This window comes from Glycine soja, chromosome 2 (genome assembly GCF_004193775.1).
Source record: "Glycine soja cultivar W05 chromosome 2, ASM419377v2, whole genome shotgun sequence".
NCBI classification, from domain to species: domain Eukaryota; kingdom Viridiplantae; phylum Streptophyta; class Magnoliopsida; order Fabales; family Fabaceae; genus Glycine; species Glycine soja.
Genome location: NC_041003.1, coordinates 18,842,448 through 18,914,536, shown reverse-complemented (window position 1 = coordinate 18,914,536; position 72,089 = coordinate 18,842,448). Strand labels below are relative to the sequence as shown.

The following is a 72,089-nucleotide window of genomic DNA, read 5'->3' as shown; positions in this document are numbered from 1 at the left end:
CAAACTTTTTGTCATCGCCTAAAAAAGCCATTTTCAAAGGTCCAACGCCTTGAAATGGTCTTTTCCTCTTTTATTGGTTAAGTGTAGATTTCTAAAAAGCCTAAAATCAATATGTAACTTTGTTACCTCTTTCAAAAATAAAGAAATCATTAATGGTCCAATTCCTTGATGTTTTTCTCACTTTTCAAAAGAATCGAAAGATTGTCTAATGGTCCAACGCCTTAAATGACCTTTCATTCAACAAAAACATATCTTGCAAAAAAGGATAAAAAATAACATAACCAAAATGCTTTGTTCACAAAAGAACTACGTAGGTCTGATTTTCTCATCGCAATTGAGGAATACATAGGAGCAAAGGGAAACGCCCTTGTCGACCACAAAAAGATAAAAATATAAAAAGGCATAAAAAAGACATAAGAACGTAAAAAGGGAAAAGAATATAAATTGAAGTCATATTTGCACATTTGATTAAAGGTTGTCGTCCCTTGTGACGGACGTGTGGGGTGCTAATAACTTCCCTGTACGTAAATACAACTCCCGAATATTTCACTTAAAGATCGTAGATCACATCTTTTCCGGTTTTTCCGACGTTTTCCTCAAATAAACGTTGGTGGTGACTCCGCGCGTGTTCCTTAATTGGAACACGCTCCCGCGAGTCACACGTCGCCCTCCTGCCGAAGGGTAGGTTGGGACAATGAGTATAGGGGTGGAGTTATTGACATTCTCATTGGTAGTGTACGCCACATTGGCTGGTGTAAGTTGGGAGGCAAGCCATATGGCGGGAAGGCGTGCTCGTTTTGAATTTGCACATCATGGGGTCGTCCGTACTTCCCAAATCGTTGCCCACCATATCTGAGGTTGGATGATTCATTTGCTTGAGGCCAGATGGGGGCATCGGGTTCACCTTAGCAACAGCGCTGGCAGCGGCAATTGCAACTGCATTGGCTTCCATTATCTTCTTCATGCTCATTCTGGCCTCCATCATTGAGGCCATTTGCTCTTTCATGGCCTCTATGTCGGCCTTCATCTGCTCTTGCACCTTCTCTACTTCACTCATTACTCTAGCTCTAGCACGAGTTCAGTAACGGTGCTGTAAAGTGTGTTCTTTTCTTTTTGATAACAATAATTAAGTTTGTTTTTTTCTCAAGGAAAGAATGCAATGAGCAATGCAACTACTGAAAATCATGGATGTATGCGAATGATGCACAATTGAAGTATTGCGAATTTTTATGCAAGACATGGGGTTGAATCAATTTAGATTTTCAACATGGTCCATGACATTTTTGTCAAGGTGAAACTAGAAGTAACAAGGACATCAAAATCCTAAATATGTTTGGCAGTAGACGAAGCAACGATGTAACCCGATCCATCTTTTGCCCCAATTTTTGCAAGATGGTTACTTCCATGCTTCAACTTGACTTGATGAACCTTTTCGTAAAAGCATGAGCTTGGTTCAACCCCGTAATCCAAGGAATGGCAATTCTGATCGCCAATACCTCAACAATATTTCATAGAGATGAAAGACTCGGGAATACGTATGCTATGCATGGAAAATGTAATTATGAAATTGAGATGCCCGAAGAAACATCTTTTCTTAGTTAACCATGCATTAGGTACCATGTTCAATCATTTTGTTTTTAAGTGAAATGGGTTTATGATCCCAACATGGTTGGCTCATGGTACCGAACATATGCAACTAAGAATGTAGCGTGAGTTTTCATGCTTCCTTTTTTTGTTTTCATTTTGTAGAGGAAAATGCAAGGATCATGCATGAGCAAACATGAAAACAAAAGGTATGTAGTTTGTAGAACAAAAGTATGTTGAACGCATATGCATGATGATGCAATGACTCATGCAAAATTCGATGCTGGAATATGACAACAGACAAATGCAGGAACGATATGTTCATTATGATGCCATGAAGAGATGCTTATGCGATGCATGATATGAATGCATTTACGGAGACGAGAGCCCGGAAAATCATCTCTTCTTACTTGGACATTTGGGGATGCAGTGCCCCATGTGTGTAGTTAAGAAGGTGATATGGATCTTCTGACTTCTATGACAAAAGACGAGATTGACATTCAACGCGTGCGTGACGACATGATGCAGACGCGCAAAAGCATAACATGGGGGATGTACATAGTATGGCAATATCCACAAACAATTATAAGCAAAGGCGTACATGACATTTAGGACTACATACATGGCAGTGTTAAAAATGGCACGCAGCGTGTTTGCTCCGTGCCCCTATTTTAGGGACCTACACGGGAGGAAAAAGGGCTTTTAGTGATAATTCCCAATGTGGTCATATCTCTCTTGATGGTCTCTAGAGGTATCATCCCCTTCGAAGAACATATTGCGGCAGTAGGGATTACTAGCAACAATATTGTCATACCCTAATTTCGTCCGGGGACCTTTGCTTGGTGACATGCGACCTTTCTTTGGTCCTTGGGAGGTGCTTGGCACCCATCATTAGGCAATTTGTGAAATTCCAGGACATGCCGAAAAACCAAAAAAAATATATTGATGCACAATCCGTAAGTTTCCGTGACACACCGGAAATCAAATGGAAGCATCGTTGCATAATTAAGTGAGGTTCCATAACATTCTGTAAGTCAAAAAGGGGATGATTATGTAATCCACAAGGTTCCGTAACATTACGGAAAGAAAACAAGTATCGTTACGAAATTCGTAAGTTTCCGTAACTTTACGAAAAAAGAATCACCAAAAAAAGCAGAGGGGGTGTACTTAGTAAAAATGGGGGTGCAAATAGCACCCAGGCCCACTTGGGCCCTCCAGAATATTCCTCCAGAAGGCTGTTGCTTCTGGAGGAAGCAACCTGGCTCGCCTGGGCGAGCTGAGCTCCCCTGGGCGAGCTGGGCGGCAACCACCTCCCCTATTTTGCTATAAATAGGGGAGGAAGTGAAGAAGAAAAGGGTTCAGCCCCTTAGGCACTTCTCTCTCTTTCGAATTTGCTTGGAAAAATTGTTTCCGTGAAGAAAATCTAAGCCGAGGCGCTTCCGAAACGTTTTCGTAACGTTTTCCGTGAAGAAATTCGCAAAGGTTTCAACCGTTCTTCGACGTTCTTCATTCGTTCTTCATCGTTCTTCGATCTTCAACGGGTAAGTACCTCGAACCAAGCTTTTCGATTCATTCTATGTACCCACGGTGGTCCACATTGTGTTTTGTGTATTTTTATTCCCGTTTTGTTTACTTTTTATACCCCCTGTTGACGTGCTTAAGCCATTTTACTTAAGTCATTTCTCGCTTAACTTGAAAATAAAATAAATTTCCACCGAACGTTTGAATTGTATTATCCGTTAACTTCGGTTAAAATAAATTCCGACCGTTCGGTCGTGCCGTAACCACGTTGGAAATAAAAAAAGAGGTAAAAAATAATATAATAATCAAAAAGACATCTTTTAGTAAAATAAAGCGGAAAATCAATCGGACGTTTTCTCTTTGGGATTTCTCATTCTTAATCGAATTGATTAATAACTAAAGTGAAACTAAAGGCTAAAATCAATTCGCCTAGTCAAGCTCGTCCATAAAAATAGGCTTTTGAAGTTTGTCATTTCAATTTCTCACTAAGTAAAATGGATTATTTTTAAGGTCCAACGCCTTAAAATGATCACCACTTAAGTGAAAAAGAATCACTTGACAAAAAGCAAGAACTACGTAGGTCTAAGTTCCTCATTGAGGATACGTAGGAGCAAAAGCCCCGCTTTTGTCGACCACCCCAAGAGATCGTTAATGGTCCAATGCCTTAACGTTTCTCTCCTTTCAAAAACAAGAGATCGTTAATGGTCCAATGCCTTAACGTTTCTCTCCTTTCAAAATCAAAAGACCATTTAATGGTCCAACACCTTAAATGACCTTTTGTTCAAATAAAAAACATATTTTGCAAAAAAGACAAAAAACAAACTTAAACCAAAAACTTTGTTCCGAAAGAACTACGTAGGTCTGATTTTCTCATCCCAATTGAGGAATACGTAGGAGCAAAGGGAAACACCCTTGTCGACCACAAAAAGAGAAAAAATATAAAAAGGGTATAAAGGATATAAGGACATAAAAGGGAACGTAAAAATCAAAGTCATGTTTGCACATTCGATTAAAGGCTGTCGTCCCTTGTGACGGACGTGTGGGGTGCTAATACCTTCCCCGCGCGTAAATACAACTCCCAAACCTTTCACTTAAAAGTTCGTAGATCGCGTCTTTTCTGGTTTTTCCGACGTTTTCCTCAAATAAACGTTGGTGGCGACTCCGCGCGTATTCCTTTCGTGGAACACGCATCCCGCGAGTCACGCGTCGCCCTCCCGCCGAAGGGTAGGTTGCGACAGTTGGCGACTCCACTGGGGACTATTTTTAGAGAGTTAGGCCATTTAATCTTGTGCAAATTTTGCCATGACTTACTCCTTTGTTGGCTTCCCCTTATTATGTTCTTGTATATATAACTCTTTGATGCTTTTAGTGCATTTTTTTGGTATGCATGAGGTAAATATTTATTCATTTGATACACACAAACACTAACACTATTTGCACACACGGTGAGTTGAAAAAGGGCCCTATACCCGGGTTCGTGGGAACATAAGGAGTGGAGGTCAATCCGTGATCATGCTAGGTCTCCGACTTGCTTGATTACAGTGAACCCTCATCTAGAGTTTTTCTCTTTGAAAACATATTGTTGCTAGTAGTCCCTACTGCTGCAGTATGTTCTTCAAAGGGGATGATACCTCTAGAAACCATCAAGAGAGATATGACTACCTTGGGGGTTATCACTAAAAGCCTAGTTAGCTCTCTCCCTTATAGGTCCCTTAAATAGGGGCACGGAGCAAACATGCTGCGTGCCATTTTTCACACTGCCATGCATAAGTATCATATACCCTTTTGCTTATATTTGTTTGTGAATATTGTCGTACTATGTACATCCCCGTGTTGTGCCTTTCGCATATGCATCATGCGTGGGTTTCGTCTTTGATCCCCTCACTTTAGCAAACCGACAGAGGGTCCGTGTCGCCTTCTTAAAAAACATACGTTGGGTGCCATGCTGCCCAAACGTTGTATCCAAGAAGGAAACAATTTCTCGGGCTCCCGTATTCGTAAATTGCATCTGTGTCATATGCATTTCTTCATGCATTCATCCATTCCACCCATGATAGATGTAGGAGTTTTGTTTCGCACTAGATTTTATTTCACTTTAGTAAAACATGGGATCAAGTCAAAAGCCTTCGCTTAAAAAGAGGTTCTATCAAGTCAAAATCAAGAGCTTAGAGGTCACCAGTTTACGAAAGTTGGGGGAATTAATGGGTCAACTTCAACGGCAAGCCTTCCGCAAAGCCTATGGTAAGATTTGGGACCTAGCTAGGGTAGAAGTCTCCATGGAACCGATTGCATCCCTTTCCCAGTATTATGACCAGCCCCTAAGGTGCTTCACATTTGAGGACTTCCAGCTAGTGCCGACTGTGAAAGAGTTTGAAGAAATCCTGGGATGCCCACTGGGAGGAAGGAAGCCATATCTTTTCTCTGGGTTCTATCCCTCCACGACAAGAGTTGCCAAGGTGGTGAAAATCTCAGCACAAGAGTTGGACCGTGTAAAGCAAAACAGGAATGGGGTAGTCGGAGTACCAAGGAAGTGTTTGGAGGAAAGGGCAAAGGCCTTGGCAAATCAAGGCGAATGGGCTTTCTTTTATTGACATCTTGGCGCTTTTGATCTTTGGAGTTGTCCTCTTTCCGAATATGGAAGGGTTAGTGGACCTAGCAGCGATTGACGCTTTCCTCGCCTTTCATCATGGCAAGGAAAGCCCGGTCGTCGCCATTTTGGCCATGTATGACGCGTTCGACCGGGGATGTGAAAAGAGCGGCACAAGAATTGTTTGTTGTGCACCAACTCTTGGCTAGCATGGAGGGGCGTCTGTTAAATGGTTCCCTCGCTAGAAGGAAGGAAGAATCAGGATTCTATCTTCATGCGAAGGATGTCCCATGAGAGGAGTGCCATCAGACGAAAGCATCACGCCTTTCATCGCACGAGGTTTCAGTGACCACAACGCGAGGGTACTCCAAGGAGTTCGCAAGGCATGGGATGCAGCGTGAAGAAAGGACAGAAAGCTTAGGGGAAGCAGTAATGGGATCATCGGCGGCTATCATAAGTGGCTGAGAGTCCGAACACAAGGACTGGATTGGCTCCCAAATCTAAAGACTGTGAGAGACGATGAGGTTAAAGCTTCGGAAGAAAGTGATGAGGTACAAGCCCTAAAGGCAGAGCTTGAAAGAGCCTGGGTAGTCGAAGAGAAGTTCAAGTCAATAGCCATCAAAGTCTGAAAAGAGTATGATGAGCTAAGGGATGTCAATATGGCCACCGATGAAGCCTTGGAATGAGAAACCAAGAAGGCCCGAAAGGAAGAACACGACCAAAGCAAAGTTTTGAGGGGCTTTATAGGGCAGCAATAGTGAGCTCAAGCTCCGAAGAGGTGAAAGGAATCATCACAGGTCAAAGGCATGATCTTGAAGCACGAGCTAAAGGTTTGCCTTAGGTCGAAAAGAAATTTGTCCCAACAGTTAAGCGAGACTGAAGGGAATATGTGGGCCATCATCGATAAGTGCAAAGAGAAGCTAAATCTAGCGGCGACTCACGAGCAAAGGCTAGAGGATGAGTACACCAAGATATCAATAGAAAGGGAAGCAAGGGAAAGGGTAATTGATTCATTGCACCAAGAGGCAACAATGTGGACGGACCGATTTGCTCTTACTTCGAACAGGAGTCAAGAACTTCCCCCATTGCTAGCCAAGACCAAAGCAGTGGCGGACACCTACTCCGCCCCCGAGGAGATCCACGGACTTCTCAGCTATTGTCAGCATATGATAGACTTAATGGACCATATGATTAGAAACCGCTAGGAAGTTTGTATTGTCGCTCAGATCTTGACTAGTTATAACTTTTTGAAAAAAATGAGTTTATCCCACGTTTTTACTCCAAAAATCAGTGCGAATCAAGTCACTCCCACATTTTATCTCTAGCATGCATTGTATGTTGGTCTCGTCCTTTGTCACGGGAAGCCGGAAGGTCCATATCACCTTCTTAATTGTACACATGGGGCACTGCGCCCCCAAATGCACAAGTAAGAAGAGATAATTTTCCGGGCTCTCGTGTCCGTAAAATGCATTCATATCATGCATCGCATAAGCATCTCTTCATAACATCATAATGAACATATCGTTCCTGCATTTGTCCGTTATCATATTCCAGCCTCACATTTTGCATGAGTCATGGCATCATCATGCATATGCGTTCAACAAACTTTTTGATCTGCAAAATTGCATACCATTTGTTTTCATGTTTGCTCATCCTTGTGTTTTCCTCTACAAAAACAAAAAAGGGGAAGCGTGAAACTTCACACTACATTCTTAGTTGCATGTGTTAGGCAGCATGAGCCAACCATGTTGGGATCATAAACCCATTTCTAAAAAAAAAAAAAAACACACAACAACAAAACAAAATAATTGAACATGGTACCTAATGCATGGTTAACTAGGAAATGGTGTTTCTTCGGGCATCTCAATTTCATAATTACATTTTCCATGCATAGCTTAAAGTATGCCCGAGTCATTCATCCCTATGAGATGTTGTTGAAGTATTGGCGATCAGAATTGCCATTCCTTGGATTATAGGGTTGAACCAAGCTCATGCTTTTATAAAAAGGTTCATCAAGTCAAAATATGGAAGTAACCGTCTTGCAAAATTGGGGCAAAAGATGAATCGAGTCACATCACTGCTTCGTCTACTGCCAAACATATTTAGGATTGTTGATGTCCTTGTTACTTCCAGTTTCACCTTGACAAAGATGTCATGGACCATGTTGAAAATCTAAATTGATTCAACCCCATATCCTGCGTAAAAATTCGCAATCTTCAACTGTACATCATTCGCATACATCCATGCTTTTCATTGGTTGCATAGCTTATTGCATTCTTTCCTTGAAAAATAAAATAAAATAAAATAAAATGAACTTAATCATTGTTATAAAAAAAAAAAAAACATGCTTTACGGCGTCCTCACCGAACTTGTGCTAGAGCTAGAGTAATGGGTGAAGTAGAGGAGATACAAGAGAAGATGAAGGCCGACATGGAGGCCATTAAAGAGAAAATGGCCACAATGATGGAGGCCATGATGAGCGTGAAGAAGATAATGGAAGCCAATGCGGTTGCAATTGCCGCTACCAGCGTTGTTGCTAAGGTGAACCTGATGTCCCCATCCGGCATCAACCAAATGAATCATCCAACCTCAGATATGGTAGGCAAAGATTTGGGAAGTACGGGCAGCCCCCATAATGTACAAATTCAAAACGAGCACGCCTTCCCGCCATATGGCTTGCCTCTCAACTATACGCCACCCAAAGTGGCGTACACTCCCAATAAGAATGTCAATAACTCCAGTCCTATACCCATTGAGAGCCAACAACCCCAAACTGATCATGCACATGTCTCTTAAACCGTGGGGGGGACACATGAAATTCCCCACCACAATCTAGCCGACTTCGAGCCTTGCCTCGGATATGCCACCGAAGGGCAAGCAGTTGGTGGTATACCCCTACAAAACCCTTTGGAAGGCCCTCAGTATCACCCGCAACTACACCTCTTGCATTCCACGACAAGTAAAAACCCTCATGCTATGGCAGAAATGGGAAAGTTGGATCATCTAGAGGAAAGGCTCAGGGCCATTGAAGGAGATGAAGATTATGCCTTTGCTAACCTAAAAGAGTTGTTCCTAGAACCCAATATCATCACCCCTCCCAAGTTCAAGGTGCTGGACCTTGACAAGTACAAGGGGACTACTTGTCCCAAGAACCATCTAAAGATGTATTGTCAGAAGATGGGGGAATACGCAAAAGATGAGGAATTGCTAATACATTCCTTCCAAGAAAGTCTTACTGGGGTAGCTGTTACCTGGTACACTAACTTGGAATCTTCCCGAGTCCATTCTTGGAAGGACCTAATGGTTGCCTTTGTTAGGCAGTATCAGTACAATTTTGATATGGTTCCGGATAGGATGCAACTACAGAACATTTGCAAAAAGGGGGACGGATCTTTCAAAGAACACGCCCAAAAGGTGGAGGGATCTGGCGGCCCAGGTGGTATCCCCAATGATGGAAAGGGAGACGATGATCGTGATGGTAGACACATTATCGATACTCTACTATGAAAAGATGGTGGGCTACGCACCCTCAAAGCTTTGCGGATTTGGTCTTCGCCAGTGAAAGGATCGATGTGGGTCCGAAAAGAGGCAAATTTGATCATCCTACTAGGACGACTGAGAAAACTGGGGCAAATGAAGAGGGTGAGAAAGAGGGAGAAACCCATGCTGTGACTGCCATTCCTATACGGTCAAGTTTCCCACCAAACCCAACAATGTCATTACTCAGTAAATAACAAACCTCCTCCTTACCCACCACCCAGTTATCCACAAAGGCCATCCCTAAATCAACCACAAAGCCTGTCTACCGCACTTCCAATGACGAAGACCACCTTTAGCATAAACCAAAAAAACACCAACAAAAAGGAATTTTGCAGCAAAAAGCCTGTAGGGTTCACCCCAAATTCCGTTGTCATATGCTAAACTTGATCCCATATCCACTCAATAATTCAATGGTAGCCATAACCCCAACCAAGGTTCCTCAACCTCCATTTTTCTGAGGATACGACTCGAACGCAACGTGTGCTTATCGTGGAGGAGCCCTGGGGCATTCCATTGAGCATTGTATGACCCCGAAGCATAAAGTGTGAAGTCTAATTGATACGGGCTGGCTGAAATTTGAGGAGAATCTCTTGTTGAATCATAACATTGACAAGCAACACCATACATGGGGCAATTCTGGAAGCTGTTGTTATGACTCATCAGGATTTTCAAGTTTATGCCATCATTGTAAACCACAGTTACAATGTTAAATGAAATGGATAAAGTTGATATCTTTGTCCCTCATCCTCTCACAAACGCATGTTTGCTTATTCAACTTTCACCAGAATGTGGGTGCAAGCCATTGGTCTATTTGCTCAAGCGACCTGCGCTCCTGAGTGTTGACTTCCAAGACTGTTCAATCAGAGATTACTCGTCTTGCACGTTGGTGGGGGTGCCGTAAAACAACGAGTAAAGTTCAAAACAAATAAGTTTCAAAATAAAAAAATAAGTTTCAAAATAAAAAAAATAAAAAGGCATTTGATTGACTGTGTTTTCAAGTAAAAATATAGACGTTCAAGTGACTTCATTTTATCATTCCAGAAAGTTTGTCTTCTTAGAGAAGCGAGTTGTCAAGAATAGGATGTTGGACAAATGGCCTCAGTTACCTTAAGAAAAAGGGGGGTTGAATTAAGATGCAAAGACTATTCCCCAATTGAACTATCACTCTTTCTTTTTGGATTAACAATGCACCCTTAACATGAATTACTCAAAAGACAAATCAAAATAAACTTCTTTAAAGCAAAAGATAAATAGCAATAAAAGAAGTTTAAAGGAAGAGAGGAATGCAAACTTGATTTATACTGGTTCAGCCACTTCCCGCGCCTACGTCCAGTCCTCAAGAAACCCACTTGAGATTTTCCACTCTCTTTGTAAAACTCCTTTTACAAAGTCTGAACCACACAGGGACAACCCTTCCCTTGTGTTCAAGAATCCTCTACAATAAGAGACTCTCAGTCTCTTAATCCCTTTTCAGAAGTAAGAAGAAGAGAAGAAGAAATCTCTCTTAAAAGGGATAGATTGTACAATGAAGACCAATCAAAATTCCTTATTGAATATGCAAGTGGTTGACCAAGGAATCTTTTTGAGTGGATAAGACAGTTCAGTTCAAAAAAACTCTTAATCTTTTGAGAGGATAAACTTTGTGGGCAATGAAAACTCTCTTTAAATTCATGTTTCCAAGTCACCTTTGATGGCCATTCATAAACCATTTGAATAGATGTGACTCTTGGAAATTATTTTCTGAAAATCTCCTCTGGTAATCGATTACAAGACTTGTGTAATAGATCACAGGCTTTAAAATTTGAATAAATTGCTGGTAATCAATTACCATCCATGTGTAATCGATTACACATTATAAATTTTGAATTCAAATTTCTAGTGACTGTTATAAACATTTTCAGCTGCTGGTAATCGATTACCGGAGAGCAAATCTCAATTTGAAATGATAGAATTCTTTGGTCAAACCTTTTGTTTTTTTAATTTGGAAACTTCTTCCAAAAGATTCTAGAAATCAACTTGATCATATATCTTGACTTTCTTGGATTCTTGTCTTGAATAAAACTTAGAAGCACTTGATCCTTTAGCATCATCAAGACATCAAAACATCTTGCTTCTACATAGGAGTCATTTGACTTAATCCATCAGCTGAAAAATCCTTCAACTATTTCTCGTCCTTGGAAAATTCTTTTTGCAAGAATCAATTGTGTCTTTCATTCTTCCTCACTACGAGGTTGTGAAAACAAGACAACAATTGGTACCTCTAAGCCCTACACTGGGGCAATGAAAGGCCCCATGCATAAACCTCAAATGAACCTAGGGGCAGATTAGAAGTTCTCACTCAATAGGTTCCCAGCTACAAGGTCATGACGAAAGACAACGATTGGTACCTCAAAGCCTTACACTGGGGCAATGAGGGGCACCGTGCATGAGCCTCAAGTGAACTTAGGGGCCGATCAAAAGTTCTCACCCATCGATGTTTTTAACAAAAAAAAGGGGACAAACCCTAGGATTTCAATGGATTGATTAAACATCAAACGACTCCATTGCCGTCACTCCAAAATGGTCAAGTGACTAAATCAAAAAGAACATACACTCTGAGGGAGTTCCCGGAGAGATTTGAAAAAAGATAGGATGAGGTTGCATGAATTATCACCTTTTTCAAAAGGGCAGTCAATCTGTGTTTTCCAAAAAAAAAAAAAAAAATCAAATCAAAATCAAAATCACAAAATAGGGAAAGAATGCCATGAACATTGTACAACTTTCCATTACAATGCATTGTTTCATATAAAGTCCGCATTTACCCAAATTTCACAACAAAGGTTGCATGCATTTGCATCCCTCAAAATCATGTTAACTACATAGATTCCCTACATCTAAATGTCCAAATCTTTTGAATTTGGGATGACCGGCTCTCTCGATGAGTCGATCTCTTGCTTTCTCATAAGGATGGACCCTCGGGTACTAGTACCCTGGTCTTCAGAGGACTACACGTCCTCGCCAACAGAGGGCTACACGCCCTCACCTTAAGAGGATTGTGTGTCCTCACTTTCAGAGGACTGCATGTCCTCACCTTCAGAGGGCTACACGCCCTCGCCATCAGAGCACTGCAGGTCCTCACCTTCAGAGGGCTACACGCCCTCGCCATCAGAGGACTGCATGTCCTCACCTTCGTAGGGCTACACGCCCTCGCCATCAGAGGACTGCATGTCCTCACCTTCAGAGGGCTACACGCCCTCGCCATCAGAGGACTGCATGTCCCCACCTTCGAAGGGCTACACGCCCTCACCTTTAGAGGACTACATGTCCTCGTCAACAGAGAGCTGTACGCCCTCACCTTGAGAGGACTACACGTCCTCGCCAACAAAGAGCTTCATGCCCTCACCTTGAGAGGACTACACGTCCTCGCCAACAGAGGGCTGCATGCCCTCACCTCTAGAGGACTACACATCCTCGCCTTGAGAGCGCTGCACGCCCTCACCTTTAGAGGGCTACGTGTCCTCATTTTCAGTATGCTCCACATCCGCACCTTAAGAGAATTTAAGGTCCTCTGTCCTTAAATGCTTAAACGAGACTTGCACTCCCGGTTAAGGGACCAGTAGTTTCCTTTTAACGGTTCCTGGGCCACCCCCTGATATTGGAGGAGGGCCAACTGTGCAAGCACAACCAGAGAGGGAGGTTATCACACAGCTACTATGCAAACCGGGGCAAGATTTCACCCGTGCCGCCGCAAAGAGACGAGTGCGGATCATGCGCACCAACATGACCACTCTTACACAGATATAGATGACATTGCTACTTAGAAACATTCTGCCCAGCGACCGCAATGCCAATCTCCCCCTGCAAAAGTATCAGTTGGTCTGTGTCGTCCCGACATGGGTAAGTACGCATATGGTTCAACTGATTTCTGATGCCATCTATTATTTGCAGGGATCGCACCCACAAAGACACCCAGTGGACCTGAAGAAGTCCAACAGGGTCCTGGGGTTTCCAGCTCTGGTTACGGGCCTCTATCAGTCCTACAGGGTGCCCGTACCCCCCCTAGCAAGGTCATGCCATCCCGACATAGGTGAGTATGTATATGGTTCAAACTAATTTCTGATGTCATCTATTGTTTGCAGGGATCGCGCCCGCAAGACATCCAGTGGACCCGAAGAAGTCCAACAGGGTCCTAGGGTTTCCAGCTCTAATTACGGGCCTCTGTCATTTCTACGGAGTGCCCATCGACCCCAGCAAGTTCATCAGGCCCCTATTAATCGGGCTTTCATCAAGAAGTACTGCGCCCTCAGGCAGACGCAGGGCGAGACACCACAGTAGCATTAGGATGGCCGGTAGCGGGCAATAGACGCACCGCCACCACCTTTAGAGTTCACCTCTGCTCATCCACAAAAAAGTTAGAGCGTTGCCTACGACACATGGCCGACCCATAGGCGACCAAGTCCAAAGCCAAAGGTAAGCAAAGTACTAGGTCAGTGACCGACAAGTCATAAGGCGTCCAGCTCAAGACGTTAAAGAAGCGCTACTAGGAGGCAACCTAGTACCTTTTAAATTTCTGCCTACTATTTGATCACTTTTTATAGTAGGACGCACCTAGTTGCTCATGATCCTGGGAATTTAAATAAAACAAGCGCAAGCTCGGAAGGTAGTCATACCTTACAAAACATATATATGTATGTTTAGGTAGTGAAAATAACTTAGATATGCATGTATGTAAACAAAAAAACACTTCACAAAATATATATATGTATGTTTAGGTAGGAAAATACCTTAGATATGCATGTATGTAAACAAAAAACACTTCACAAAATATATATATGTATGTTTAGGTAGAAAGATACCTTAGATATGCATGTATGTAAACAAAAAATACTTCACAAAATATATATGTATGTTTAGGTAGAAAGATACCTTGGATATGCATGTATATAGCAAAAATACCTTACAAAACATATATATGTATGTTTAGGTAGCAAGATACCTTGGATATGCATGTATATAGCAAAATACCTCATGAAAAAAAAAGAAGAAAAAAAAAACAAACAAGAAAAAGAAATAAACAAATAAAAAAAAAAGAAGAAAAAAAAGAGAGAAAAAAGAAAAATAAGTTGTCTAGCTGAAAAACCAACATGCTTTTGAAAAGAGATGACTTCCAACTTTTCTTTGAAGAAAAATTCGCTGAGCATAGCTAGTTTTTTGGAAGAAAAAAAATGTGTGTACACCTGAAGGGTGAATGCTGTGAAATTTTCCCGGACGCCCGAAATGGACTTGGATGAATGCACAAATGGATAAAAGAACATATTTTGGAAACATTGGGTTGACTAAAATAGAGGAAATGAATCCTGAGCCCTAGCATCACATGACCATAAAAATTTGACACTTGAGTGTCCGCATAGGTGCATGCATGACCAGTTTTGCATAAAGTTTCCAAATCATCATTTTTGCATTTGTGTCATGGAATTAATGTGGCGCACCCCTTTTATCCTTGAGCCAAACCAAACCCCGACATGTATCATGTCTAGCCATTCTACAAACCTTGAGCCAAAATCATGACCCACTATAATCCTTACCCTCGGAAGCAAAAAAGGAAAGAAGGAAAATTTCCAATCAAAGAGAAAGCAAAAAGAAAAGAAAGGAAATTCCCAATCAAAGAGTGGGAGAAAGCAAAAAGAAAAGAAAGGAAATTCCCAATCAAAGAGTGGGAGAAAGCAAAAAGAAAAGAAAGGAAATTCCCAATCAAAGAGTGGGAGAAAGAAAAAAGAAAAGAAAGAAAATTCCCAACCAAAGAATGGGAGAAAGTAAAAAAAGGAAGAGAAGAAAGCTCCTGGTCAAAGAAACCAGAAGAAATGTGCAGAGAGGTCTTTAGACCGGACAATATCTGAACAATACAGAATTGTCACCAAATGAACAAAAAGAAGGAAAGGAAACCATGACCTAAAATGGTCTTCTCCCTTTAATTGCCAACCAAAATCAGTGCGCTAGCGACTTTTTCGCCCCATACTAAACAAAAACAGAAAAGGAAAAGCCAACAAAAAATCAAAAGCCAAAAACACACAAAAGCCGAAAAACCCACCAAAAGAACCCATTCCCAAGGGAAGTCCTATTGATCCATGATCACGCATGTAATTTTTGATTTGATAGGAAATAATTTGCAAAGTCAAGTCATGACATATCTATGGTTCGGAATTAGGATGAAACACCTACCTGTGCGAGATTGATACACTTTGAGTGATTTTCTTCTATTTTTGTCGAACCCAGTGTTTCCTCTAAATGGTCATTTAGAAACGAAATGCTAACATCCAAAATCTCATTATTGGTTATGGGGGATTTCATCAGCAGACTCTCCTTCCCCGGTAGACGCATTGTTTTTCACTCAAAAAAGCATATGCTGCTCTAAATCAGTTGGAATATTTGTCTCTTTACTAAAGCATGTTTGCATTTTAGTGGAGAAAACACCAAGACTTTTTAAGTCTCACAAGTTATCCAGAACTACGTAGGTCTGAGTTCCTCATTGGAGGATACGTAGGAGCAAGAGCCTCGCTTTTGTCGACCACACCGCCTTTTGTTGCCATGACCCAAGAGCTGGTAGCCCGTGGAGACACCTTACGGTTATCCGCACCTCGTCATTCAGTGACCCCAAGTGTGATTAACGAGCAGAGGCCAATGTGGTCATCTGCGCCCTTTCCGGAGATGTCAGCATTTTCCGATGGAGACTTTTCAAGTCTCACAAGTTATCTAGAACTACGTAGGTCTGAGTTCCTCATTGGAGGATACGTAGGAGCAAGAGCCTTGCTTTTGTCGGCCGCCCCACAATCTTTGTCATACTGACCCTGAGGTCATGTGACATGCACCCTTGTGTCATCCAGAGGCGGCGGGCCCGATGATACGCGGAGATACCTTACGGTTATCCGCACCCTTTTGTCATCCAGAGGCGGCAGGCCCGATGACAAGCAGAGACAAAATTTGGTCATTCTGCACCCTTGTGTCATCCAGAGGCGGCGGGCCCGATGATACGCGGAGATACCTTACGGTTATCCGCACCCTTTTGTCATCCAGAGGCGGCGGGCCCGATGACAAGCAGAGACAAAATTTGGTCATTCTGCACCCTTGTGTCATCCAGAGGCGGCGGGCCCAATGATACGCGGAGATACCTTACGGTTATCCGCACCCTTGTGTCATCCAGAGGCGGCGGGCCCAATGATACGCGGAGATACCTTACGGTTATCCGCACCTTTTTGTCATCCAGAGGCGGCGGGCCCGATGATACGCGGAGATACCTTACGGTTATCCGCACCCTTGTGTCATCCAGAGGCGGCGGGCCCGATGATACGCAGAGATACCTTACGGTTATCCGCACCCTTGTGTCATCCAGAGGCGGCGGGCCCGATGATACACGGAGATACCTTACGGTTATCCGCACCCTTTTGTCATCCAGAGGCGGCGGGCCCGATGACAAGCAGAGACAAAATTTGGTCATTCTGCACCCTTGTGTCATCCAGAGGCGACGGGCCCGATGATACGCGGAGATACCTTACGGTTATCCGCACCCTTGTGTCATCCAGAGGCGGCGGGCCCGATGATACGCGGAAATACCCGAGTGGTTATCCGTATAAACATTCTGTTGCTATCTGTAAGACAGAACGCTTGATAGCATGCAGAGGCTGACATAGTCTTCTGCACCTTTTGTTCCTCCGGGAACAACAAGTCATTTACATGCGGAAATTTCATGGTCGCCCACGACTCTCGTCAACCGAGAGGAGCAAAATTAGTGTCATACACTAATTTTCGTCCGGGGACCTTTGCTTGATGACATGCGACCTTTCTTTGGTCCTTGTGAGGTGCTTGGCACCCATCATTAGGCGATTTGTGAAATTCCGGGAATGACAAGTCATGGTCACCCGCGACTCTCGTCAACCGAGAGGAGCGAAATTAGTGTCATACACTAATTTTCGTCCGGGGACCTTTGCTTGATGACATGCGACCTTTCTTTGGTCCTTGTGAGGTGCTTGGCACCCATCATTAGGCGATTTGTGAAATTCCGGGAACGACAAGTCATGGTCACCCGCGACTCTCGTCAACCGAGAGGAGCGAAATTAGTGTCATACCCTAATTTTGTCCGGGGACCTTTGCTTGATGACATGCGACCTTTCTTTGGTCCTTGTGAGGTGCTTAGCACCCATCATTAGGCAATTTGTGATATTCTGGGAACAACAAGTCATTTGCATGTGGAGATTTTATAGTCACCCGCGACTCTCGTCAAATCGAGAGGAACGAAATTAGTGTCTTATCTTTAGTTTCCTTTTATCTCCAATAAAAGACAAGTAAAGAGGGGCAACTGGCATACCCTAATTTCGTCCGGGGACCTTTGCTTGGTGACATGCGACCTTTCTTTGGTCCTTGGGAGGTGCTTGGCACCCATCATTAGGCAATTTGTGAAATTCCAGGACATGCCGAAAAACCAAAAAAAATATATTGATGCACAATCCGTAAGTTTCCGTGACACACCGGAAATCAAATGGAAGCATCGTTGCATAATTAAGTGAGGTTCCGTAACATTCCGTAAGTCAAAAAGGGGATGATTATGTAATCCGCAAGGTTCCGTAACATTACGGAAAGAAAACAAGTATCGTTACGAAATTCGTAAGTTTCCGTAACTTTACGAAAAAAGAATCACCAAAAAAAAGCAGAGGGGGGTGTACTTAGTAAAAATGGGGGTGCAAATAGCACCCAGGCCCACTTGGGCCCTCCAGAATATTCCTCCAGAAGGCTGTTGCTTCTGGAGGAAGCAACCTGGCTCGCCTGGGCGAGCTGGGCGGCAACCACCTCCCCTATTTTGCTATAAATAGGGGAGGAAGTGAAGAAGAAAAGGGTTCAGCCCCTTAGGCACTTCTCTCTCTTTCGAATTTGCTTGGAAAAATTGTTTCCGTGAAGAAAATCTAAGCCGAGGCGCTTCCGAATCGTTTCCGTAACGTTTTCCGTGAAGAAATTCGCAAAGGTTTCAACCGTTCTTCGACGTTCTTCATTCGTTCTTCATCGTTCTTCGATCTTCAACGGGTAAGTACCTCGAACCAAGCTTTTCGATTCATTCTATGTACCCACGGTGGTCCACATTGTGTTTTGTGTATTTTTATTCCCGTTTTGTTTACTTTTTATACCCCCTGTTGACGTGCTTAAGCCATTTTACTTAAGTCATTTCTCGCTTAACTTGAAAATAAAATAAATTTCCACCGAACGTTTGAATTGTATTATCCGTTAACTTCGGTTAAAATAAATTCCGACCGTTCGGTCGTGCCGTAACCACGTTGGAAATCAAAAAAGAGGTAAAAAATAATATAATAATCAAAAAGACATCTTTTAGTAAAATAAAGCGGAAAATCAATCGGACGTTTTCTCTTTGGGATTTCTCATTCTTAATCGAATTGATTAATAACTAAAGTGAAACTAAAGCCTAAAATCAATTCGCCTAGTCAAGCTCGTCCATAAAAATAGGCTTTTGAAGTTTGTCATTTCAATTTCTCACTAAGTAAAATGGATTATTTTTAAGGTCCAACGCCTTAAAATGATCACCACTTAAGTGAAAAAGAATCACTTGACAAAAAGCAAGAACTATGTAGGTCTGAGTTCCTCATTGAGGATACGTAGGAGCAAAAGCCCCGCTTTTGTCGACCACCCCAAGAGATCGTTAATGGTCCAGTGCCTTAACGTTTCTCTCCTTTCAAAAACAAGAGATCGTTAATGGTCCAATGCCTTAACGTTTCTCTCCTTTCAAAATCAAAAGACCGTTTAATGGTCCAACACCTTAAATGACCTTTTGTTCAAATAAAAAACATATTTTGCAAAAAAGACAAAAAACAAACTTAAACCAAACACTTTGTTCCGAAAGAACTACGTAGGTCTGATTTTCTCATCCCAATTGAGGAATACGTAGGAGCAAAGGGAAACACCCTTGTCGACCACAAAAAGAGAAAAAATATAAAAAGGGTATAAAGGATATAAGGACATAAAAGGGAACGTAAAAATCAAAGTCATGTTTGCACATTCGATTAAAGGCTGCCGTCCCTTGTGACGGACGTGTGGGGTGCTAATACCTTCCCCGCGCGTAAATACAACTCCCGAACCTTTCACTTAAAAGTTCGTAGATCGCGTCTTTTCCGGTTTTTCCGACGTTTTCCTCAAATAAACGTTGGTGGCGACTCCGCGCGTATTCCTTTCGTGGAACACGCATCCCGCGAGTCACGCGTCGCCCTCCCGCCGAAGGGTAGGTTGCGACAAATATGTTATCAAAGAGAAAAACTCTAGATGAGGGTTCACTGTAATCAAGCAAGTCGGAGACCTAACATGACCACAGATTCACCTCCACTCCTTATGTTCCCATGGACCCGGGTATAGGGCCCCTTTTCAACTCACCGTGTGTGCAAATAGTGTTGGTGTTTGTGTGCATCAAATGAATAAATATTTACCTCATGCATACATTTTAAAACACACTAAAAGCATCAAAAGAGTTTATATATACAAGAACATAAGGGAAAAAAAGACAAAGCAAAAGAACAAAAGGGAAGCCATGGTAAGGAAAGCACACTGATTGATTGGCCTAACTCTCTAACAAAAGTCCCCAGTGGAGTCGCCAACTGTCGCAACCTACCCTTCGGTGGGAGGGCGACGCGGGGCTCACGGGTGCGTCTTCCATGGGAGGAAAATGCACGGAGTCGCCACCAACGTTTATTCGAGGAAAACGTCGGAAAAACCAGAAAAGGTGTGGTCTACGAACTTTAAGTGTGAAAGGTTCGGGAGTTGTATTTACGCACGGGGAAGGTATTAGCACCCCACACGTCCGTCACAAGGGACGACAACCTTTAATCGAGTGTGCAAATATGACTTCAATTTGTTTTATTTCCCTTTTACTTTTTTATGTCTTTTTATACCTTTTTTGTATTTTTTATCTTTTTGTGGTCGACAAGGGTGTTTCCCTTGCTCCTATGTATTCCTCAATTGTGATAAGGAAATCAGACCTACGTAGTTCTTTGAGAACTAAACATTGGTTAAATTATTTTTATTCTCTTTTGCAAGATATATTTTGATTTAATGAAAGGTCATTTAAGGCGTTGGACCATTCAACAATCTTTCGATTCTTTTGAAAGGAGAGAAAAATTAAGGCATTGGATCATTAATGATCTCTTGTTTTTTTTGAAAGAGGTAACAAAGCTACGTGTTGATTTTAGGCTTTAGAAATCCACGTTTAACCAATAAAAGCGGAAAAGACCATTTCAAGGCATTGGACCTTAAAAATGGCTTTTTAGATGATGAAAAAAGTTTGATTTATGAATTGATTTCAGCCTTAGTTTCACTTTGGTTATTAGTCAATTCGATTAAGAAAGAAAAATCCCAAAGAAAAACGTCCGATTGATTTTTTTGATTATTTTATTAAAAAATATTTTTTTATTATTATATTATTATTTTGTCTCTGTTTGGTTTTAAACGTGGTTACAGCATGACAGAACGGTCGGATTTCATTTTAACAGAAATTAAAAGATGTTACAATTCAAATGAACAGTGGAAATTTATTTTATTTTTGATTAGGCGAGAAAACGACTTAAATAAATGACTAAAGCACGTCAAAAGGGGGTACGAAAAGTAAATGAAATAAAAATAAAAGAATGCGAAACAAATGGGGACCTCTAAGGGTTACATAACGATACTTGTTTTCTTTCCGTAATGTCACGAAACCTTACGGATTATGCAATCATCCCTTCTTTGGCTTCCGGAATGTTACAGAATTTTACGGATTACACATTAACACTTCCTTTCAACTCCCGACATGTCGCGGAACTTCACGGATTGCCTAATGATGGGTGTCAAGTACCTCGAAGTGGTCAAGCGAGGGTCGCATCCCAACAAATAGATGGTCCCCGGACGAAATTAGGGTATGACAATTACAGAGGACATGAATCCTTGGGGGAAACCACGGAAAAATAAAAAACATGCAGCGACTTCCTTAATTGCCCTCCAGAGAAAGCCCTTTTTACGACGAAAGGCCCTTCGTAGTTCGGGGCCCACTTTCCCCTATTGTCTTTCAGGGCTTGGGAGACTTTCTTCAGTACCAGGTCCCCTTCGTTGAACCTGCACAAGCATACCTTCTTGTCAAAAGCGTTCTTCACTCGTTTCTAATATAAACACCCGTGGCTCATGGCGGCCAGACGCTTGCCTTCTATGAGATTAAGTTGATCGAAATGTGCTTGGGCCCACTCCGAATCCTTTAATCCGGACTCCGCCAAGATTCTTAATGACGGGACTTCCACCTCAAACGGTAGCACAACCTCCATTCCATATACCAACGAGAACAGTGTTGCCCTGGTTGATGTGCACACTGAGGTTCGGTAACCATGTAGCGCGAACGGGAGCATCTCGTGCCAATCCTTGTATGACATGGTCATCTTCTGGATAATCTTCTTGATATTCTTGTTGGCTGCCTCCACTGCTCCGTTCATCTTGGGCCTGTAGGGTGTGGAATTATGGTGTTGGATCTTAAACTCCTTGCACATTTCCCTCATCATCTTGTTATTCAAGTTGGTGCAGTTGTCCGTGATAATCTTCCTCAGCATACCTACCGGCAGATAATCTCCCTCTTGATGAACCTGACCACCATACTCCTCGTGACGCTAGCGTACGAAGCAGCTTCAACCCACTTGGTGAAGTAATTGATCGCCACTAGGATGAAACGATGTTCGTTCGCAGCTTTGGGCTCTATGGCCCCGATCACATCTATTCCCCACATGGAAAATGGCCATGGTGCGGCCAAAACATTCAGAGGCAAGGAATGATGCAATCCTACCCCCCAAGGGCATTGGATAGAAGACTCTAAGAAGATTGGGCCAAAGATGCAAGAGAAGGCCCTAGGGTTCTCATGAGCCTTAGGGTAGATTTCGGGCCCAAGGGCTAAGTATGAGCCCACTTATCTTTGTACATATTAGATTAAGGTTTCATTAATTTTGGGTCTTGTATTTAGGGCTCCATAATGTAGGTAGGGTACCCTAGAAATATAGGATTTTTTAGCCCTTGTATTTTAGGGCACCTAGACTAGTTTTTGTATTAGGGGTAGTTTTGTAATTTCACATGCACTAAGTGAATATTTGATGTGTGTGGTTGGGAATAAATTTAATTGAATTGGTAGAAGCCCAATCCAATTAAATTTTAGATGGGGAGGTGAGCATTTGCTTACTACATCCTATTGCCACATCATATAGTCACACTTTGTGCATGTCCTTCATGCTTTTCATGCCTCATGACACCTAAGCACACTTAGTGGAGAATCTTGGAATTGATCTTGGATTAGTGGGCTGAACCATAACTAAAATTCACTAATCATAATTGTTGAAATTTTGGCTCCAAAATTTGGCTCACAAATTCAATTTCAAATTCAAGTGAAATTTGAATTTCCCTACAATTTTGTGTGACACTTAGGCTATAAATAGAGGTCATGTGTGTGCATTTTTTTGAACTTTGATCATTTGAATATTAACTTCAGATTTCAGAGCTCTTTTAGAGCACAAAATTTCGTGCTCTTCTCTCCCTTTCCCTTCATTCATCTCCATCTTCCTCCAAGCTCTTATCCACGGCCTCCTATGGTGGTGAGCTTCTTCTAGACTCATCTTCTCCTTGAAGTGGCATCTCCTCTCTCTCTTCCTTCTCCATTCCACTGCCATTCATCTTCCAAGAAGCAAAGGAATCCATTGAGGAAGAATATCCTAGGCCTACAAACTCCAATGGAGCTTACATCAGGCGGAGCGTTGACATTGTCCGCAAACGTCTGGCATTTGTGACACTTCCTCACATGGAGACAACAATCGCTCTCTATGGTGAGCCAATAGTAGCCTGCCCTTAAGATCTTCCTAGCCATGGCGTGCCCGTTAGCATGCGTACCAAAAGAGCCCTCATGGACCTCCCCCAGCATGCTCTCAACTTCTTTAGCAATCACGCATCGGAGCAAAACCATGTCATGGTTTCTCTTGTATAGTATGCTTCCGCTCAAGAAGAAATCGGCCGCCAATCTCCTTAACGTCCTCTTGTCGTTGTCGGAAGCCTCCGGTGGGTACTCTTTGCTTTCAACGTATCGCTTGATATCGAAATACCAAGGCTTACCGTCCCGCTCCTTTTCCACCAAACAACAATGTGTGGGTCTGCCGCGACACCTGAACTCAATGTACAGTAGGTCTCCGTGTGGTGTCAGCAAGAACATGGACGCTAAAGTGGCAAGTGCATCCGCCATTTGATTTTTCTCTCGGGGAACGTGATGGAAGGAGATCTCATCAAAGAACTCAGCCAATTCCTTGATATAGGCCTGGTAGGGTATCAGCTTGTGATCCCTAGTCTCCCATTCTCCTCTCAGCTGGTGAATCACCAGTGCCGAGTCTCCGCACACCTTGAGTAGCTTGATGTTGAAGTCAATTGCTTCCTGAACGCCCAGGGCGCATGCTTCGTATTCAGCCATGTTATTGGTGCAGTCGAACCCTAGCTTGGCCGTGAAAGGTATACATTGATTGTCCAGAGAGACCAATGCTGCCCCAACGCCATGGCCTAGAACGTTTGATGCCCCATCAAACCACACGATCAACTTGTCCCTGTCCTTCTCTAGTGATGCGTCATCATTTTCTCCTATTGCTTAACCCTTTTTGTCACCATTTTAATTACTGATTAGCCTTAATTATCAAATTAATTATGCAGTTTTATCATTTGGGCCTATTGGACTAATTTTGTGTTTTTAATTTAATTTCAGGAGAATTATAAGCAATTGGGCTTGAATCCAGAATTGGGCTTGTACTTGAAGAGAGCAGACAATTTTATCAAATCTTATCTTTTCTAGATCAAATCTTATCTTATCTAGATTTTATCTAATCTGGATATTATTTCATCTAGATCTTCTCTTATCTTATCTTATTTAGATTTTATTTCATCTAGATTTTATTTTATCAAATCTTATCTTATCTTGTCTAGATTTTATTTTATTTATGAGCTTGGACTTTGTTGAATATCCTTGTAATTTAGCCATGTTTGGTAACTTAGTTGGTAGCCTTTTTTTTCAGAAGGCAACAGTGCATTGTCACTGTCATAGCCTCTCTCCTCCCTCTCTCTCTTTTGTACTCTCTATATATATGTACCTATTTGAATTCAAGCAATAACAGAAAAAGCTTTTTTACTTTGGTCCTTCAACTGACTTAAAACAAATTTGTAAGCTTTGGGGCTGAAAATATATAACAGCACCAAGGCTCTAGTTTGAGGCACAGGAACAGATGAAGAAAGATCTTTATATTATAACTTCAAGAACAAAAGATATAATGCCTTAACAAAAGGAAACTCTAAAGTCTAGGCCCAACCGTAGATTTTTAAAGCTACAAAAGGTTACATTATGCTTGTCGCGTAAACGTCTGGGCGTTCCTCCATCCGCCAATTTCCTAGTTGGAAACCAAGAGGGTATGGCCGTACCAAATCCGATCTCCTCGGGGAGTCATCATCGCATATCGTGGCGACTTGACCATCGCATCTTAAACCCGCACTTATGAAGCTCCTACTAATGTGGCACGGCGGGGCCTCTTTGGCTCGCTGTCCCAACCGCGAGCCCTGGCCTTTGTTCTTCCTTTCCGATATATTTTTCCTTATGTTAGCTTGTGTAGGTTTATTGCCTAACCCAAACTTCCCGCGGTTTCCTCTGGTGCTTACCAGGCTGGTCCTGTAGCCATTGTTCTTGCCCAAACCCATTTCGGGCTCGTAGCCGTGCCCCAGCATCACCCGGGCCACCATCATTGCCGCATCTGACAGGCGGGGCTGCCTAGAGAGGGAATCTACGGCGGCAATGCTTACTACCTCAAAAGATTGGAAAGTCGTTTCCAATGACTCCTCCGCGGCTTCCACGTATGGCATAGAGGATGGACAACTTACCAGGACGTCTTCCTCACCTGATACTATGACCAAATGTCCTTCCACTACAAACTTCAGCTTTTGTTGGAGTGTGGAGGGGACGACTCCCACTAAGTGGATCCATGGATGCCCCAAAAGAAAGCTATAGGCCGGGTTGATATCCATCACTTGGAATGTAACCAGACAGGTATGAGTGATGCAATCCTATCCCGCAAGGGCATTGGGTAGAAGACTCCAAGTAGATTGGGCTAGAGATCCAAGGGTAGGCCCTAGGGTTCTCATGAGCCTTAGGGTAGATTTCGAGCCCATGGGCTAAGTATGAGCCCGCTTATCTTTGTAAATATTAGAATAGGTTTTTCCTTCGTTTGGGCCTTGTATTTTTGCCATTCTAGTAGTATAGGGTTTTAGCCTTGTATTTCGGGGCATTTTGAGTAGTCTTTGTAGTAATGACCTTTTTTGTATTTTCATGTTTTTTGTCATGGGGGTGAGCTTAGCTATTAAAGGGGGTGTGTAGCTAAGTTCTAGCTTCTCATCTCAAGGAGGTGAGCTTAGCTATTAGAGAGGTATGTGTAGCTAAGCTCTAGCTTCTTTAGGAAGCTTCTCAAGGAGGTGAGCTTAGTTATGAGAGGGGTGTGTGTAGCTAAGCTCTAGCTTCTCAAGGAAGTTTTCTCAAAGAAGCTTCTCAAGGAAATTTTCTCAAGAAATCTTCTCTAGGAAGCTACCTAGTCTATAAATAGAAGCATGTGTAACACTTGTTGTAACTTTGATGAATGAGAGTCTTGTGAGACACAACTCAAAGTTCAACTTCTCTCCCTTTTTCTTCCTTCAATTTCGTGCTCCCCCCCTCTCTCTTTCTCTCCCTCTTTCTTTTCCTCCATTGAAGCATCCTCTCCAAGCTTCTTATCCAAGGCTCATCTTGGTGGTGAAGCTCCTTCTTCTATGGCTTATTCCCTAGTGGATGGCGCCTCCTCTCACCTCTTCTCCTTTGTCTTCCGCTGCATCTCCATGGTGGAAGTCACCATTAAAGGACCTCATTGAAGCTCAAAGATCCAGCCTCCATAGAATCCCCACAAGCAAGCTTCCATCAAGTGGTATCAGAGCACAAGAGCTTCAAGTAGGTGCTCCTTAAACCTTCATTAATTTTATTCTTTACCTTCTCTTCCATTGTTGTTTCTTCTTTTTTCTCCATGTATCTCCTCACATGTCTTGTTCTAAATGTTGTTAACATGATTCTTTAGAAGTTTCCACCGATTAAACTTGCTATAGAAACTAGATTTGATTTTCTATGGTTCAAATTTCTTGTTCTTGTTCTTGAACCATGAATTGTGTTGAGTTTAGGTTCCTTTGAGTTTTGTCTTGTTATTTTTTGTGGCTGAAACCTAAACCATAAAATTCTTACAAAAATATTAAAGTAGAAGAAAACCTCAAAAATCTAGAGTGACTTGTTCACCTATTGTAGTTTTGTAATAGAAGTCATGTCTAGTCATGAAACTTGTCACATAAGATTTCTTATGTTGTGCTGAATTTTTATTTTCTTGTTTCTTTGTCTAACTCATTTGTTCATGAGTGTATGAAATTCTTTTAGCCTACTATTTGATTTGAGTAAAATCTTTCATGTTAATTACTGCTTAACATGTTCATGCAAAATTCTTAGAGAGTCTTTGATTGTGAACCTTTTCTTGAACTTTTAGGTTTCCTTATGATTGTGTCTATTGTGAATTTGAGTTTTGGTGATTGAATTGCTGGCTGAAATGTTGATCCTAAGTGAATATTGAACTCCTAAAACAGTGTTAAACAATCCTAGTGAGTTCAACATACATAGGAAGGTTGAAAGTAAGCCCAAGGCAATCAATATACCATGCTTAAAGAAACAAATCGCTGGTGCTGGCAGCTTGGACATACAAACTTGTAAAAATTACTGAGAATTGGTTACTTCGAATTTTGAGCTAAAATTTTTTCTGAATTTTCTAGACATCTGGAAAAAAGTTATAAAAAAAGAAACAAGTGATTTGGATAAAAATAAAAAATACGAAAAATCACACAAGTTGGCAGGAAAATCAGTATCCAGAAAAAAATAAGGTGAAAAGGAAGTGTGCTTGTTGTTTTGGCTCAAAATTTATTCTATAATTGGAAATTTCAATTGAAAATTAGTGTGAAGACAAGTGCCAAAGCTAGAGGTTTGTTGAGTCTTTTTTTCAGTTTTTTTACTCTACTCTAGAGCCATTCTAAGTTTCTCTTTGAGTCCTAGCTTGCTTCTATGTCCTTTTCATTGCTTTAATTGTTGAATAATCCTTGAAAAATTGTCTTGTTAAAACTCCATTGGTTTAGCTTTCATTTCATTTTTTTGGTCTTTGGTTATTGCTTGTCTCTTTGTTTCCTTGTTTGTGGGTTGCCATATAGGGAATTGGAAGGAGGATTGGTGCCATCCCTTGAAGAATTTGAGTCCAGAAGCAAGGGGCCAACCACCTTAAGAGCTATTGGACTAAGAAGCACTCCAAATTGAGTGAATCACCAAAGAGAGAACAACCACCAAAATTGAGGACCGTTTTGTAATTTTGTAATTTGCAATTTACTTACCTTCATTGCTTTCAAGTTTTGTAACAAAAAGGCCTTTCATTGGAAGTGTGTTGGGAGCCTTCAATAGGTTACCAAACTTCCATTTGTGTGTAATAATTTTAGGCAATTTTCCTTAGGATAGTGAGTGTTTTGTTGGGAACCTTGAATGTGGTCATCCAAACACTCTTAGGATTCGTCTAGTTTACATTTCTTGCTTACTTTCATAGCTTATTTCCTTTATCTTCCATTGTAAAACCGCCTAGATAGCTTTCCTTTTACCAATTAGTTTTTTACCTTATCTTTCACACCTCTTTTAGTGTTTATTTGGCTAGTTTCAACCATAGTTTCTTTTACCTTTTGTTTTCAAACCTCCAACAAGAAGGAACCACAACTTAGGAACCAACATGAGTCATCATTCATCTAGTGTTAATGGCAAGGGTACTAGTCATAAAGACCCTTTATCTAGGATCTTAGATGAGTTGAGTTCCTTCAAGTTATGGAAAGAAAAACAAGAGAGAAAAGAAAAAGGAAAAAAAAGAGTGGAAGAAATAAGTCAAGATGAAAGAAAGAAAATAAGAGAGGAAGAAACAAGAAAAATAATGAAAGAAATGAAAAGAGAAAAACATGCCTCCGATAGTAGTCATAACTCTTGCAAAAGCCTAAGTGAAGAACTTCGTGACTATTACGAAGGAAGGCATAGGTCACATCTTAGACCTCACTCCCATAGAAGAGAAAAGGAAAGAAAGCCTCAAGAGGCTAACATTAAACTCTCATACTTCCATGGGAAGGACAATGTAGAGGCTAACTTAGATTGGGAAATCAGGGTAGAGCAACAACTTAAAAAGAAGTCTACTTCAAAATCTTATGGCTCTCACTCTTATCCAAAGAAAGACCAAGGTCAAGGCATCTTAGGGGTGACACCTTCTAAGCCCAAAGATGATAAGGGGAAGACAATAGAAAAGCAAGCCCCTAAGGCTAGTATGCAAGAGAAAACTAGCTCTATAAAGTGCTTTAAATGTCTTGGAAGAGGACACATTACTTCTCAATGCCCCACCACAAAAACCATGATTATGAGGGGCCAAGACATTTATAGTAGCCAAGATGAGGCTACTACTTCACCTTCCTCTAGTGAAAGTGAAAAAGCAAAAGGGGAAGAATCTAGTGAAGAAATCTACCCCCAAGAAGAAGGACAACAATTAGTGGTTAAAGAGAAGTGTAAGGAGGTAAGTGTCTCCTCCAAGAGTTTAGCTAAGAAGGAAACTCATTTTACAATAAAGACAAACATTAAAGAAACTTTCCCTCTTAGACAACCTCCACATTTTCTCTTTTGTAAAAAGGCACTTGCTAGCATTGCCACACCTCTTGGGCTTTAGTTTATTCCTCAAGTAAAGAAGTTGTTAGATGAGGGTTTGGTTCGCAAGAGCTTAAATCCTTGTGCTTTGTTGGTGCCCAAAATAGGTATTATTACGCACCAAGTCCCTAAAATAGGTGGTATGATGAATGTTTTGAGTGGTGCAACACTCTTTTGTAAAATCACTCATGCACCCAACATCTTCATGATTTGTGTACATAGGGACCCATTAGGTAGGTTTGTTCTTATTTTTTGTTTCAATACAAACTTAGGTACTCATATGGGACACCTTAGGTTTGTCATACTTTTTGGTAGGAATAATCAATATGAAAATACAGAAAAAGGTATGTTTTATTGCGTTACTTTTCTTAATTTTTCAAATAGTGATCAAGGGGTTCCCATGAACCCTAAGAGAATAAAGGTCATTCCTGAGTAGCCCACTCCACCAAGTATAAGAAAAATTTGGGGCTTCCATGACTTAACAAACTTTTACAAAAGGTTTGTCCCATATTTTTCTATACTTGTAGCACCACTCATTGAGTTGGTGAGAAACCATGTTCTTTCATGGGAAGATGCCCAGGAAATGGGTTTTCAGACCTTACCTTACTTCAACATACCAAACACCACTAATACATATGTTTTTGTTCTTTTTACAGGTGTTGAGGGAAGGAGCCCAGAGTATGAAGAACCTCGGGATTTGAGGTCAAATCCTTTCCAAGGTGGAGGGAATGATGCAATCCTATCCCGCAAGGGATTGGGTAGAAGATTCCAAGTAGATTGGGCTAGAGATCCAAGGGTAGGCCCTAGGGTTCTCATGAGCCTTAGGGTAGATTTCGAGCCCATGGGCTAAGTATGAGCCCGCTTATCTTTGTAAATATTAGAATAGGTTTTTCCTTGGTTTGGGCCTTGTATTTTGGCCATTCTAGTAGTATAGGGTTTTAGCCTTGTATTTCGGGGCATTTTGAGTAGTCTTTGTAGTAAGGACTTTTTTTTGTATTTTCGTGTTTTTTGTCATGGGGGTGAGCTTAGCTATTATAGGGGGTGTGTAGATAAGTTCTAACTTCTCATCTCAAGGAGGTGAGCTTAGCTATTAGAGAGGTATGTGTAGCTAAGCTCTAGCTTCTTTAGGAAGCTTCTCAAGGAGGTGAGCTTAGTTATGAGAGGGGTGTGTGTAGCTAAGCTCTAGCATCTCAAGGAAGTTTTCTCAAAGAAGCTTCTCAAGGAAGTTTTCTCAAGAAATCTTCTCAAGGAAGCTACCTAGTCTATAAATAAAAGCATGTGTAACACTTGTTGTAACTTTGATGAATGAGAGTCTTGTGAGACACAACTCAAAGTTCAACTTCTCTCCCTTTTTCTTCCTTCAATTTCGTGATCCCCCCCTCTCTCTTTCTCTCCCTCTTTCTTTTCCTCCATTGAAGCATCCTCTCCAAGCTTCTTATCCAAGGCTCATCTTGGTGGTGAAGCTCCTTCTTCTATGGCTTATTCCCTAGTGGATGGCGCCTCCTCTCACCTCTTCTCCTTTGTCTTCCGCTGCATCTCCATGGTGGAAAGTCACCATTAAAGGACCTCATTGAAGCTCAAAGATCCAGCCTCCATAGAATCCCCACAAGCAAGCTTCCATCAATGAGGCCCTATCTGTATTGGGAGGTTGGTCTCTCCCCTTACCTCTCGGCGACTGCCGTCGAAGGCACGGACCACCATGGAACTTGGCCTTATATGGGAAGCGTTAAATGGCAATTTCTCCAACGAGCTTTTGGGCATCACGTTCAAGCTCGAGCCGTTGTCGATGAGTACTTTGGCCATAACGTGTTCCATGCATTTGACTGACACATGTAAAGCCCTGTTATGTCCTCTCCCCTCGGCGGGGATTTCCTCTTCAGCGAAGGTGAGGTAGTTGTTAGCTGTGATGTTATTGATGATTCCCCCAAAGCCTTCTACGGAGATGTCTTGGGCTACGTGAGCTTCGTTCAAGACCTTTACTAATAAAGCTCGATGGGGCTTAGAGCTCATGAGCAGTTCCAGAAGGGAGACTCTAGCTAGGGTCTTGTTGAGTTGTTCAATGACTTGAAACTCGCTTTGTTGGATAATGCAGAGGAACTCGCCGACCTCCTCGAGTGATACCTCCTTCTTGCCACAGCCCTCTCTTTCCTTGGAAAGATCCTTCGTCGGAACACGCGACCGCTGCAGGTTATGCCGCTCAGCCCGGTGATATTGGTCACTTTGGCCGATAGTGAGCTGATGTTGGTAGCTTCTTCCTTCCTACCGCCCGGAGGGGCATACCTCTACAGAACTGTGCGGCTATTCTAGTAAGGAAATGGAATAGATCTACCGCCCGACACTGCTGAGGGGTGTTGAGGTCTTTGAGGAGCCGTGTCCCTGGTGAAGTGTATTACCAAGGGTTTAGGCTTTTTAGGTCCTTCTTCATCTGCCGACTGCATGTATACATGTTGTTCCTCCTCCCTCTTACTGCCGACCTCAAGTCGGCCTTGGTCTATCATCTGTTGTAATAGATCTTTCACTGCCGAACATGTTTCCATGTCATGGAGTACACCTGGATGCATTAAGCAAGAATCTCCTTTGCACCCGCCGCAGGGAATTATGCCCGCCTTTTGCAATGCTTTGTAGATAAACCTTCTGGGGGTCGTTACGTCCTTCAAAAGCTTGGGCCTGTGTGACCTACTCACCTCGATGGCATTAACCGCCCCCCCTCCATGATTGGCAAGCGGGTTTGTTTTTATGTTGGGCCCATCCTCTTGAAAAGTCAACCACTCAGCCTCTATCAAGCTTTGGACCTTGCTTTTCAAGGCCAAACACTGTTCGATCGAGTGGCCTAGGGTCCCCCCATGGTATGCGCAGGTCGCGCTAGGGTTATACCATTTTGGGAACAGAGACTGGAAGATCTTTCCCGGGACCACCACGGCCAATTGGTTGGCGATGAGAGATGGCAAGAGTTCCCTATATGTCATTGGGATCGGGGCGAAAATCTGTTCCGGCCTTGGCGAAAAGTTCCTTGTCGTGTTTGTGCCAAAGTGAGCGTTGTCGGGCGGGTGAGGCTGAGTCGGAGCCGAAGCCCGAAGAGCTCCCCCCTGTGGGGGTGTGGGCGCCCTTGGTTGGGTGAGTGCTGTATCGGAAGAGGCCTCGGCGCGAGCCGAAAACCTCGGGTGATGTTGTGCATATTGGTGGGTACCGTGGGGGGTTTGCGGTGGCTTAGGCCATGCAGGGGTTGAAGTGACGATATGGGCATCTTCCTCTTTCCTCTTTGCCCCATCTATTTCGGTCTTCCTACTGTTGGCACCTATCGGGGAGACGTAATCAAACTTTCCCCTCTTCAAACCCACCTCAATCCTTTCTCTGGCAAAGACCAAGTCCGTGAAGCTGGAAGGCATGTAGCCCACTAATTTCTCATTGTAAAATACAGGCAAGGTATCCACCATCATAGTAACCATTTCCCTCTTGACTATGGGAGGGGCTACTTGCACTGCCAGGTCCCTCAACCGCTGAGCGTATTCTTTAAAGGACTCGCTTTCCCATTTAACCATGTTTTGCAGTTGAGTCCAATCGGGAGCCATGTTAGAGTTGTACTAATACTGCCTAAGGATGGCGATAATCAGATCCTTCCAGGTGCGGATGCAGGAAGCTTCTAGATTAGTGTACCAGATGACCGCTGCCCTGGCTAAGCTATCTTGAAAGAAATGCATCAATAACTTCTCGTCCCTGGAATATGCACCCATCTTGCGACAGTACATTTTTAGGTGATTCCTAGGACAACTCGTTCCTTTGTACCTATCGAAGTCAGGTACTTTGAACTTCGGAGGGATGACAACGTTCGGTACCAGGCATAGGTCGGTCATGTCTGTGAATGGATAATCACCAAACCCTTCAATAGCCCTCAATCTTTCTTCAATGAGATCGAGTTTCCCCTTTCCTTCTGCTACCTGGGGTGGCCCTCCCGCGGACAAAAACATTGGCTGCGTTGGGTGGTTTCAAGGTTCTCCCGTGATGTTGGGTTGAGGTAGTGTGTTGGGCGCCGGTCCCTCGGCAGGAAATGGGGAGTAGGAGTCGACGTCTCCCTGAGCATGCTCTCGATGATCCTCGTGGACCTCGTCAGGATGTTGAGGAGGCTCCCCATCGAGGATGAGGGGAGGAACATGACCCGCGTCGTCACGTATGACTGGTGGTGTGTAATTAGGTGGTAAATCGTAGGGGTAAGTTCCTCGGCTGTACCCCGGATGCGGGTTGCTGATGTGCCCCGGTATGCTTCTCTCTCATCCCACCATGTTTGGAATAGGGTGGTGCACGACAGTTGGGAGAGTCGGCTCTGCTTCGGCAGCCGAACTAACAACGGCAGTGGTGGCCGCGTTACTCTCCATTAGTTGTTTCATTCCCAGCATGGCATCCATCATGGAAGCCATTTGTTCTTTCAAAGCCGACATGTCGGCTTTCATCTGTTCCTGTACTTCCTCTAGGTCACCCATCGTCCTAGATTTGGATCTGGTGCGATAGGGATGCCTTGGGGTGCGTTTAGTTATGGCGTCTTTCCTAAAAAGACCAAATGTGAGGAGTATGTAATGAGAAATGAATGTATACTAGAGATGGAATGTGGGAGTGATCTAATTCGCACTATTTTTTTGCAGTAAAATCACGGGATAAACTCATTTTATTCAGAAAGTTATAACTAGTCAAGATCTGAGTGACAATATAAACTCCCTAACGACTCTTAATTATATGGGCCATCAAGTCTATCATGTGCTGACAATAGCGGAGGAGCCCATGGATCTCCTCGGGGGCGGAGTAGGTGTCTGCCATAGCTTTGGCCTTTGCCAGCAATTGGGGAAGTTCTTGACTCCCGTTCAAAGTAAGAGCAAACCGGTCGATCCACATCGTTGCTTCTTGATGTAACGAGTCAATCACCCTTCCTCTAGCCTCCTTTTCCGCGTACACTCGGGCGTATTCGTCTGCCACTTTGTGCTCATGGGCTGTGGCTAGATTTAATTCTTCTTGGTACTTGCCAATGATGGCTAACATGTTTGTTTCGGTCTCGCATAACCGCTAAGACAAACTCCTCTTGGACCTTAGGCAAACCCTCAATTCATCCTTCAGAATCAAACTGTCTACTCGCGATTGGTCCCTTTCTTCTCTTCGGAGCTTAAGCTCACTGTTACTGCCCCACAGAGCCCCTCGGAATTTGTTTCGGCCATGTTCTTCCTTACGGGCCCTCTTGGTTTCTTGCTCCAAGGCCTTGGTGGTGGCTATATTGACGCCTCTCAGTTTGGCGTTCTCCTTTCGGATCCTAACAGCTGCTGACTTGAACTTTTCTTTGACTATTTGGGCTTTCTCAAGTTCTGTCTTGAGGGCCTGCACCTCTTCATCTTCTTCCAGAGTTTCAACCTCCATCCCCTTAGTGGTCCTCAAACTCAAGAGCCAATCTAGATCTTGTGCGTTTCAACCACCTATGGTAATCGCCGATGGGCCCATTGCTACTCCACTTAAGTTCCTTGTCCTTCCTTTGCGACATTTCCCATGCCTTGTGGACCTTCTGAAGCACCCCCGCGTTGGTGCTATCGAAACCTCGTGTAATAAAAGGTATGAGGCCTTCCTCTAATGGCACCCCTCTCCTAGGGTAACCAAGTTGTCTTATAGCGAGGACGAGATTGTAATTGATGCAACCCCTTGTCCCAATCAAGGGAACATTTGGAAATTTCCCACACGAAATAAGAATCTCGGTTCTTCCTTCCTTCCATCGGGGGAACCAATTGACAGGCGCTCCTTCTTTGCTCGCTAAGAGTCGGTCCCAGTTTGCCTCTTTTTTCTCGGTGCATGAGCGGTGGCCTTCTAGCGGGCAAACGTGTCTCATCTCTTGGCAAAAGAAGTGTGAAACCAACCATATATAGAGAACTGGTGTACAACAAATGATCCTTGCATTGTTCTTCTCACATCTTCGGTCGAATGTGTCATATAGATCGGCTAAGATAGCGACAACCGGGCTTTCCTTGCGGTCGTAAAAGGCGAGAAAAGCATCAATCGCTGCCCAGTCCACCAATCCATCCACATTTGGAAAGAGGACCACCCCGAAGATCAAAAGTGCCAGGATGTCCATGAACGGGGCCCATTTGTCTAGACTTGCCAAGACTCTCGCCTTTGATTCCAAAAATTTCCTCGGTACCCCAACCACCCCATTTTTGACTTGCTTCCCGCGGTCCAATTCCTGTGTCGAGATTTTGACTATTTTAGAAATTCTAGCTAAGGAGGGATAGAATCTCGAGAAGAGATATGGTTTCCTTCCTCCCAGAGGGCATCCCAAGATCTCTTCAAACTCTTCCACGTGGGTGTTAACTGGAAGTCCCCTAAGGTGAAGCACCTCAAAGGCTGGTCATAATATTGGGCGAGGGAGACAATGGCCTCCGTGGAGACCTCTGCCATGGTTAGGTCCCAGATCTTACCATAAGCTTTGCGAAAGGCTTGTTGCTGGAGCTGACCCATCAACTATCCTAACTCTTTCAGACTGGCGACTCCTAGGCTCTTGATCTTGACTTGATAGAACCTCTTTTTAAGCGAAGGCGCCTGGCTCAATCCCATGTTCATACTAAAGTGGAATAAAAACCAGCACAAATCAAGACTTCGACATCTATCATAGAAGAAATGGATGAATGCACGAAGAAATGCGTATGGCACAGATGCATTTTACGGATACGAGAGCCCGAGTGATTATCTCTTTCTTAAATACAACATTCGGGCAGCATAGCGCCCGATGCATGCATTTAAGAAGGTGACACAGACCTTCCGTCTTCTCGTGACAAAGTGAGGGGATTAAGACGCAACCCGTGCATGATGACATGATGCAGATACGAAAAAGGGGGAAGGGTAACAAGGAGATGTACACAGCATGGCAATATCCTCAAATAATCACACAGCGAAGGCGTACATGACATTTTAGGTTATATGCATGGCAATGTTAAAAAGGAACGCGGCGTGTTTGCTTCGTTCCTCTACTTTAGGGACCTAAACGGGAGGAACTACAAGGCTTTTAGTGTTAACTCCCAAGTTTGTCATATCTCCCTAAATGGTTTCTAGAGATATTACTCCCTTCGAAAAACATATTGCGGCACTAGGGACTACCAGCAACAATATGTTATCAAAGAGAAAAACTCTAGATGAGGGTTCACTGTTATCAAGCAAGTCGGAGACCCAACATGACCACTGATTCACCTCTACTCCTTATGTTCCCATGGACCCAGGTATAGGGCCCCTTTTCAACTCATCGTGTGTGCAAAAAGTGTTGGTGTTGTGTGCATCAAATGAATACATATTTAACTCATGCATACATTAAAACACACATACAACATCGAAGAAGTTTATACAAGAACATAAAGGAAAAGGGAAACTGATGAAAGGGAAAACACAACTTTTGCACAAAAGATTGATAGGCCTAACTCTCTAAAAACACTCCCTAGTGGAGTCGCCAACTGCCACAACCTACCCTTCGGCGGGCGGGCGACGCGAGGGCTCACGGGTGTGTCTTCCAAGAAAGGAAAATGCGCGGAGTCGCCACCAACGTTTATTTGAGGAAAATGTCGGAAAAACCAGAAAGGTGTGGTCTACGAACTTTAAGTGTGAAAGGTTTGGGAGTTATTTTTACGCACGGGGAAGGTATTAGCACCCCACGCGTCCGTCACAAAGGACGACAGCCTTTAACCAAGTGTGCAATATCATGTCTTCGATTTTTTTTTATTTTCTCTTTTTTATGTTTTTATGTTTTTATGTTTTTTTGTATTTTTTATCTTTTTGTGGTCGACAAGGGTGTTTCCCTCGCTCCTACGTATCCTCAATTGCGATGAGGAAATTAGACCTACGTAGTACTTTAAGAACTAAACGTTGGTTAAGTTGTTTTGATCTTTTTCCGTAAGATCGATTTTAACCACGCAAAAGTCATTTAAGGCGTTGGACCATTAACGATCTCTTATTTTTTATAGGAAAGAAACGTTAAGGCGTTGGACCATTAACGATCTCTTGTTTTTGGTCAACAAAAGTGGGGCTTTTGCTCCTACATATCCTCCATTGCGATGAGGAAATCAGACCTACGTAGTTCTTGCAAAAGCGGTAAAGTTACATGTTGATTTTATGCTTTTGAACGGTCCATGTTAACCGATAAAAGCAAAGAGGACCGTTTAAGGTGTTGGACCTTAAAGCGGTCTTTAGTGATTTTTGCGGACAAAGCTTCATTTGTGAGTTGATTTTAGCCTTAGTTTCACTTTGGTTATTAGTCAATTCATTCAAGGAAACTTCCAAAGAAAAACGTTCGATTGATTTTTTTGGTTATTTTATTCAAAAATATTGTGATTATTTTATTATTATTTTTCAAGATATTTTGATTATTTTATTATTATTTTTCCTTTTCTTGGTTTAACCGTGGTTACAGCGTGAATGATCGGTTGGATTTTATTTTAACAGTGATTAAACAACATTACAACACAAATGATTGGTTGAAATTCATTTTATTATTTATTAGGTGAGAAAACGGCTTAAATAAATGGTTAAAGCACGTTAAAAGGGGGTACGAAAAACAAACAAAATGAAAATAATATACGCGAAACAAGTGGGAACCACTAAGGTTGCATAGAATGAATTGAAAGATTCGATTTTGGGAACTTACCGGTTGAAGACCGAAGAACCATGAAGAACAATGATGAATGGTGAAGAATCTTCACGAAATCGCTCACGGAAACGTCTCGGAAGCGTTACGGAAGCACCTCGGCTTGGATTTTTTCCACGGCAACAATTTTCCTCACTAATTTCGAGAGAATCCTAAAATACCAGAAGGGGTGAACCATTTACTCTGCCCTCTTTCCCCTATTTATAGGAGAAAAGAGGGAGGTGGTTGCCGCCCAGCTCGCCCAGGCGAGCTGGGTTGCTTCCACCAGAAGGCACCGCCTTCTGTTGGAACTCCTTGGAAGGCCCAAGTGGGCCTGGTTGCTATTTGCACCCCCCTTTTTACTAAATACACCCCTTTTGTGTTTTTTGCTGATTCCTTTCCAAAACGTTACGGAACTTTACGAATTATGTAACGACACCCATTTTCTTTCCGGAATGTTGCGAAACTTTACGGATTACGCAACAATGCTTTTTTTGACTTCCAGAATGTTACGAAACTTTACGGATTGTGCAACAATGCTTCTTTTCGACTTCCGGAATGTCACGAAACTTTACGGATTACCTAACGATGGGTGTTAAGTACCTCGAGGCGGTCATGCGAAGGTTGCATGCCACCAAACATTGGTCCCCAGACGAAATTAGGGTAAGACACTTGGTAAGCTATTTCAGTGAACAGGTATGTAAACTATCTATGCAAAAACAAAAATCACGCAAGAGAAATGATGTGTAAAAACAAGTACAAAACGCGTTGGTCTTCCTAATAGGTGCTTGATGCTAAAAGGATATTCTCTATCTAACAATACTCATGTGTTCCTATAGTGTCCCTTGAGATGCTAAACACCGATTCCTCATGATAATTTAGCCTAATCCTGATCAAGCATCGTCCTCAGATTCCTCTTGTTGGACTAAACTCAACCAGGACCGCATTAAGACAAACATATTACAATTAAATTATCGTACCCCGATTCCTCGTGATAGTACAACAACTTAGCCCTGTCCTATCAATGTCATCAGAATCAGAAGAGTTTCCACTCTTGAATGACCCTAACAAAGCATGCATCTACGTGATCAAGGTAAAGGCATACTAGAATGAAAAGCTGATAGCACAGAGAACACACAAAACATCATTAAATAGATAGAAAGATATTTACATCAAGTACCTACCGGGAAGATCCAACAGAGGATTTTATCTTTCCATAACCAGGAAGCCTCATTTACAACAAAGAGAAGAGCAAGATGAAAGATTCCAAAAATAGAAGTGGTGAGGATGTCTCATTCACCTCTAGGATCTCACAACTACTCACAAACTCATCTCAAGCTCTCAAAACAACATCCTCTTCAAGCTATGGCCTCTGCAGATCTTCACACAGCAACATATCTCAAAACTCTCTGGAAACTGGATCTTTCTCTCTCTAGAATCACTAGAAATGCAAAGCTTCAGCTTTCAGCACAAACTCTCTTCACAAAATCTGATTTCAGGCTTAAATAGGTGGCCTTGTTCATGCTTGTCCGTTTAGCGCAATTCTAAACAGCTTAGCATACATTAGTGAATTTCGGCTTAGCGCATGCGTTTCTTGCTCAACGAATGGACTGAAGCGGTGCGCTTAGTGAGATGAAGCGGTGTGCTCAGCGAACTTGTACAACTCATCTTCTTCCATATTCTTCCTCGCGCTTAGCCAATAAATGTTGCGCTTAGCGGATGCTCGCTAAGCCAACATATTGGCTTAGTGAGAAGGTGAAAAACAACACTTTTCAAAGTCGCCTAATTAACCTGAAATTGAGAGAAAATGATTATTAAACACACAAAATGGAAGTACTAAGTATTTGTTACCTATATTTAACTGAAAGTACTTGTAACACTACAAAATAACCATAAACTGCGGAAGTTTCATACAATTTACACAGGTTTTATACATAAAAGTTAGTCGTATTCATCGACTAACAACTCCCCCAAATTTACAATTTTGCTTGTCCTCAAGCAAAAAGAGAACAACTTAGTTGTCCTCAAGTGACAATAACATGCAGTGATCATCAACAAAGGTGTATGCAGCAAAAATTACTGATTGCATGATAAAAAAATGAAGCATTATGTACTCATCACTTGTCTTTCACAAAATATGCAGCTTTCAAAGAGAAGAATAAAATGTAAGCTGTATCATTAGATGAAGTTAATCATAAGACAAATATTAAGGAAAGTAGCTTAAACCACAGTCTCACGGCTACTGTTTCACTCAAGCACAAGGGTTTAAGCTATTCATTAGTAACAACTAGCAAGAGGTCCAATCTTTGCACTTCATCTCATGCCATAAAGTCAAAAATGTATAAATAGTATCAAAAGGACTTTCCCAAGCTTGTAGTGAGGCTTGGCTTCAAAAATTCATTGGTTTTTCTAGCATTCAAAGGCTTAGATTCTAAGAGAACACAAATCCTAGACTTATCCAAGTGATCTTTTTCATGTGCTTAGCTTGCTCATTAGCTTTTCACTTTCATTTGCTTTTGACCTTATTACATCATCACACCTTTCCTTTTTTTGCTTTCTTTTTCTTTCTTCTTCTCTTTTTTTTTAAACATATAACTTATGTGTTGTGTGTGTTGATGCCTTATCTCTTTCTTTGCATCCCAATTAGTTCCACTCCCCCAAATTTGGGGTAAATTTTCTTTGAACCATATGCTCTCCTAGAATCTAAACATGGTATCTGGAGATAATTATTTAAGTTCAGGGTTCAAATTTTTGACAAAATCATTCAGCTCATAAAGGGTGCAAAGGATACAATTATCATTCAAGGTAAGCTTTTTGGTCAAAAGGCTTGTATATGCATAATCATGGCCTTCATCATGTCCTCATTTATACATTTCATTCTAAAATTTAGAGATTCATGCGAAGATTATTACTCACAACTACTCGTTCACTCACAGTGTAAGATCACACTCTCACCGGTTTTGGTTCAAGCTTTTCTTTCTCAATCAATATGTCTAATGACTAACAATTCTAATTGCAAGTTCACATTCTTGTTCTTTCTTTGTCTAACATACACACTTGTTCAAACTCATGAAAAGGAACACAAACTCCATCACAATAATGCATTCAATTCAAAATAAAAGCATACAACCATTTTCACAAATCAATAAAAGTGCTTCACTGCCATATCATCAAAATCAAGTTAAACTGTTCCATATGCTTAAGAATAAGCAAACCAACTACCCAAAAATAAAACTAGCAGTGTGTCGCAACCTACCCTTCGGCGGGAGGGCGACGCGTGACTCGCGGGATGCGTGTTCCACGAAAGGAATACGCGTGGAGTCGCCACCAACGTTTATTTGAGGAAAACGTCGGAAAAACCGGAAAAGACGCGATCTACGAACTTTAAATGAAAAGGTTCGGGAGTTGTATTTACGCACGGGGAAGGTATTAGCACCCCACACGTCCGTCATAAGAGACGGCAACCTTTAATCGAATGTGCAAACATGACCTTGATTTTTATGTTCCCTTTTTATGTCTTTATATCCTTTATACCCTTTTTATATTTTTTCTCTTTTTGTGGTCGACAAGGGTGTCTCCCTTTGCTCCTACGTATTCCTCAATTGCGATGAGGAAATCAGACCTACGTAGTTCTTTTTTATCAAGTGATTCTTGTTTACTTAAAAGGTGATCATTTTAAGGCGTTGGACCTTGAAAATGATCTATTTTACTTAGTAAGAAATTGAAATGACAAACTTCAAAAACCTATTTTTATGGACGAGCTTGACTAGGCGAATTGATTTTAGCCTTAGTTTCACTTTAGTTATTAGTCAATTCAATTAAGAATGAGAAATCCCAAAGAGAAAACGTCCGATTGATTTTCCGCTTTATTTTAATAAAAGACGTTTTTTTATTATTATATTGTTATTTTACCTCTTTTTTTGATTTCCAACGTGGTTACGGCACGACTGAACGGTCGGAATTCATTTTAACCGAAGTTTAACGGATAATACAATTCAAACGATCGGTGAAAATTTATTTTATTTTTAGGTTAAGCGAGAAATGACTTAAATAAAATGGCTTAAGCACGTCAAAAGGGGGTATAAAAAGTAAATGAAACGAGAATAAAAATACACGAAACACAATGTGGACCACCACGGGTACATAGAATGAATCGAAAAGTTTGGTTCGAGGTACTTACCCGTTGAAGATCGAAGAACGATGAAGAACGAATGAAGAACGTCGAAGAACGGTCAAAACCTTTGCGAAATTCCTCACGGAAACGTTACGGAAACATTTCGAAAGTGCCTCGGCTTGGATTTTCTTCACGGAAACAATTTTTCCAAGCAAATTCGAAAGAGAGAGAAGTGCCTAAGGGGCTGAACCATTTTTCACTTCACTTCTCCCCCTATTTATAGAAAATTGGGGAGAATCTTGCCACCCAGCTCGCCCAGGCGAGCAGGGTTGCTTCCTCCAGAAGCAACAACCTTCTGGAGGAATCTTCTGGAGGGCCCAAGTGGGCCTGGTTGCTATTTGCACCCCCATTTTTACTAAGTACACCCCCCTGCCTTTTTTTTTAGTGATTCTTTTTTCGTAAAGTTACGAAAACTTACGAATTTCGTAACGATACTTGTTTTCTTTCCGTAATGTTACGGAACCTTGCGGATTACATAATCATCCCCTTTTTGACTTACGGAATGTTACGGAACCTCACTAATTGTGCAACGATGCTTCCATTTGATTTCCGGTGTGTCACGGAACCTTACGGATTGTGCATCAATATTTTCTTTTGTTTTCCGGCATGTCCCGGAATTTCACAAATTTCCTAATGATGGGTGCCAAGCACCTCACAAGGACCAAACAAAAGTCGCATGTCATCAAGCAAAGGTCCCCGGACGAAATTAGGGTATGGCACAGTGTATATAAACATAAAAGAGATACTGTACTAAAACCATAATTAAAACAATAATAAACCAAAAATCAAAAAGTTTCATCAGGAATCAAAATTCCTGTGACTGGTCCTGGGTGTCCTGTGTCTGAACATCCTCCTCATCTATCAGATGCAATATTGGAGTAGCTGGAGGAGAAGTGTCCATAGCCAGGACTGGTGTAGTAGGGTCCTTTGGCATCTCTAGAAGAGGAGTGGAGGGGTTTGTTGCCAGCTGAGGTGAGGGTAGGTTCACCACTAGTGCAGAAGGCTCTGAAGTAGCCTCAAGGGATCGCTCAAGAGTGGCAGCAGCTACCTGTCTCACCTGTGTCTCCTCTGCCTCTTCTCCTATAACAAATGGCTCCGAGTTGGTGGCCTCAGATGACTCATCCTCCACATGTTGAGGTACCTGAGCTGTGGGACCTTCATCTTCCCTATGAAGAGAAGGTTGGGTCCCGGGCCAGGCTACTATCTCCCTGAACTGCTCAACTGAGGGAATAGATCTTGAAGGTGCCACCACCTGTAAACTCTGTAATAGAATAATCTGCCCCTGATGGATGCTCTAAAGCATGGTGTCATACCCTAATTTCGTCCGGGGACCATCCGTTGTTGGGATGCGACTCTCATTTTACCACTTCAAGGTATTTGGCACCCATCGTTAGGCAATTTGTGAAGTTCCGAGACATGCCAGAAGCCAAAAGAAAAGCGTCGTAGCACAATACGTGAAGTTCCGTGACATGCCGGAAATTAAAAGGAAGTGTTACTGTGCAATTCGTAAAGTTCTGTAACGTTCCAGAAGGAAAAAAAGGGATGATTACGTAATCCGTAAAGTTCCGCAACATTACGGAAAGAAAACAAGTATCGTTACGAAATTCGTAAGTTTCCGTAACTTTACGGAAAAAGAATCACCAAAAAAAAAAGCAGGGGTGTATTTAGTAAAAATGGGGGTTCAAATAGCAACCAGGCCCACTTGGGCCTTCCAGGATGTTCCTCTAGAAGGCGGTTGCGTCTGAAGGAAGCAACCTAGCTCGCCTGGGCGAGTTGAGCTCGCTTGGGCGAGCTGGGTGGCAAGCTCCTCCCCTATTTTCCTATAAATAGGGGGAGGAGTGAAGGAAAAAATGTTCAGCCCTCCAGGTATTTCGGGATCACTTGAAATTAGTGAAAAAAATTGTATCCGTGAAGAAAATCCAAGTCGAGGCGCTTCCGTAACGTTTCCGTGGGTGATTTCGCGAAGATTTTCAACCGTTCTTCGACGTTCTTCGTTCGTTCTTCGTCGTTCTTTAGTCTTCAATCGGTATGTTCCCAAAATCAAAAATTTCAATTCATTCTATGTACCCTTAGTCGTCCTCATTTGTTTTCACGTGCTTTTATTTTTATTTCATTTACTTTCCGTACCCCCCTTTTGACGTGCTTTAGTCATTTACTTAAGTCATTTTCTCGCCTAATCAAAAAATAAAATAAATTTCCACCGATCATTTGATTTGTAATATCCGTTAATTTCTGTTAAAATGAAATCTGACCGTTCGGTCATGCCGTAACCACGTTGGAAACCAAAAAGAGGTAAAATAACAATATAATAATAAAAAATATCTTTTAGTAAAATAAATAAAAAAAACCAATTGGACGTTTTTCTTTGGGATTTCTCTTTCTTAATTGAATCGACTAATAACCAAAGTGAAACTAAGGCTAAAATCAATTCATAAACCAAACTTATTGTCATCGCCTAAAAAAGTCATTTTCAAAGGTCCAACGCCTTGAAATGGTCTTTTCCGCTTTTATTGGTTTAGTGTAGATTTCTAAAAAGCCTAAAATCAATATGTAACTTTGTTACCTCTTTCAAAAATAAAGAAATCATTAATGGTCCAATGCCTTAATGTTTTTCTCACTTTTCAAAAGAATCGAAAGATTGTCTAATGGTCCAATGCCTTAAATGACCTTTCATTCAACAAAAATATATCTTGCAAAAAGGATAAAAAATAACGTAACCAAAACGCTTTGTTCTAAAAAGAACTACGTTGGTCTAATTTTCTCATCGCAATTGAGGAATACGTAGGAGCAAAGGGAAACGCCCTTGTCGACCACAAAAAGATAAAAATATAAAAAGACATACGAACGTAAAAAGGGAAAAGAATATAAATTGAAGTCATATTTGCACATTTGATTAATACCTTCCCCGTACTTAAATACAACTCCCGAACCTTTCACTTAAAGTTCGTAGATCACGTCTTTTCCAGTTTTTTCGACGTTTTCCTCAAATAAATGTTAGTGGCAACTCCGCGCGTATTCCTTTCTTGGAACACGCTCCCGCGAGTCACGCGTCGCCCTCCCGCCGAAGGGTAGGTTGCGACAGTTGGCGACTCCGCTGGGGACTATTTTTAGAGAGTTAGGCCATTTATTCTTGTGCAAATGTTTTACCATGACTTTCATCTTTGTTGGCTTCCCTTTATTTTTCTTATCTTCTTGTATATATAACCCTTTAATGCTTTTAGTGCGCTTTAAAATGTATGCATGAGGTAAATATTTATTCATTTGATGCACACAAACACCAACACTATTTGCACACACGGTGAGTGGAAAAAAAGGGCCCTATACCCGGGCTCGTGGGAACATAAGGAGTGGAGGTGGATCTGTGATCATGCTAGGTCTCCGACTTGCTTGGTTACAGTGAACCCTCATCTAGAGTTTTTCTCTTTGATAACATATTGTTGCTAGTAGTCCCTACTGCTGCAATATTTTCTTCGAAGGGGATGATACCTCTAGAGACCATCAAGAGAGATATGACCACCTTGGGAATTATCACTAAAATCCTAGTTAGCTCCCTCCCATATAGGTCCCTTGAATAAGGGCACGAAGCGGACATGCTGCGTGCCATTTGTTCACACTGCCATGCATAAGTGTCATGTACCCTTTTGCATATATTTTGTGAATATTGTCATACTGTACATTCCTGTGTTGCGCCTTTCGCATATGCATCACGCACGGATTCTGTTGTGATCCCCTCTCTTTGTCAAACCAATGGAGGGTCCGTGCCACCTTCTTGAATACATATGTCAGGCACTTTGCTACCCCAAGACGTTATATCTAAGAAGGAGACACTTTCTCAGGCTCCCGTATTCATAGATTGCATCTGTGTCATATGCATTTCTTCATGCATTCATCCATTCCACCCATGATAGATGTCGGAGTCTTGATCCGCGCTAGATTTTGTTTCACTTTAGTAAAACATGGGATCAAGTCAAACGCCTTCGCTTAAAAAGAGGTTCTATCAAGTCAAGGTCAAGAGCCTAGGGACCACCAGTCTAAAAGAGTTAGGGCAATTGATGGGTCAGCTCCAGCGCCATGCTTTTCGCAAAGCTTATGGTAAAATCTGGGACCTAGCCATGGTAGAAGTCTCCACACAGAGGCCATTGCCTCCCTTGCCCAGTATTATGATCAGCCATTGAGGTGCTTCACCTTTGGGGACTTCCAGCTATCACCTATGGTAGAAGAATTTGATGAGATCCTAGGATGCCCTCCAGGGGGAAGGAAACCATACCTCTTTTCAGGGTTCTATCCCTCATTAGCTAGAATTTCCAAGATAGTCCAAATCTCGGCGTAGGAATTAGACCACAAGAAGCAAGTAAAAAATGGGGTGGTTGGAATACCGAGAAAATATTTGGAGGTAGAAGCAAGAATCTTGGCAGGTAAAGGCGAGTTGGTCCTGTTCATAGATATTCTCGCACTGCTGATCTTCGAAGGAGTCCTCTTTCCGAATGTGGATGGGTTGGTGGACCTAGCAGCGATCGACGCTTTTCTCGCCTATCATAACCACAAGGAAAGCCCGATTGTCGCTATGCTAGCCGACCTATATGACACCTTCGACCAAAGATGTGAAAAGAGAAATACGAGGATTGTTTGCTGTACTCCAGCTCTTTATGTATGGTTGGTTTCACACCTTTTTCGCCAAGAGGTGAGGCATGCTTGCCCGCTAGAAAGCCACCGTTCATGCACAGAGAAAGGAGGGGCAAATTAGGACGAACTCTTAGCAAGCAAAGAAGGAGCGTCTGTCAACTGGTTCCCTCGATGGAAGGAAGGAAGAACCAGGGTTCGTATTTCATGCGGAGGATTTCCAAATGTTCCCTTGATGGGGACGAGGGGTTTCATCAGCTACATTCCTGTTCTTGTTATAAGACAACTTGGCTACCCTGTGAGAGGGGCGCCACTAGAGGATGAGCTCACGCCTGTCATTTCACGAGGCTTCAATAAGACCAACGTGGAGACACTTCAGAAGGTCCGCATGGCATGGGAGGTGTTGCAAAAGAAGGACAAGGAACTCAGGGGTAGTAACAATGGGCCCATCGGGGGCTACCGTAAGTGGTTAAAAGCCCACGTGAAAGGTTTGGATTGGCTTCCAAGTTTGAGAACCGCTAAAAGAGAGGAAATTGAGGCACCGGAGGAAGAGGAAGAAGTGCAGGCCCTTAGGGCGGAACTCGAGCAAGCCCAAACAGTTAAAGAAAGGTTCAAATCAGCAGCTCTGAAAATCCGAAAAGAGAATACCGAACTGAGAGATGTAAATGTGGCTACCACCAAAGCCTTGGAACGAGAAACCAAGAGGGCTTATAGGGAAGAACACGGCCGGAACAAGTTCCGAAGGGCTCTGTGGGGTAGCAACAGCGAGGTTAAACTCCGAAGAGAGGAAAGGGACCAATCACGAGTAGACAGTTTGATCTTGAAAGATGAATTGAAGGCTTGCTCGAGGTCCAAAAGAAGTTTATCTCAGCGGTTATGCGAGACATAGACCAACATGTTAGCTATTATCACCAAGTACCAAGAAGAACTAAATCTAGACACGGCCCACGAGCATAGAGTGGCGGACGAGTATGCCCAAGTGTACACGGAAAAAGAGGCTAGAGGAAGGGTGATCGACTCGCTACATCAAGTGGCAACGATGTGGATTGACCGATTTGCCCTTACCTTGAACGGGAGTCAAGAGCTTCCCCGACTTCTAGCCAAGGCCAAGGCAATGGCGGACACCTACTCCACCCCCGAGGAGATCCACGGACTTCTCGGCTATTGTCAGCATATGATAGATCTAATGGCCCATATAATTAGAAGCCACTAGGGAACTTGTATTGTCACTCAGATCTTGACTAGTTATAACTTTCTTAATAAAATGAGTTTATCCCATGTTTTTACTCCAAAAGTTAGTGCGAATCAAATCACTCCCGCATTTTATCTCTAGCATGCATTCATCTTTCTTTACCCTTATGGATTGCTGCCTAATTACACGCCGCCAGTCATGCAAGATGATGCGGGTCATGTCTCTTCCCCCATCCTTGAAGAGGAGCCTCCTTGACAGCCCGACGAGGTCCATGAAGATCATCAAGAGTATGCTCAAGGGGATGTCGAGTTCTACCCCCCGATCCCCATCGAGGAACTGGCACCCAACACTTTGCCTCAGCCCAACCTCACAGCACAACCAATATTCTTGTCCACAGAAGGACCACCCCCGGCGACCGAGGAAAGAAGGAAACTTGATCTCCTCGAGGAGAGATTGAGAGCTGTTGAAAGCTTTGGTGACTATCCGTTCGCGGAAATGACGGATCTTTGCTTGGTACCAGATGTCGTCATCCCCCGAAAATTCAAAGTGCCCGATTTTGACAAGTATAAAGGGACGACTTGTCCTAAAAACCATCTCAAGATGTATTGTCGCAAAATGGGGGCGCACTCTAGGGATGAAAAGTTATTAATACATTTTTTCCAAGATAGCTTACCTGGAGTTGTGGTTGTTTGGTACACTAATCTGGAAGCTTCCCGCATCCGTACTTGGAAGGACCTGATTACTGCCTTCCTAAGGCAATATCAGTATAATTCCGATATGGCTCCCGATCGCACTTAGCTACAGAATGTGATTAAGAAGGAAGGTGAGACCTTTAAAGAATACGCGCAGCGATGGAGAGATCTTGCGACACAAGTGGCCCCTCCCATGGTTAAAAGGGAGATGATCACCATGATGGTAGACACCTTGCCAGTGTTTTACTATGAGAAGTTAGTAGGCTACATGCTTTCCAGCTTCACGGACTTGGTATTCGCCGGGGAAAGAATTGAAGTAGGGTTGAAAAGAGGGAAGTTCGATTACGTTTCCTCCATAAGTACCCATGCTAAAAGAGTCGGAGCAACTGGGGCAAAAAGGAAGGAGGGAGATACTCATGCCGTTACTTCGGCGCCCGCATGGGTCAAGCCCCCGCAGACCTCTCATGGTACACATCAATATGCGCAACATCATCCGAGCTTTTCAGCTCGCGCCAGGAACTCCTCCAATTCAGCACCCGTGCAGCCTAAGGCACCCGTCCAGAGGGAGGCCCCCCAAGTTCCGGCTCCAACCACGACTCGCCCGGCCGGCAATTCCAACGCAATGAGGAACTTTCCCCCGAAGCAAATTCCAGAATTCACCCCACTCCCAATGACGTACGAAGACCTCTTGCCGTCCCTTATCGCCAACCAAATGGACGTAATAACTCCCGGGAAGATCTACCAACCCCCTTTCCCAAAGTGATATGATCCTAACGCAACTTGCACGTACCATGGGAATACCCTGAGGCATTCCATCGAAAAATGCTTGGCCCTTAAATACAAGGTCCAACATTTGATAGATGCTGGATGGCTGACATTTCAAGAGGATCGGCCCAACGTGAAAACCAATCCGCTCGCCAATCATGGAGGGGGAGCAGTTAATGCCATTGAGTCAGATAGGCCGCGTAGGTATAAACCTTTAAAGGACGTGGCGACCCCTAAGAGGTTTATCTTTGAGGCCCTACAAAAGGGAGGTGTGATTCCCCACGGTGGGCATAAAGAGGATTCTTGTTTGTTGCATCCCGGCGAGCTACATAACATGGAAACATGTTTGACAGTAGAGGAATTGTTGCAGCGAATGATAGATCAAGGCCAACTGGAAGTCGGTGATGAGGGGAGGGAAGAGCAGCATAAATGTATGCAGTCCGTGGATGCGGAAGTTTTGGAAAGCCTAAACCTTTGGTGATATATTTCACCAAGGATGCAGCTCCACAAAAACCCCAATACCCCCCGGCAACTAAACCTGTTCCTTTCCCATACCAAAACAGCCACGCAGTCCCGTGGAGGTATACACCTCTGAGTGAAAGGGAAGAAGAAGCCACCGACGTCAGCTCATTGTCGGCCAAGGTAACCAATATCACGGGACTGAGCGGTGCGACCCGCAGTGGTCGCGTGTTTGCACCTTCTGACTTGCCAACACAACCTGCAAACATTAAGGGAAAGGCCAAGATGGTGGAGGAGCAAAATGACAAGACGACCCCCACTCCGAACAAGGATATTCCGGTAAAGGGTCTTCCGAAGAAAAGGGATGGTTGCGGAAGAAGGAAGTATTGCTAGAGGAAGCAAGCGAGTTTCTCCACATTATTCAGCAGAGCGAGCTCAAGGTCATTGAATAGCTCAACAAAACCCCAGCCAGGGTCTCTCTTTTGGAACTATTCATGAGCTCTGAGCCTCATCAGGCTTTGCTAGTAAAGGTCTTAAACGAAGCTCATGTGGCTCAAGATATCTCTGTAGAGGGCTTTGGAGGACTCGTCAATAATATCATCGCCGACAATTATCTCGCCTTCGTAAAAGAAGAAATCCTTGCCGAGGGGAGAGGGCATAACAGGGCTTTACATGTATCAGTCAAGTGCATGGACCACGTCGTAGCCAAGGTGCTTATCGATAATGGTTCCAGTTTAAACGTAATGCCCATCTAAAGCCAAGTTCCATGGTAGTCCGTGCCTTCGACGACACCCACCGAGAGGTTAGGGGAGAGATCGACCTCCCTGTACAGATAGGTCCCCATACCTGTCAGGTTACCTTTCAAATAATGGACATTAACCCTGCTTATAGTTGCCTGTTGGGGCGCCCATGGATCCATTCGGTGGGAGTCATTCCCTCTACACTCCACCAAAAATTGAAGTTCGTAGTGGAAGGGCATTTGGTTATCGTATCAGGCGAGGAAGACATCTTGGTGAGTTGCCCATCCTCTATGCCATATGTGGAAGCCGCGGAGGAGTCATTAGAAACGGCCTTCCAGTCTTTTGAGGTGGTTAGTATTGCCTTTGTAGATTCCTTCTCTGGGCAACCTTGCCTATCCGATGCGGTAGTAATGATGGCCCGAGTGATGTTAGGGAATGGTTACGAGCTCGGAATGGGTTTAGGCAAGGACAACGGCGGCATAACCAGCCTGATAAGCGCTAAAGGAAACCGTGGGAAGTTTGGGTTAGGCTATAAACCCACACAAGCGGACATAAAGAAAGGCATTACAGGAAGGAAGAGCGGAGGTCAAGGCTCGCGATTGGGACAAGAAGTCAAGAGAGGCCTGCCCTGCCACATCAGTAGGAGCTTTATAAGCGCGGGTCTAGGACACGAAGGCCAAGTCATTGCGATATGTGAAGATGATTCACCAAGTGGGTCGGAGTTGGTATGACCATGCCCTCCTGGTTTCTAACCAGGAAATTGGCGAGTGGAGGAACGCTCGGACATTTACGCAACAAGCATAATGTAACCCTTTGTGGCTTTTAAACTCTACAGTTGGGCCTAGGCTTTAGAGTTTTCTTTTGTTAAGGCTTTATGTCTTTCGTTCCTAAAATTATAAAATAAAAGATCTTTCTTCATCTGTTCCTACGTCTCTACCCATTCTCATCCATTTGCATGTTTATTTCTTTACGTTTAACGCCAGATCCGACTACGAGTCCCTTGACGGTGCTAATACCTGGGACCCGACCATCGATTTCGAGCAAGAAACGAATCAAACAGAGGATAAAGAGGACGGGGATGTGGGACTTCCCCCGGAGTTGGAGTTGATAGTCACCCATGAGGACCAAGAAATGGGGCCTCATCAAGAAGAGATAGAACTAGTGAACTTAGGAACCGACAATGGGAAAAAGGAAGTAAAGATAGGCACGGGTATGACCACACCCATCCGTGAAGAATTGACAACCCTGTTGAGAGACTACCAAGACATCTTTGCTTTGTCGTACCAAGATATGCCGGGTTTGAGTTCTGACATTGTACAACACCGATTACCTCTAAATCCCGAGTGTCCCCCGGTAAAGCAAAAACTGAGGAGGATGAAACCCGAGACATCCTTGAAAATAAAAGAAGAGGTGAAGAAACAATTTGACGCTGGTTTTCTAGAAGTCGCTCGGTACCCCGAATGGGTTGCCAACATTGTACCAGTCCCTAAGAAGGATGGGAAGGTGCGAATGTATGTGGATTATCGAGATTTGAATCGAGCCAGTCCCAAAGACAATTTTCCTTTGCCTTATATCGATATCCTCGTGGATAATACGGCCAATTTCACTTTGTTTTCCTTTATGGACGGATTCTCCGGTAACAATCAGATAAAAATGGCGCCGGAGGATATGGAAAAAGACTACCTTCGTCACCCTATGGGGGACGTTCTGCTACAAGGTGATGTCCTTTGGACTCAAGAAGGCTGTGGCAACTTATCAACGGGCTATGGTAGCTTTGTTCCACGATATGATGCACCAAGAGATCGAGGTCTATGTGGACGACATAATTGCCAAATCTAAGACCGAGGAGGAACACATTGTCAACCTGCGGAAGTTGTTCGAAAGGCTTAGGAAGTATCAATTGAGGTTGAACCCCGCTAAGTGCACTTTTTGGGTCAAATCAGGGAAATTGCTAGGTTTCATCGTAAGCCAGAAAGGGATCGAGGTGGACCCCGAAAAGGTGAAGGCCATCCTTGAGATGCCAGAACCCCGTACCGAGAGGCAAGTCCGAGGTTTCCTGGGACGTTTGAATTATATTGCCAGATTCATATCACAACTCACTGCTATTTGTGAGCCGTTTTTCAAACTCTTACGCAAAAACCAAACTGTCCGTTGGAATGAGGATTGTCAAGAGGCATTTGGGAGGATCAAAATGTGTCTCATGAATCCTCCTGTGCTTATGCCGCAGGTACCCGGAAGGCCTCTCACCTTGTATATGACGATTTTGGACGAGTCGATGGGATGTATGCTGGGGCAACATGACGAGTCCGGGAAGAAAGAGCGCGCTATCTACTACTTGAGTAAGAAGTTCACGGCCAGTGAATGAATTACTCCCTACTCGAAAGAACGTGTTGCGCTTTAGTCTGGGTGTCCCACCGTCTAAGACAATACATGCTGAGCCATACCACCTAGTTGATATCCAAGATGGACCCGGTTAAGTACATCTTTAAGAAGCTTGCTCTCACAAGACGGATCGCCTGGTGGCAAGTTTTGCTATCCGAGTTGATATAGTTCATGTTACCCAAAAGGCGATAAAAGGAAGCGCCTTAGCAGATTATTTGGCTCAACAGCCTCTCAACGACTATCAGCCCATGCATCCCGAATTCCCGGATGAGGACATCATGACCTTGTTTGAGGAAAAACTAGACGAGGACCGGGACAAATGGACTGTATGGTTTGATGGAGCGTCAAACGCTCTAGGCCATGACATTGGAGCAGTATTGGTCTCTCCAGACAATCAATGTATACCTTTCACGGCCAGGTTGGGATTTGACTGCACCAACAATATGGTCGAGTATGAACCGTGTGCCCTGGCCATCCAAGCGGCAATTGACTCTAATGTCAAACTGCTCAAAGTATACGAGGACTTAGCACTGGTGATTCAGCAGCTGAGAGGGGAATGGGAAACTAGAGACCCCAAGCTGATACCCTAAAAAGCCTATATCAAGGAATTGGCTGATTCCTTTGATGAGATCTCCTTCCATCGCGTTCCCTGGGAGGAAAATCAAATGGCAGATGCGCTTGCTACTCTGGCATCCATGTTCCAGCTAACACCGCACGGGGACCTACCATACATTGAGTTCTGGTGTCATGGTAGACCCGCGCATTGTTGTCAGGTGGAAGAAGAACGGGACGGTAAGCCTTGGTATTTCGATATCAAGCGGTTCGTTGAAAGCAAAGGATACCCACAGGGGGCTTCCAACAACGATAAAAAGGACATTGAGGAGATTGGCGGCCAGTTTCTTCATGAGCGGGAGCATACTATATAAAAGAAACCATGACATGACTCTCCTGTGATCCGTGGATGCCGAAGAGGCAGACCACATGATCAAGGAGGTCCACGAGGGTTCGTTCGGAATGCACGCCAGCGGGCATGCTATGGCCAGGAAAATCCTGAGAGCAGGTTATTACTGGCTCACCATGGAAAGTGATTGTTGCATCCATGTAAGGAAATGACATAAAGGTCAAGCGTTCGCGGACAATGTCAATGCTCCGCCACATCCTCTGAACATCATGTCCTCCTCTTGTCCTTTTTCCATGTGGGGGATAGACATCATAGGGGCCATCGAACCTAAGGCTTCAAACGATCATCGCTTCATTCTCGTGGCAATAGATTATTTCACCAAATGGGTCAAAGCGGCTTCCTACACCAATGTCACGAGGAGTGTAGTGGTAAGATTCATTAAGAGGGAGCTGATTTTTCGGTACGGACTCCCTAGGAAGATCATTACCGACAATGGTACCAATCTGAATATCAAGATGATGCAAGAAATGTGCGCGGATTTCAAAATCCAGCATCACAATTCCACGTCCTACTGACCAAAGATGAACGGAGCCGTGGAAGCAGCTAACAAGAATATTAAAAAAATTGTTCAGAAAATGACAATATCATACAAAGATTGGCATGAGATGTTGCCTTTTGCCTTGCATGGATATCGAACTTCGGTATGAACTTCTACTGGGGAAACACCGTATTCCTTGGTTTATGGAACGGAAGCGGTACTCCCATTTGAAGTAGAGATCCCTTCTCACAGGATACTAGCAGAATCAGGTTTAGAAGAATCAGAGTGGGCTCAAACACACTACGACCAACTCAACCTTATCGAAGGTAAGCGCTTGACGGCCATGAGTCATGGGCGCCTGTGCAAGTTCCATGAGGGGGACCTTGTGCCAAAAAAGATGTCCCACGCTGTTAAAGATAATCGAGGGAAGTGGGCCCCGAACTATGAAGGACCTTTCGTTATGGTAACCTGAGCCTTTTTCGCTCAGTCCACGGGATGCCCCAAAGCGCTTAATTAAAACTGAACCTAAACCAGCTTTCACTAAAAATTTGTTACGTTTTAAAACATTCATGCATACGCATACACATGCATATTTTGTCATAACAGGGGCAGAATCAACTGGGCGTGGTCAGATGCCACGATGAAGTTGGAGGCCGAAACCCATCAAGTCAAAATGGTAACACGACCACGGTTTACCACACAATGTTGTTTCCTACTTTCAGGTACTTAGGGATGGACGCAAGTAGAGGCTAGGGTCACGACCGATGGGTCATCGTCCCTTGCCTAGCTCTGGACAAATGGAAAGCGTCGTTGCAAGGCAGCCTAGTATCCTTTAAATTTACAGTAATTATTGTTGTGTCTTTAAAGTAAATATTGGATATCTGCCATGAGGGGGTTCAAGTAAGCGAACGCCGACCTATAGAAAGCCTTGCTTATTTCTTCCCAAAAAAAAAAAAAAACAGGTTAGCTCGCCTGGGCGAGCACCCCTGCACCTGGAAATAAAAAAACGAGGGAGGAGGAGTTTTCCTCCACCCAAAACTCTCCCCCCTCACTTCAAAAACACCAAGCTCACGGGAACTACAAAGACAGCAGCCCCCAAGCTTCAATTGTTGAGTTTTTGCTTCCCTTTTCACGCTTTATTTCACTCCCCACAAGTAAGTGCACTTTCCCCTGGTTATTTGGCTCTCCCTTGATGTGTTTTAGTGCTTTAGTTGCTCAATTTTTGCGAAATTCGTGAAGCAATTCACATGTGAATCCATGCATGTTTTCGCTAAATTAAGGGGTTGTAAGGGATGGCCTTAGGCCTATGTTGCATTCTAGAGTAATGGGGTATGCCACATTGCCCTCATTCTATTGCTATTCATGCCAAAACATGTGCCCACCTAGTGCTCGGTGAAATGCCACAATGACATATAGGCATGGTTTTGTAAGCTTGGGATTGTGGGACTGTTTTATATGTATAGGGACAACATGAAGGATTTAAAATGAGTGCTCGAATGCGATTCTAGGCCTTGGAACCCAGGCTTCTAATTTCAATACAAGGAAGCATGACTTACGCCTAGGAATCTAAGATTTGGTTTTGAATGTAAAAAGGCATGAATATTAGGACATGTTTGAGAGGTTTTTATTAGAATTTAAATTTGGCTGCCCCATGAGGAATACCTTGCACCTAGGTAGCATGGAAAATACCTTTCAACGGTATGTATATATGTGAATATATATAGCATGGAAATGCCTTGCAAAGTGTGTGAATATATGGCATAAAAATACCTTGCAAAGTGTGAATGTATAGCAAATAATGCATTTCAAAAATCTGTATATGTAGGATAGGTAGCGTAAAAATGCCTTTCAAAATATGTATATTTGTGGATAGGCAGCATAAGGAGCCTTTCAAAAAATGTACCCATGTAAAAAATGGCACGAGAATGCTTCCCAAATGAATATATGATGTGGAATTGCCTTTCAAGTGTAGATAGATGACATGAAAGTTCCTTCTCAAATAAATGCAAGTGTGTGCATGACATGAGTTTGGCTCTCCAATGTGCATATATAAACAAATATGAAACAACAAAAATGTATATGTTAATAAAATACTCCAAATGTGCGTAGGTAGTTTGTGGTAGCAAAATACTTAGGATATGAACATGTGTAATTTTGACACAATACCTTGAGCATGCGTATATGTATTCTTTTAAAATATATATATATATATATATATATATATATATATATATATATATATATATATATATATATAGATATATATATATATATCTGTGTGTGTGTGTGTGTGTGTGTGTGGTAACTAGAATGTTTTGAATATCCTTGTATGTTGATATAAATAGTAGGATATTTTACGCATATGCACGTTCATAAATGTTTTACATTAAGGAAATGTGTTCACAAGTTTGATCTAAATCGGAAAGATTAGCATGCCGTTTTTGCTTTAAAATAAGCATTTTCTTGTAAACTAACTTTCCAAATGTTTGTCCCCTCAGGAAATGGCTATGAGAAAGCTTTACGCGAAAAGATCTAGGAGTGACGCCGCGGCTGAAGGGACCAGTGCTGCCCCCGAGTTTGATAGCCACCGTTTCAGGAGTGCTGGACGTCGCTGGTCACCCCCATGGCTAAGTTTGACCTAGAGATAGTCCTGGAATTTTATGCCAATGCATGACCCACAGAAGAGGGAGTGCGGGACATGCGATCATGGGTGAGGGGTCAGTGGATTTCCTTTGATGCAGATGCCCTCAGCCAGTTCCTAGGTGACCCGCTAGTGTTAGAGGAAGGTCAGGAGTGTGAGTTTAGTCAGAGAAGGAACCGGGCCAATGGATTTGACGAGGAGGCCATTGCCCAGCTGTTATGCATACCGGGTCAGGATTTTGCCCGGGCCGCTGTCGGGAGGCGAGTGCGGATCATGCGCACCTGCATGACCACCTTGACCCAGATGTGGATGATGTTGCTGCTCAGCAATGTCCTACCCAGTGATCATAACTCCAACCTTCCTCTTCCGAAGTGTCAGCTGGTGTAGGCCATCCTGACACGGATGAGCATCCATGTGGCTCAGTTGATTGCTGACGCCATCTATTTATTTGCAGGTATGCCACCCACCAGGCACCCTCTAGACCCGGATAAGTCTAACAGGGCCCTGGGGTTTCCAGCGTTGATCACGGGCCTCTGCCAATCATTCGGGGTTCCCGTCACACCTAGTAAGGTGATCCGACAGCCGATCACCAGAGCCTTCATTGAGAAGTATTGCACGCCTAGGCCGGTGCAGGGTGATGCGCCACAGGCCGGAGACACACCGCCGCCACCTCATGAGGCTGATCCCGCTGGGTCATTAGGCATGGAGCGGTATCTACAACACTTGGTTCGCCAACAGGCGGCCAACCACCGGGGGCAGGTGCAGATACATGAGTGTCTCTACCAGCTCAGCCTCAGTCAGCAGGGCTGGGGTTTCGCTCCTTTTGCATGCCCTACTTCATATCAGTTTAGGGCTGAGGTCGCATGGCCTGGAGATTGGCCCGAGGACCAGACGAAGGAGGCACCTGCAGGAGCTCCCGACGATGCAGAGGATGCCCTCATGGATGAGGAGATGACAGACTTGCTCGGCTTCTTGGGAGGAAGCGGAGCCACGTGACTGAGTGATGCAATCCTACCCTGCAAGGGCATTGGGTAGAAGACTCTAAGTAGATTGGGCTAGAGATCCAAGGGAAGGCCCTAGGGTTCTCATGAGCCTTGGGGTAGATTTCGAGCCCATGGGCTAAGTATGAGCCCACTTATCTTTGTAAATATTTGAATAGGTTTTTCCTTCTTTTGGGCCTTGTATTTTGGCCATTCTTGTAGGATAGGGTTTTAGCCTTGTATTTGAGGGCATTTTGGGTAGTCTTTGTAGTAGGGACTTTTTTTTTGTATTTTCATGTATTTTGTCAAGGAGGTGAGCTTAGTTTTTAGATGAGTGTGTGTAGCTAAGCTCTAGCTTCTCAAGGAAGCTTCTCAAGGAGGTGGGGTTAGTTTTTAGATGGGTGTGTGTAGCTAAGCTCTAGCTTCTCAAGGAAGTTTTCTCAAAGAAGCTTCTCAAGGAAGTTTTCTTAAGAAAGCTTCTCAAGGAAGCTACCTAGTCTATAAATAGAAGCATGTGTAACACTTGTTGCAACTTTGATGAATGAGAGTCTCGTGAGACATTACTCAAAGTTCAACTTCTCTCCCTTTTTCTTCCTTAAATTTCGTGCTCCCCCCTCTCTCTTTCTCTCCCTCTTTCTTTTCCTCCATTGGAGCCTTCTCTCCAAGCTTCTTATCCAAGGCTCATCTTGGTGGTGAAGCTCCTTCTTCCATGGCTTATTCCCTAGTGGATGGCGCCTCCTCTCACCTCTTCTCCTTTGTCTTCCGCTGCATCTCTATGGTGGAAAACCACCATTAAAGGACCTCATTGAAGCTCAAAGATCCAGCCTTCATAGAAGCTCCACAAGCAAGCTTCCATCACCGAGGTCACCACATTTTTGACATTACTGTTTTTTGATTAGTTTGCTATTGACGTTTTTCTGTTATTGTCTATATTGTTGTTGACATTACTGTCTTCTGTTTTTGTTCATATGGTTACTAACATAACTATCATTATTGTTCGTTTCTGTTAGAAATTTTCGGCGTTATGGCTCTCAGTTATTTCGTCACCATTTTTGCGACTTACCATTTTCGTGTGTTTCTCGTTCACCTTGTGGTTAGACGTAAGTAGGTAGTGTGCACCCTCGTCCGCACGACCTTTTCAGAGAGAAAAAAAGAAAAAAAAGAAAGAAGAGAGAGGAAATGAACAAATGATAAATAACTTAAAAAAGAAAAAAAAAGGAGGAAAAGGAAAAGAGAGCAAGTAAGGAAAGAAAAAGAAGAAAATAATAAGAATAAAAAGTTGTCTAGCTAAAAAACAGCATGCTCGTGAAAAGAGATAATTTCCAACTTTTAAGAAAAAATTTGCTGATCATAGCTAGTTTTTTTTTTTAAAAATGTGTGTGTGCACATTTGAAGGGTAAATGCTGTGAAAATTTTTCCGAACACCCAAGATAGACTCGGATGAATGCACAAATTGATAAAAGAACATATTTTGGAAACACTGGGTTGACTAAAATAGAGAAAATGAATTATGAACCCTAGCATCACATGACCAAAAAAATTTCGACACTTGAGTGTCCACATAGGTGCATGCATGACTAGTTTTGCATAAAATTTCCTAATCATCATTGTTGCATTTGTGTCATGGAAATAATGTGGGACATTCCCTTTGATCCCTGAACCAGACCAACATCCTGACATATATCATGTCCATCCATTCTACAAGCCTTGCGCCAAAGTCCCAACTCACCATAAACCTTGCCCTCAAAAGAAAACAAAAAAAGAAAAAGAAAAGAAGAGAAAAGGAGAAAATTCCCGATCGAAAGAATCAGAAGAAAGCAAAAAGGGAAAATTCCCAATCAAGCAAAAAGGAAAAAAAAAGAAAGAAAATCTCCGATCAAAGATTGGAAGAAAACAAAAGAAATATGCAGAAAGGTCTTAGGACCAAACAATATCTGAACAATACAGAATTTGTCACCAAGTAAACAAGAAAAGAAAGGAAACCACGACCTAAAGTGGTCCTCTCCCTTTGATTGCCAACCAAAATCCTGTGTGTCAGTGACTTTTTTGCCCCGCACTAAACAAAAACAGAAAAGGAAAAGGCCAAAAACATTCAAAGCCAAAATTCCCACAAAAAAACACCATTCCCAAGAAAAAGTCCTATTGATCCATGATCACGCATGTAATCTTTGATTTGATAGGAAATAATTTGCAAAATCAAGTCATGGCATATCTATGGTTTGGAATTAGGATGAAACACTTACCCGTGTGAGATTGATACACTTTGAGTGATTTTCTTCTATTTTTGTTGAACCCAATGTTTCCTCTAAATGGTCATTTAGAAACGAAATGCTAACATCCAAAATCTCATTTGTGGTTATGAGAAGATTTCATCAGCATACTCCCCTTCCCCGATAGACACATTGTTTTTCATCCGAAAAGCATATGTTGCTCTGATTAGTTGGAAGTTTTATCTCTTTACTAAAGCATGTTCGCATTTTAGTGGAGAAAACACCGAGACTATTTTTAGTCTCACAAGTTATCCAGAACTACGTAGGTCTGAGTTCCTCATTGAGGATACGTAAGAGCAAGAGCCTCGCTTTTGTCGGTTGCCCCACAATCTCTATCATACTGACCTTGGAGTCATGCGACAAGCAGAAATACCCTAGCGGTTATCTGTATAAACTTTTTGCTATCTATAAGACTCAAAGCATGATAGCACGCAGAGACTGACGTCATCTTCTGCGCCTTTTGTCATCCAGAGGCGGCGAGCCTGATGACATGCGGGAACCATTTAGTCCGACAACTTTTTTGCTATCCATAAGACTCAAAGCATGATAGCACGCAGAGACTAACGTTGTCTTCTGCGCCTTTTGTCATCCAGAGGCGGCGGGCCCGATGACATGCGGGAACCATTTGGTCCCGCACTTTTAAAAATACTTTTGCAATCTATAAGACTCAAAGCATGATAGCACGCAGAGACTAACATCGTCTTCTGCGCCTTTTGTCATCCAGAGGCGGCGGGCCCGATGACATGCGGGAACCATTTGGTCCCGCACTTTTAAAATACTTTTGCTATCTATAAGACTCAAAGCATGATAGCACGTAGAGACTAACGTCGTCTTCTGCGCCTTTTGTCATCCAGAGGCGGCGGGCCCGATGACATGCAGTTATCCGCACGCTCGATGAGTGATAAACGCACAGAGACAAATTCTGCGCCCTTTATCATTCAGGAGCAGCGAGTCGAGTGGTAAACGCGCATAGACGAATTTTGCGCCCTTTGCCATTTAGATTTCGCAAATTGGGTGATAAACGCGCATTGACGAATTCTGCGCCCTTTATCATTCAAGAGCAGCAAGATTAGTGGATAAATGCGCATAGACGAATTCTGCGCCCTTTATCATTCAGGAGCAGTGAGTCGAGTGGTAAACGCGCATAGACGAATTCTGCGCCCTTTGCCATTTAGATTTCGCAAATTGGGTGTTAAACGCACATAGACGAATTTTGCGCCCTTTATCATTCAGGAACAACAAGTTGAGTGATAAACGCACAGAGACAGATTCTACGCCCTTTGTCATTCAGATTTCGCAAGTCGAGTGATAAACGCGCAGAGACAGATTCTGCGCCCTTTGTCATTCGGGGACAATAAGTCGAGAGGTGGGCGGAGACAAATTATGGTCATTCCACGCACCTTTTCGGCATCCAGAGGCGATTGTGTCCAGTGGCACGCAAATACAAATTATGGTCATTCTGTGTCTCGCCGCCCAGGCTCGATCGTGTCCAACAAAATACAGAGACAAATTATGGTCATTCTGCATCTTGTATCAACCAAGAGGAACAAATTCGACAGTATCGGGATGATGTGTCGGTACTGATCATTTTCAAATTTTTGCAGGTTTCGCTGGCAGGGAGGTTCGCTAGCCGAATGGTGTTTCACTCGAACGAAATTAGTGTCTTATCTTTACTTCCCTTTTATCTCCAATAAAAGACAAGTAAAGAGGGGCAACTGTCATACCCTAATTTCATCCGGGGACCATCCGTTGTTGGGATGCGACCCTCGTTTGACCTTTGTGAGGTATTTGGCACCCATCATTAGGCAATTTGTGAAGTTCTGAGACATGCCGGAAGCCAAAAGAAAAGCATCATAGCACAATCCGTGAAGTTCCGTGCCATGCTGGAAATTAAAAGGAAGAGTTAGTGCGCAATCTGTAAAGTTTCGTAACTTTCCGAAAGGCAAAAAAGGGATGAGTACGTAATTCGTAAAGTTCTGCAACATTACAGAAAGAAAACTATCGTTATGAAATTCGTAAGTTTCCGTAACTTTACAGAAAAAGAATCACCAAAAAAAGGCAAGGGGTGTATTTAGTAAAAATGGGGGTTCAAATAGCAACCAGGCCCACTTGGGACTTCCAGGATGTTCCTTCACAAGGCGGTTGCGTCTGGAGGAAGCAACCTAGCTCGCCTGGGCGAGCTGGGTGGCAAGCTCCTCCCCTATTTTCCTATATATAGGGGGAGGAGTGAAGGAGAAAAATGTTCAGCCCTCCTGGTATTTCGAGATCACTTGAAATTAGTGAAAAAAATTGTTTCCGTGAAGAAAATCCAAGTTGAGGCACTTCTGTAACATTTCCGTGGGTGATTTCACGAGGATTTTTGACCATTCTTCGATGTTCTTCGTTCGTTATTCATCGTTCTTCGGTCTTCAACCGGTAAGTTCCCGAAATTGAACTTTTCAATTCATTCTATGTACCCTTAGTGGTCCTCATTTGTTTTCACGTGCTTTTATTTTCATTTCATTTACTTTCCGTACCCCATTTTGGCGTGCTTTAGTCATTTACTTAAGTCATTTTCTCGCCTAATCAAAAAATAAAATAAATTTCCACCGATCATTTGATTTGTAATATCCGTTAATTTCTGTTAAAATGAAATCCGACCATTCGGTCATGCCGTAACCACGTTGGAAACCAAAAAAAGGTAAAATAATAATATGATAATAAAAAATATCTTTTAGTAAAATAAATTAAAAAAAATCAATCGGACGTTTTTCTTTGGGATTTCTCTTTCTTAATCGAATCGACTAATAACCAAAGCGAAACTAAGGCTAAAATCAATTCATAAACCAAAGTTATTGTCATCGCCTAAGAAAGCCATTTTCAAAGGTCCAACGCCTTGAAATGGTCTTTTCCGATTTTATTGGTTAAGTGTGGATTTCTAAAAAGCCTAAAATCAATATGTATCTTTGTTACCTCTTTCGAAAATAAAGAAATCATTAATGGTCCAATGCCTTAATGTTTTTCTCACTTTTCAAAAGAATCGAAAGATTGTCTAATGGTCCAACGCCTTAAATGACCTTTCATTCAACAAAAACATATCTTGCAAAAAAGGATAAAAAATAACGTAACCAAAACGCTTTGTTCAGAAAAGAACTACGTAGGTCTGATTTTCTAATCGCAATTGAGGAATACGTAGGAGCAAAGGGAAACGCCCTTATTGACAACAGAAAGATAAAAATATAAAAACGCATAAAAAAGGCATAAGAACGTAAAAAGGGAAAAGAATATAAATTGAAGTCATATTTGCACATTTGATTAAAGGCTGTCGTCCCTTGTGACGGGCGTGTGGGGTGCTAATACCTTCCCCGTACATAAATACAACTCCCGAACCTTTCATTTAAAGTTCGTAGATCATGTCTTTTTCGGTTTTTCCGACGTTTTCCTCAAATAAACGTTGGTGGCGACTCCGCGCGTATTCCTTTCTTAGAACACGCTCCCGCGAGTCACACGTCGCCCTCCCGCTGAAGGGTAGGTTGCGACACATGGCTTTAAGATGCTGAAATCTGCAGAAGCTGGGGCAGAAGGAGCTGCTGAGGGACGTGCTGGAATAGGAGTTGTAGATGTGGAAGGAGGTTCAGCGAGCCTCATCCTTGCCCGTCTGGCCCCTTTGATAGAAACTGTTAGATCATTAGGATTCCAACAGTTTTTCCTGATATAGGCCAAGTTGATGACCGGGCTCAAGCGCTCGAAAGCCAAGCTATCATAATTAACCCTTCTGGCCTTACACAGGCGGTGATCAGAGTAGGGAACCCAAGTCTAGAAGAGTTAGACTGGGCTATAGATGTGATCTGGCCAGAGATAAGGGCTCCCACATTTATGTCCATCTGAGAGTCTAGGCCAAAGATCAGCCTAGCTCTATCTACTGTCAGGTCTGAGGTGTGTGAAGTAGGAGCCAGGTTGGAATATGAGAGAACACTCCACACCTGAGCAAGAGTCATCAAATCTTTCCTGAGAATCTTCCCAGGATGGCCCTCAGAGTTGAAAACAAACCCTCGGCCTGGTATACATAAGGCAACCTCAATCTCTTTATAATCTGTAGGCAACCTGCAGTATCTGGAATATGCTGGTAAAGTCTCGCCCTCAACTACATGAGGCCTCTCCAAGAATGTGTTGAGGCTATCTGCATCAATCCTCACTTGGTGGCCTCTGACCCTGACTTGCTTTGGTGAAGGGTCTTCAAAGATGTAAAGGTTGGCATAAAAATCCTTCACTAAAGCCAAGTCTATGTTGTTGTCAACTAAATTGGTGAGGCGTCTATGGAAGTTACGCCTCTCCAATTCATCCTTACACTCGTCTAGCTCAGTGTGGTATATTTCCACCTTCCTTTCAGGTAAGATGTGTCTTCCTAAAACGTTATCCATGTATCGATTCTAGGCCTCAAAGGAGTGAAATCTCCTTGTATCATACTATGCTGTGGGCCTTGTACCAATACTCTTTCTTTTTATAGAAGCCATCTGTAGATAAAGGTATCAAACAATTAATCAGGACATAATTTATTAAAAAACAAAACTAAAAAATAAAACTGAAAAAGACACTAGCCGCTTAGCGAGACATGACTCACTTAGCGGGCCTTCTCAAAAGAACATACTATCGCTTAGAGACACGCGGGCCGCTTAGCAAAAGTTGCAGAAATTCAGCTTCTACAAAATTGGCTTAGCTGAAGAGTACCCGCTAAGCCTAAGGTCTGCCGCAAGGATATGCGCTTAGCTCCACATAAGCTTCGCTTAGCGGCATCAAACAAAGAAAAAATTTCACTAAGTTATGGGAGCTTAGCGAACAGGGTTGCTCAGCTAAGAAAATGCTGCAACGAATTTCGCTTGGCCTATAGAAGCTCGGCTTAGCGCGCGGCTATCAACAAAAATTTTGACTAAGTTACCTGGGCTTAACGATTCAGCCTCGTTTAGCCACAGATAGTTCAGCAAGAGGATGAGTGTTCATCCTTAAGAGATGAACTCGCTTAGCACAGTAGGCGCGCTTAGCGAGTTCTTCAGAGAATGCATATATTCAATGAGTACTGATGAACTCGCTTATCGCAGCTTGTTCGCTTAGCGAGTTCATCGCGTTTTCCAGAAAACGCAGTTTGTTTTCTTGCACTTTTCAAGCCTCTAAAAGGCATATTAAACATGCAATGTGTGCAACATACTCAATACAATATACACATATATATAGTCCTAATCTTAAACTAATTCTAACAAAACATTAAAACCCTAAAAATCTAAAACTACAAATGAAGTCTTCTACCTTAAAGTTTAGACAAGAAAAAGAGAAAGGAAAACAAGGAACTTACTTGGATGGTGAATGGTTATTGCTTGGAAGTTGATAATGCAAAAAGAAAGCACAAATGCAAAATGTGCAAAATTTTGGAGAGAGAATGCAAAGACAAAGTTTACGAAATCTGGCAATTGTGAGTGTATCCACCGTTACACTTACTTGAGCAGTTTTCAACATTCTCGCTTAGCGCACCGCTGCACTAAGCTAGCCAGAGAGACGTTTGGTTTCTCAAGACCTTCCACTTAGCGAACCCTTGCGCTAAGCTTCTTTTTTTTTTTCAAATTTAGAGTCAGGCTTAGCGCGTGGATTAGACCACTTGGTGAGATATGCAGATCAGAAAACCTACAACTCTCGCTAACTCGGGCTCTTAGCTAAAATCATGCATTTTTGAGTGTAGAGTGGTGGGCGCTGAGCGGACAATAGAATCGCTCAGCACTAAGACTGCTGCAAGCATTCGAGCTTAGCTGCCATGAATGGCTCTTAGCTCAATCAAATCATGTTTAGGCTGCAAGAAGGTCAGCTTAGCCACCATGATTGGCGCTCAGCTCCATGAACCTCAGTTTTGGCCAAAAGTAATTTAGCTTGGCGACAATGGGTCGCGCTTAGCCAAGGATAAGTTGTCGCTTAGCGATTAGGCTTTCGCTTAGCCAAATCCAGATCGAATTGGATTTGGCTCAGCTCAACCTTTGCTAGCTTAGCAGAATGAATCAGCTTAAAATGCAAGGGTTGAGCGCTAAGCGCTTGAGACTCCTGGCTTAGCGCATGAACAATTATGTGCTTAGCGCGAGGCCTGTGCTTAGCAAAAGGACTGCTTTTTTTCCAAAATAAGTCTCTAAATCATTTTTCAATGCTTTTCCCAAGAAATTGAAACCCTTATCTCTACATTTAAAGATAGGCTGATAGACTCCAATGTACATATTATACAGCAAGTTCCAAATGATCAAATGCATGCAAAAACAAAGATAATAGAAATGAAAACTGGGTTGCCTCCCAGGAAGCACTTCTTTAATGTCATTAGCTTGACGTTTTACCTCAATAGGTGATCAAATGAATAGTGCTATGTTTCGTTGTAAATTCTTCACCATGGTACAGTTTTAACCTTTGGCCATTTACAACCCATGTTCTGTCAGGAGTTTGAGATTGTGGGTCATATAGCTCTATTGCACCATAAGATCGAACTTTCTTGATAACAAAGGGTCCAGATCATTTGGACTTCAGCTTACCAGGAAATAATTTCAATCTTGAATTGAGCTTCAATGAGGTCCTTTAATGGTGATTTTCCACCATGGAGATGCAGCGGAAGACAAAGGAGAAGAGGTGAGAGGAGGCGCCATCCACTAGGGAATAAGCCATGGAAGAAGGAGCTTCACCACCATGATGAGCCTTGGATAAGAAGTTTGGAGAGGATGCTTCAATGGAGGAAAAGAAAGAGGGGGAGAAAGAGAGAGGGGGGAGCACGAAATTGAAGGAAGAAAAAGGGAGAGAAGTTGAACTTTGAGTTGTGTCTCACAAGACTCTCATTCATCAAAGTTACAACAAGTGTTACACATGCTTCTATTTATAGACTAGGTAGCTTCCTTGAGAAGCTTTCTTGAGAAAACTTCCTTGAGAAGCTTCTTTGAGAAAACTTCCTTGAGAAGCTAGAGCTTAGCTACACACACCCCTCTCATAACTAAGCTCACCTCCTTGAGAAGCTTCCTTAAGAAGATTCCTAAAGAAGCTAGAGCTTACCTACACACACCTCTCTAATAGCTAAGCTCACCCCCATGAAAAAAAACATGAAAATACAAAAAAAAGTCCTTACTACAAAGACTACTCAAAATGCCCCGAAATACAAGGCTAAAACCCTATACTACTAGAATGGCCAAAATACAAGGTCCAGACGAAGGCAAAACTTATTCTAATATGTACAAAGATAAGTGGGCTCATACTTAGCCCATGGGCTCGAAATCTACCTTAAGGCTCATGAGAACCCTAGGGCCTTCCCTTGGATCTCTAGCCCAATCTACTTGGAGTCTTCTACCCAATGCCCTTGCGGGGCAGGATTGCATCATCTCCTCACTTGTCACACATCTCCGAAGGAGATTATCTACACCTATTTTGAACAAGTGTGGATCATCCCAAACATAATGTCAAGTATCATAGAAGAATCTCTTTCTCTACTGCCAATTAAGATCTTTAGGTATGACACTTGCTGCTTTAAAATTAGCCATGTCAGCAAACCAGGGTCTCCCTACAATCAGAAACAAAGATTCATCAGGAAATTTATCTCTTATTTCAGCCTCCTTTGAAGTGACATCATTCACCAATCTAGATAGGTGATCTGCTACCACATTTTCAGAACCTTTCTTGTCCTTGATAACTAAATGAAATTCTTGAAGCAGCAGTATCCATCTGATCAATTGTGGCTTGGAATCAGCTTTGCATAACAAATATTTAATTATTGCATGATCAGTGCAAATCACTATCTTTGATCCTACTAGATAAGACCGAAATTTATCAAGTGCAAACACAATTGCTAGCAATTCTTTTTCAGTCGTGGCATAGTTAATCTAAGCATCATTCAAAACTTTGCTAGCATAATAGATGGTGTTGAATATTCTGCCTTTCCGTTGCCCCATCATAGCACCTACTGCATAATCACTTGCATCACACATTAATTCAAACTCTTATCCCCAGTCTGGTGATGTAATCATAGAAATAGAAACCAGTTTAGCTTTGTGAGTGTTAAAGGCTTCTAGACATTCTTCATTAAATACAAACACAGCCTCCTTGTTCAACAGATTGCTTAGGGGTTTAGCAATTTTTGAGAAGTCTTTAATGAATCGCTAATAAAATCCTACATGACCCAAAAAACTGCGTATGCCTTTCACATTAACTAGAGGTGGAAGTTTATCAATAACATCTAATTTAGCTTTATACACCTCAATTCCTTTTTTAGAGATCTTGTGTCCCAGCACAATGCCTTCTTGAACCATAAAGTGACATTTTTCCTAGTTAAGCACCAGATTGGATTCTTCACAACACTGTAACACTTTCTCTAAATTTGCTAAGCAATTTCCAAAAGATGCACCAAAGACTGAAAAATCATCCATAAAGAATTCAATACATTTTTCTACCATGTCAGCAAAAATAGCCATCATACATCTCTGGAAAGTAGCAGGGGCATTACATAAACTGAATGGCATGCAGCGATAAGCAAAAACACCGAAAGGACATGTGAAAGCTGTCTTTTCTTGGTCTTGGGGATCTATTGCAATCTGATTGTAATCCGAGTATCCATCCAAAAACCAGTAGAAAGATTGCCCTGCAAGTCTCTCAAGCATTTGATCCATGAAGGGAAGCGGGTAGTGGGCTTTTCTCGTGGCTTCATTAAGCTTCCTACAATCAATACACATTCTCCATCCTGTGATTGTTCTAGTAGGAATTTGTTCATTTCGATCATTTTTTACCACTGTCATCCCTCATTTCTTTGGAATGACTTGAACAGGACTAACCCATAAGCTATCTGAAATTGGATAGATGAGGCCCACCTCTAATAACTTGAGCACTTCTTTTCTTACTTCTTCCTTCGTTATAGGATTCAACCTTCTCTGAAGTTGTCGCACAGGCTTATAATTGGCTTCCAAATTGATTTTGTGCATATAATATGATGGACTCATCCCTTTTAGATCAAAAATGTGCCAACCAATAGCCACTTTACGATGTTTTAAAATCTGCACCAATTGATCCTCTTCTTCTTTCTTCAAAGCGTTGTTAATTATAACAGGTTTAGTCTCATCATCTTCCAAGAATACATACTTTAAATGTGCCGGAAGGGTCTTTAATTCTGCTTTAGGCTTTTCTATTGATCTCATTTTTTCCAATTCTTCAAAAACCACATGATCAACACAACTGTCTTTTGGATCATCAAGCTCTTCATCACAAACTAAGCAATCTATCCCATAACCAGGTTCTCTTTCCAAAGGAGACTGTAGTACCATGGTTGAAGCTGATAATGCTATTTCCTGCTCCACCTCTTCTTCCTCAAAACAGGCATCACCTATATCTGAGTGTTTCATGGCTTCAAAGAGGTCAAAAGAGATTTTTTGATTCTCCACACTGAGTTCCAATGTACCTTTATCTTTCCCTCTAACATAGCCAACAGTGGCCAAGCAGGGATATTCCGGGGTGCTGGAGACTTCATGCTTTTCTTCTTCATTGGTCAATTGATGATGGATTGAGGTAACTTGAAGAATGCTTTCTTGATGTATTTCAATCTCTGCACGCTCTTCCTCTTTTCTGGCCACCGCGCTAGTCATGTCATCTACCAACTTACTAATCTGAGTTTCAGTCCTTCTAAAGGCTTGTTGCATTGACTCTAACATATCCCTAAATTGCATTAACAGATCATCCAGATTAAGAAATCCTTTTGCTTCATTGTGATGATCAGGGGTTCTTTCTTTCTCATGGTAGTCATAAATGGCCAGTTCCTGTCTCCGATCAAAGTTATTTACAGAGTAAAAATACCAATTGTCCTGGTGATGCTCTCCTCCGGCTAAATCACAATTCATTAGTGGAATAGAGATAATAATCTTCATGATATAACAGTGAAAGGGTTGTCTTTCTGAAGAATTACCATATCACCTGTAGGAGAGTCTATACATGCAGAATACTAACAGAACAATGGTTATTAAATTCAATAAGAGAAGACAAATATGAATTACGAACAAATATTAACAAATAATCAAAGAATAACTAATAAAGAATAGACACCTAAAAATGATTTAACTTTCCAAATAAAAAGAAATTCCTCGGCAATGACGCCAAAACTTGTTCGCTTTCGGCAAGTGCACTGGACCGCACACGTAGTATAAAATGGTAAGAACCGAGTATCAAACTCTCGAGGAACTTGTGTTACTTGGTAAGCTATTTCAGTGAATAGGTGTCGGGTGTGAAAATCTAAGTGTGAATATGAATAGGTATGTAAACTATCTATGCAAAAAGGAAAATCACGCGAGAGAAATGATGTGTAAAAGCAAGTACAAAACGCATTGGTCTTCCTAATAGGTGCCTGATGCTAAAAGGATATTTTCTATCTAACAATGCTCATGTGTTCCTATGTTGTCTCCTGAGATGCTAAACCTCGATTCCTCATGATAGTTTAGCCTAATCCTGATCAAGCATCGTCCTCAGATTCCTCTTGTTGGACTAAAGTCAACCAGGACCACATTAAGACAAACATACTACAACTAAATTATCGCACTCTGATTCCTCGTGATAGTACAACAACTTAGCCCAGTCCTATCAAGGTCATTAGAATCAGACTTGTTTCCACTGTTGAATGACCCTAACAAAGCATGCATCTACGTGATCAAGGTAAAGGAATACTAGAATGAAAAGCTGATAGCACAGAGAACACACAAAACATCATTAAATAGATAGAAAGATATTTACATCAAGTACCTACAGGGAAGATCCAACAGAGGATTTTAGCTTTCCATAATAAGGAAGCCTCCTTTACAACAAAGAGAAGAACAAGATGAAAGATTACAAAAATACAAGTGGTGAAGATGTCTCCTTCACCTCTAGGATCTCACAACCACTCACAAACTCATCTCAAGCTCTTAGAACAGCTTCCTCTTCAAGCTCTGGTCTATGTAGTGCTTCACACAGCAAAATCTCTCAAAACTCTCTGAAACTTGGACTTTTCTCTCCCTAGAATCACTAGACATACAAAGCTTCAACTCTTAGCCCAAACTCTCTTCACAAAATCTGATTTCATGCTTAAATAGGTGGCCTTGTTCGTGCTCGTGCGCTTAGCGCAATTCTGAACCGCTTAGCGCACATTAGTGAATTTCGGCTTAGCGCGTGCATTTCTCCCTCAGCGGATGGACTGAAGAGGTGCACCTAGTGAGATGAAGCAGTGCGCTCAGTGAACCTGTACAGCTCATCTTCTTCCAGATTCTTCCTTGCGCTTAGCCAATGATTGTTGCGCTTAGCGGACGCTCGCTAAGCCAGCAGATTGGCTTAGCAAGAAGGTGAAAAGCAGCACTTTTCAAAGTCACCTAATTAACCTGAAATTGAGAGAAAATCATTATTAAACACACAAAATGAAAGTACTAAGTATTTATTACCTATACTTAATAGAAAGTACTTATAACACTACCAAATAACCATAAACTGGGGAAGTTTGATACAATTTACACAGGTTTTATACACAAAAGTTAGTCATATTCATTAACAGTCATCACAACTTTGCACTCTTCTTTAGGATTTTTCTCTGTGTTTGTTGTAAAGTTGTTTGATGGTCTTTCAGCTAATTGCTTTGCAAGCTGGCCCACTTGGACTTCCTAATTCTTAAGTGCAGACTCAGTGCTCTTTTGATTAGACATTGACACTTGCATGAATTGAGCTAGAGTCTCTTCCAGCTTCGTGGTTCAGTCATAGAGACTTGGCATTTGTTGTTGTGGTCTTGTAGATGAACCACCCTGGTCTCTGTTGAATTGGTTACTAGGGTGATTTTTGTGGCATCCCTAAATTAATGACTGGTTTAATAGTAATAATTTAGATAACAAAAACCATGGTAATTTTTTTTTCTTCTTTTTCTTTTTCATTTCTTTCTCTTTTCACCATAGCTAGGTTTAGAAGGAAAATACTCACTACAGAGTCCTGAATGGCCAATTCACAACTCTATTCGGAGTCATTTCTTTCTTACCGCTCATAATCTCTAAACTATTTTGCTGTTTCAAAAGGAAGAATGTACCAGCCATTA

At 42.5% G+C, this 72,089-nt stretch overlaps 1 protein-coding gene across 1 annotated transcript; it reads right to left on the bottom strand.

Moving 5' to 3' along the window:
- Positions 1–31,345: 31,345 nt before the first annotated feature.
- On the bottom strand, positions 31,346–32,611 carry LOC114373483. Its single transcript, XM_028330950.1, has one exon. It carries the CDS (start codon positions 32,609–32,611, stop codon positions 31,346–31,348), a length of 1,266 nt encoding a protein of 421 aa, XP_028186751.1.
- Between the last annotated feature and the right edge of the window lie 39,478 nt (positions 32,612–72,089).

Bases quoted from the DNA above. Each gene is read 5' to 3' on its own strand.
- LOC114373483 (XM_028330950.1), bottom strand. From the start codon at position 32,611: ATGGCTCCCGATTGGACTCAACTGCAAAACATGGTTAAATGGGAAAGC.